The sequence below is a fragment of the Telopea speciosissima genome, chromosome 9, assembly GCF_018873765.1.
Source record: "Telopea speciosissima isolate NSW1024214 ecotype Mountain lineage chromosome 9, Tspe_v1, whole genome shotgun sequence".
Classification (NCBI taxonomy): Eukaryota; Viridiplantae; Streptophyta; class Magnoliopsida; order Proteales; family Proteaceae; genus Telopea; species Telopea speciosissima.
Window position 1 is genome coordinate 45,199,712 of NC_057924.1, and position 64,027 is coordinate 45,263,738.

Here is a 64,027-nt window from a genome sequence, read left to right on the forward strand (position 1 = left end):
AAGGGTATAACAGTAAATGTTTATACATGGGCCTACACCCTAAAATAAACAAAAGGGGAACAAGTCCCTAGAATTCTTACGGCTCATAGGCACAATCGTCACAAGGACACCCGTTGCCATGTTCCTCTAACACAGCTTCCGGCTCCTCCATACCTGCATCATAATCTAAAAAAATGTGTACACGAGGGGGGTTAGCTCCACTGAGCCAGTGAGGGGATGGAGATGCACAAACACACAATTCACATAGTCCAATGATGCATGCACATGTTAATTCCCATTTTCCACCTATCACACAACTAAGTCAGAGGTATATGCTACTGTGACAACTCGGGAAACACTGTGGGTCACTTAACTTATCGCCACAATGAACCTCAATTGTCACCGGGGAGCCTATGTCGGTCGAAGCCACCAAAACCACCCAGGGGCAGACCCCGATAACCAATACTACCATAACTGGCCTCTCCCACCTCCACAGAATCCGGTGTATTGATTATCCAACACCTAAATCCCTGTTGGTAAGGGTCGCAGCATAAGAGTGCAAGTCCTAGCCACAGATATACTACTTGCAATTCCTATCGTCCCGAGAGGTAATCTGGGCGCATCAACTTTTCATCTGGTTTAGCGCCTGGTTACCAGCACGGTACGGCGCATACAGTTCAACATGACATTCAACATAATTACTTCATAAATATATATAGCATCCGGGGTTCCGGCACTGGCACCCACCGGCACCGTAACCCATCAAAGTAAAGCATCTCCAATCAACATCATAACAATTATATATAAAAGTATGCACTATGCGCAAGCGTGCTTAATAATTTATAATGATGACATAATATACAATGCAATAATAATATCAAGCCCAAACAACCAAACCCACTCACAATATAAGTTATGTCCCGAAGTTACAGTTGTCGCCACGATTAAGTAATATGCTACAAGATGGGAATTTTAAACCTAGACAAAGAGTAAGAATAAGGTTAATTAAGTAAAGGGACGGATCCCCAAAAGGCCTCCCATAATCACTTTAAGTACAAGATTTCAGAAGTAGAGTGGTTGCAGGAGTGGTCTCATGCCCAATTTCTGAAATCACTGGTAAATCCTAGAAAACCAAGGGCTCAGGAATGTCTCTGCCAAGTGCGGTTGAACAAGTGGTTTCTCGTAGGTCTTGAAATCATATGTAAAATCACATACCTGCAGAACCAAAATTTGAAAGGTTTCTCACCAGGGGTTCCTTTCCCAAGGGGTTTAAAGGTAAGGAGGCTTCAAGGAAGGTTCCTCCTAGGTCCATTAGGGTTTTAAGACCTTATTAGGTCCATATATCCCAAAGGATTCAAGAGAGAAACCAAGGAGAACCTAATCTATAGCTCAAATAGGGTAGAAACCCTAGGTCTTTCAATTAAAATGAGATTGAGAACTTTAGAGCAAGCCATGGAGTAAAACAACTCCACAATAACCAAGGTTTAGAGGTTCCATCGATTCCTTGGGTTCCAAAAGAACCCTAGGTCAAGTCTTTTCTATTTCCCAAATCTTAAAATCCAAAAATAGAAGAAGTGAAGTGGGATTTAATGGCTTACCTACCCCAAGGTAGAAGAGCTCCATGTTGAGGCTCCAAGAAGTGAGATCTTCAAGCCTCCAAGACCACTTCTCCACCCTTCTTCCTCCTTTGTCTCCTTCCTTCTTTTCCTCTCCTTTCTTCTTTCTTTCTCTTCTTTCCCTTCTTCCCACGTTTTTGGTTAGAGGAGAAGTAATGAGAATGAATGCTTCTCCCCCCCCCTTCTGTCTTATTTATAGAAAATGGGTCTTGGGTCCTTTAAGTTAAATGGGTCAATAGTTAAATGGGTCGACCCATTGATTTTAATTAGAAAAGAACCCAATAAGGATGGGTCCAATTGGTTTGGGCAAGAAATAGAATAAAACTCATTTTTTATCCCACAAGTCAAATGGATCAAATAGGTTGAATGGGTCGATCCAAGTTAAATGGGTCACCCAAGTTAAATGGGTACTTTAAGTTAAATGAGTCAAGAGGGCTTAATGGGTTGACCCATTAGTTCTATTTGGATAAGAGAAAGGAATACCCAACCTTGGGTCAAATAGAGTTAGATGGACCCTTAGGTTAAATTGCCACTTAAGCCCAATGAGCCTCTTAAGCTAATGAGTCTGCCCACTAGTTATAATTAGGAAAGAACCTAATTAAAAGATGAGCTCAGATGATATGGGTATAATTGCTCTTCACATGTTTTCCCAAGGCAAGTGGGACCCACAAATAAAATATTCCCAACTCAACTAAAATAGCCCGGGCGGTCCAAACCTTGGCCCACACTTCGAGAGCATTGAGAGAAAGGGTAAATAAGTAAAATTAAGGGTTAAAACTTATTTTTTCCTTGTCATGGTGCGTCACCCATGATCCCGAATAGTTTCCTCACAGGCAAACCCGTACTGTGGTCAATAATTTTGTAGTTGTGTTTGACCACCAGTGAGAACAGCTCACTAGCATACGTGACAGTGAACTACACATCACGGGGAAGAAATAATAATTAATTATGATTCGGGGTGCTGGTATAACATCCTCCCCACCTTACAAGAAATTTCGTCCCTGAAATTTGAGGCAGCTAAGGTCTCAAGTGATAAGGGTTGTTGGATAATAACATCCCAAGTCACCCACATCTTAGACTAAGTCAAAGGTCGGGTCAAGATGAGGCAGTGCCTACATATCACAGCAAGTCAGGTTCCACAATTCTCTTTTCCTTACGGGCCCATATTACCACGGGGGTGTCGTTCACAATAACCCTAGGAAAATAGGGTTCCAACTACTGAGTTGAGTCTCAAGGAACAAAGGTTCCCTAAATCTTTCAGATCAGGTGATACTACTCTAGCCTTCACTACTTTGGTCATTCTTGGGTTATAGAATTTAACCTGTCCATTTCCAAACATAGGGTTCACATTCTGAAGGCTTTCACATCTGGTTGTCTCATTATCTAACCCAACTTTAGAATGATTTGGAATATTGATGGAATCTCCTATTGTTCACTCCCAGTATGGAGGGGACGCATTTGGTGATCCATTACCCCATTCATATCTGTTGTTGGAGAAGGTCTTGTTACATCCTTCAGTTTTAGCTTTTACAACCTTTAAACCTACTACACAGTTATCCCATAGGGAAGAATCCACATCAGTCCTCTTTCGAGAACCAATAACCTTTTAATAGTTTTGGTCCAAGTCAACTCTTCAAGTAGGTCTCAATAATTTAACCTACTCGGTCATTAAATTCATTATTCATTACCCTAAGGTTTGGTCAACCAAGGTCAATGCACCAACTAGTTACACAGCAAGGTCGAGGTAAGGTCATACTTGTAGTACCAGAGAATCACTTTAGTCACACAAGTCCAAGGTTCTAAGGGATATCTATATATATTTATCACACCAATATGTAGGCATAGATTCAATAATTACATTCAAATCCCTATGGACATATCTGTCATCTAGGTCAATCCACAAGAATAAGAAGTTCTCAGGTACGGTTTGCTAAATCTTTTTTTTTTTTTTTTTTTTTGGAAAGTCAAATCACGGTGTAGGACTTTCTCTATGAGTCTAAACAAGGCTTGGATAAACCAAGTAAAGTTCAAATAGAGTCGTCACCAACTTGAGGTGTTATAAATGACTTCCAAATACACGTGATCTTTATGGCTTACTCAAATAAATCAGTCCAAACCAGCCTATTACTTTCCTTTCTTAGTACCTACCCACAAGTTTAGATTCTACGCACCCCATTAAGGGTCTCTACCCGCATAGGTTTAGGTTTCCCTATCCATAAGGTTTGAGTCCTTACATTCATAGGGTCTATGGATCTTCATTCTCAAGGGTAACTCTCCTCTCCTTTGCGTAAGAGGAAGTCATAGCAGTCACCAATGCCTGCTAGTTCTTATTAGCTGGCCTAGTCGGGTACCAGTCCTAGCCTCTTTCAATTTCAAGAGATTAACTAGACTTAAGTGGTCCACATAAATGGGTCACACAACAGGGGTGTCCGATCTAGAGTATAGGCACATAATCATTACATATAAGTGTGGTCAAAGGTCTCCAAAACAAGCTCAAAATCTTAAAAGAAATTGGGTGGACTCACGAGCGGTGTCAGTACTCTGGGTCCGTTCATGGCTCCTCCGCAAAAATAGGGAGAGCAGACTAACGGGCGGATGTGGAGTGCGAATCCGTTCGTTCTTTCGATCTCAAAAGTCTCAATGGCCGAGAGGGTTTAAGTCAAATGGATCTACAGACAGACGCATAAGTGTGGATCCGTTCGTTGATCCGCACAGATTTAAAATGATAATTTCGAGTTTTGTGCGGAGCAGATTCACGACAAGTGGATTCGTTCATTTATCTGTTCGTAGAATTTTAATAAAATAGAGCCACGAGTTTTAAAACTCACTTTTGGCTCCAAAGAAAGGGACATAACCGCAGGGAGAAAAAGCTCTACAAGGACTTCCTTTCAAGCTTCCTTTGGGTGGTTTTCTTATAATCTTAAGCGTCAAGGTTCAAATCTCAGTTATTCAAGATATGGCTTTCTTTCCATTCCTACTTCTTCTTTTCTTGGATTTGGGATGAATCATTTCAAAGTGTGATCATGTCTTGATTTTGCTTGTAATCCCATGGCCATGTACACCAAATCCATACCAAATCGATTGGAACTAGGGTTTTTGGGTGTAAATCAAGTCCTATTTGATCGATGGCACTAAGTTGTTAGATCCTTGTTTGATTATTGCATCTTTTATAAATTTTCAAGTCTTTGCAAGCATTTTAGAGATTGTTGCTAGGTTTATCATGTCTAGTTGAATTTTACTTGGATTATGTACAGGTTTTGGTTGTGGTAAAGTCCTCAATTCACAATATTTTGGGAAAACTCTCCAAGTTCAAATCTAATTCTTTTATATGCCATAAAATCTCATAGAAAATTATTACATTGTCCTATCTTCAAGCATATTCTCTTGTATACATGATTGTTGATAAAATCCTTAGAATCTTTCTTCTTTTCCTCAAATAAATAATTCTTGTCTCTTGTTGGGGTATTTTTCTCCAATAACTTGCTCGTTTGATATTGGTTGGGATGTAAAGTAACCAAAAACACATGTTGTTCACATTGATCTCCTTATTCACGTCCATGCACTAGGGATCTCACATGGATTCTATATGTGCATTGATCTTCTTCATTTCTCTTCACTCCAAACATCTTCCTATGGTTATCATGTCTCATTTTTCCTTAAATGCTCTTGTCGCAACACAGTTTCCATATCTTATAGACATTTCACTTCTATAATTTTATTTGCCAAGCATAGAGCTTAAATTACCAGGGTAAGATAAGTCACAAGGGACGAGGGAAATAACATATGAAGGAAATAAAAGCCTAACATAGGTTGGTTTATCAAGACAGGGCAAGAAAACCACTTCTGGCTTGGACGGTTTTATGCCTGGTTTTACTCAAATATGAAATCGCAGGTAAATCCGCCTGAGACTGAAACCAGAATAAACAGTCCCGATTAATCGCGGATTTACAGGTGATTTTTACTTGGGCTGAAACTATATGTAAAACCATTGGGTCTTTTTCTTTAAATTTAAAACCCGCAATTTAGAGAGTCATTTTCCCTTCTTCAAAACACAACTCTAAAGCTCTGGAGAAATCCCAAAACACGATTTCAGGTTTTGGAAACTTGGGTTTTTTTTTTTGGCTTCCTTCATGCTTAATAGGCTATTTGTAACCTAATCTTAATCATTTTCTCACCATATACAGTCTATGTAAGGGCTCGAACATGATCTTGGCATCAAATCTAAAGATTCGGGTTAGATTTTGGAAAACCCAACCCTTAGACCAAAATTTCTGTTCTCTTTTGCCACATTTGAATCGGTTTTACTATGTAGGCTTAGTCTACACTATTTGAATTGTCACAAGCCATTCTTACCTTGATTCTCAAGATTCAAAATCCCAATTACAAAATTTGAAAAAAAATTTTGAAGCCCAAGGCATGCTCCATGATCAACAAGTCTACTTCTTGTTTGAACTTACTGCTTTGTATAAAATATCATGTCCTAGGCATAATATGACCATGAATCTTCATTATTTGTCATATCATTCACATAATGGTCATGCCTTTCCTTTTTTTCCAACTTCTTAGATCACAATTTGATAAAAATCAGAATTTTCTAGCCTAAGAATTCTGTTGCAATTTAATTTGCGTTGAAAGGAAAAATCAAGGGCTAGGTTTTGAACTTCACAACCTTACATTGATCATCTACTTAGGCCTTAGCATTCAAGGTACTAATTTGCTATCAATCTTGGTTTTTGGCTGCAGGTTAAAACAATCAATGGCTCCAAGAACACGACATGCACACGTTGAATAAATTGCACCAACTGTCCTAGATCCACTATGATTCCAAAAGATAGAGGACCAAGAGCTTTACCGAGACTACTTCTGCTTCAGAAATATAATGGAGGGGCGGGATGTAGTGTTGGATGATCTCAAGGCTTACATGGTGGGGCAGAGATTCGAGGCATTGGGGTGGACCAACATTCTCAACCTTCCTGAACCATACTACCTGAAACTCATTCGCCATTTTTATACAAATCTGGACATCGAGAACCCGGACATACAGAATTATCGGGTTGTTTCATATGCCAAGGGGTCCCTATAGCCTTCACGGCAGAACAACTAGCCGACATTATTAATGTGTCTATTGCGGGAGCAAAGACCTATTGTTCACCTGGAAGGAACCCATATACCTCATCAAGCGGGAGGTATTGACATTCTGACGGCCATCAGGCGGCTGAACCTGCGAGTGGTGGATGACTTCAATGAGGTCACGAAGAACCTCTCTAACCAGACTCGGCGCCTAGAGGGTATCGAGAGAGGGGTAGATGACATCAACACCTTCCTTGGTCGCAGTGGTGGCGGTGGTGCAAACGACTAGCCCAATTTTCTCTCAACAAATTGAAGTTATCCCAGATCAATTCTTCTAGTTTCTTGTCTTAGGATGGATATTTGTGGAGCTCTTTTACTTTTCCTTTAGTTTTTCCTTTTCTCTTTTTTTGGAAATGGTGGACTTGCATATTTAATCTAAGATAAACAGAATCAAATGTTTTGAGTTGGAACAGATGAGATCTTGCATTTTGAGTTAGAAAAGGCACAGTTATGCCGAAACAGAGAATCTGGAACAATTATGGTGTTTAGATTGGTATCTTTTGATTGAGCAGGATGGAGTCATATGTCTTTGTTGGAATAGATGAAATCATGAATGTTGAAATGGGAAGGATATGATTGCCTCCCAAGAAGATTTGGAACAATTGGATATTTATAATTAATCTTATATATATCTCTATGTATTTGCTTAATTCTCTCTTGTTTAAATCATTGTTGATATTTGTGCTTGGTTATGATTGATTCATTATTGTTTATGAATTATAGCATATAATTGTCCATTTATGACCTACTTAAGACTCAACCAAGCGATTACATAGTTGTAGCTTAACAGCCTATGGTTCAAGTCCTAAGTTCCATGTTACCTATTATCTTCCAAGTTCTTGTTTGACCACAATCAATCTTCTCCTATGTCTGCACACCATCATTTATGCTCTTGAAGATTTTTAGTTTAGAACCTAATTGTGGAGAGTAAATCAAAAGTCCACGAGACTGTGGTCGGTGCAGAGCATCATTGCTCTGATACTACTCTGTCACGCCCCTATCCCAACAAGGAATAAAATACAATACAAGGGGTGACTAGGACGACGCGTGTCATCCTACTAAGCTGCCAGTCACTGACGCAGTGTCCCAATGCACAGTCATAATCAATATTAAAACAATATAATATCAGAGTGCGGAAAGGGGAATATTATATTCCAAAAGATCAATAGTTTTGCGGAAGCGTATAAAATCAAATAGTTACAAGATGATCAAAGCCTAGATGATAAATACTGTAATTAATCCATTTTCCATTACCATCTCATAACTATCAACAAGGGTATAACAGTAAATGTTTATACATGGACCTACGCCCTAAAATAAACTAAAGGGGAACAAGTCCCTAGAATACTCACGGCCCGTAGGCACAATCGTCACAAGGACACCCATTGCCATGTTCCTCTAACACAGCTTTCGGCTCCTCCGTACCTGTATCATAATCTAAAAAAATATGTACACGAGGGGGGTTAGCTCCACTGAGCCAGTGAGGGGATGGGGATGCACAAACACACAATTCACATAGTACAATGATGCATGCACATTTAATTTTCATTTTTCACTTATCACACAACTAAGTCAGAGGTATATGCTACTGTGACAACTCGGGAAACACTATGGGTCACTTAACTTATTGCCACGAAGAACCTCAATTGTCACCAAGGAGCCTACGCCGATCGAAGCCACCAAAACCACCCAGGGGCAGACCCTGATAACCAATACTACCATGACTAGCCTCTCCCACCTTCACAGAATCCGGTGTACTGATTATCCAACATCTAAACCCCTGTTGGTAAGGGTCGTAGCATAAGGGTGCAAGTCCTAGCCACAGATATACTACATACAATCCTATCGTCCCGAGAGGTAATCCGGGCGCATCAACTTTTCATCTGGTTTAGTGCCCGGTTACCAGCACGGCACGACGCATACAGTTCAACATGACATTCAACATAATTACTTCATAAATATATATAGTATCCGGGGTTCCGGCACCGTAACCCATCAAAGTAAAGCATCTCCAATCAACATCATAATAATTATATGTAAAAATATGCAATATGCGCAAGCATGCTTAATAATTTATAATGATGACATAATATACAATACAATAATAATATCAATTCCAAACAACCAAACCCACTCACAATATAAGTTATGTCCCGAAGTTACAGTTGTCGACGCGATTAAGTAATATGCCACAAGATGGGAGTTTTGATCCTAGACAAAGAGTAAGAATAGGGTTAATTAGTAAAGGGACAGATCCCCAAAAGGTCTCCCATAATCACTTTAAGTACAAGGTTTCAGAAGTAGAGTGGTTGCAGGAGTGGTCTCATGCCCAATTTCTGAAACCACAGGTAAATCCTAGAAAACCAGGGGCTCAGGAATGTCTCTGCCAAGTGCGATTGCACAAGTGGTTTCTCGTAGGTCTTGAAACCATATGTAAAATCACATACCTGCAGAACCAAAATTTGAAAGGTTTCTCACCAAGGGTTCCTTTCCCAAGGGGTTTAAAGGTAAGAAGGCTTTAAGGAAGGTTCCTCCTAGGTCCATTAGGGTTCTAAGACCTCATTAGGTCCATATATCCCAAAGGATTCAAGAGAGAAATCAAGGAGAACCTAATCTATAGCTCAAATAGGGTAGAAACCCTAGGTCTTTTAATTAGAATGAGATTGAGAGCTTTAGAGCAAGCCATGGAGTAAAACAACTCTACAATAACTAAGGCTTGTAGGTTCCATCGATTTCTTGGGTTCCAAGAGAGCCCTAGGTCAAGTCTTTTCTATTTTTCAAACCTTAAAACCCAAAAATAGAAGAAGTGAAGTGGGATTTAATGGCTTACCTACCCCAAGGTAGAAGAGCTCCACGTTGAGGCTCCAAGAAGTGAGATCTTCAAGCCTTCAAGACCACTTCTCCACCCTTCTTCCTCCTTTTTCTACTTCCTTCTTTTCCTCTCCTTCCTTCTTTCTTTCTCTTCTTTCCCTTCTTCCCACTTTTTTGGTTGGAGGAGAAGTAATGAGAATGAATGCTTCTCCCCCCCCCCTCTTTTTGTCTTATTTATGGAAAATGGGCCTTGGGTCCTTTAAGTTAAATGGGTCAATAGCTAAATGGGTCGACCCATTGGTTTTAATTAGAAAAAAACCCAATAAGGATGGGTCCTATTGGTTGGGCAAGAAATAGAATAAAACCCATTTTTGATCCCACGAGTCAAATGGGTCAAATAGGTTGAATGGGTCGATCCAAGTTAAATGGGTCACCCAAGTTAAATGGGTATTTTAAGTTAAATGGGTTAAGAGGGCTTAATGGGTTGACTCATTAGTTCTATTTGGATAAGAGAAAGGAATACCCAATCTTGGATCAAATAGAGTTAGATGGACCCTTAGGTTAAATACTTAAATTATCACTTAAGCCCAATGGGCCTCTTAAGCTAATGGGTCTACCCACTAGTTATAATTAGGAAAGAACCTAATTAAAAAATGAGCTCACATGATATGGGTATTATTGCTCTTTATATGTTTCCCCAAGACAAGTGGGACCCACAAATAAAATATTTCCAACTCAACTAAAATAGCCCGGGCGGTCTAAACCTTGGCCCGCACTTCGAGGGCATCGAGGAAAAGGGTAAATAAGTAAAATTAAGGGCTAGAACTTATTTTTTCCTTGTCATGGTGCGTCACCTATGATCCCGAATAGTTTCCTCACAGGTAAACCCGTACTGTGGTCAATAATTTTATAGCTGGGTTTGACCACTAGTGAGAACAGCTCACCAGCATACGTGGCAGTGATAACTACACGTCACGAGGAAGAAATAATAATTAATTATGATCTAAGGTGCGGGTATAGCAGCAGCCCTCCCAGAGGAATGATCACTTGTTCATGGAAGAGAAAAGGCTCATTGCAGTCCTAAAAAGATTGTCACATCAGGAGGAAATTATTTGGATGCAGAAATCAAGGGTGAGATGGAATTCGGAAGGGGATAGGAATACTAAATTCTTCTATCTCTCAACTTTAAAGAGAAGATCTAGAAACAACATCAGATTTATTAATGCCAATGGTGTAACTATTAATGAAGAAGCAGAAATGGGAAGAGCTATCACTGACTACTTTAAGGATGTCTATCATTCTAGCAATACCACTCTAGAGGCTGATTACTTCTTACCTGTTTGTGGCAGAATCACTAATGTGGAAAATTACTCTCTCAATAGACCTGTCACAGATGAGAAAATTTCTAGAACTGTTATGTCTATGCCCAGTGATAAGGCCCATGGACCGGATGGCTTTTCGGGTCTGTTCTTTCATAAGTCTTGGCATATTATTGGTAGAGATGTCTCTGACTGCATTAAAAGGTTCTTCAATTCTAGTACCTTCATTCTTACCCTCAATCACACATTCATTTCCCTCATTCCTAAGGTGGATCACCCATCTTCCATCTCTGAGTACAGACCCATTAGCTTATGCAACTTCACTTATAAAATCATTTCCCGTATCATTGTTAACCGGCTCAAACCAATTCTCAACCGAGTCATCTCTTTCAACAAAATGGATTCATAAAAGAAAGACAAATTCAAGATAACATTCTTATCTGCCATGAGCTGCTCCATAAAATCAAGAAAATAAGGCATGGGAACAAAGGTTACTTCTTATTGAAGGTGGACATGAATAAGGCCTATGATAGACTAGAAAGGAATTTCTTGAGAATTACCCTTATTCAAATGGGCTTTGTGGATAACTGGGTCAACAAGGTGATGTTTTGTGTTGAAAGCACTCAATTAGGCATTCTTCTCAATGGCACCTCTCTTCCGTTCTTTAGACCCTCTCGCAGTCTTCGAAAAGGGGATTGATCCTCTTTCTTCGTATCTGTTTATGCTCTATACAGAGGTTCTTTCAACTAAGCTATCCATTGCTCTCTCTGAAAAGAAGATCCAGGGCATTCAGATCAATAGAGGAGGGGGGAAAAATCCCTCATATGGCATTTGCAGATGACTTAATCCTCGTTGGAGAAGTAACCATGACAGAGGCTAGAGCTCTTGATGAAGTTCTTCGGACCTATTGCAATTATTCTGGGCAAGCCATCAACATTGGTAAAACCAGAGCTCAGTTTAGTCCTAATGTGGACTTGGCTTGTAAGAGACATCTAAGGAAATTCTTCCAACTCTCTCCTACCTCAAATATGGATAAGTATCTAGGCATTCCTTTCATTGGTGGTAAGCTTTCTAAGAATCATTGCAATGATCTCATCACTAGAGTTAACTCCAAGCTTCAACATTGGAAATCTCAATTCTTAAGTCCTGTTGGTAAGACCATTCTAGTGCAATCCACTTTAGCCGCCATGCCCCTCTATACTATGTCCTGCTTTAAACTCCCATCTTCTGTCCTCACTACCATCGACTACATCTGCGAGAGTTTTATCTGGCCTAATGGCATGAAATCTCTTGTTCCCACAGTTTCCTAGAGTACCATTTGCCTTCCTAAGAGATCGGGTGGGTTAAATGTTAAACTCTCCACTCCCATGAATTAGGCCATCCTTAAGAAAAGTTGGGAACTTTTGTCTCAGCCGATCTCGCTCTAAGCCAGAATTATGAAGGCTAGGTACTTCCCCTCTACTTCTTTCCTCCTCGCTAATTGCCCCCAAACAGCTTCTTGGGGCTGGAAGTCCATTTGTTCCACCCGGGACCTATTACGGAAAGGACTTTTCTACCAGGTCGATAACGGCCATTCGATCAACCCTTGGACCGATAATTGGATTCCTAATCACCCTCCCCCACTTGCTCCCTTCCCTCTTCCTTCCCATGCTCCAACTTTAGTTGTTTATCAACCCTTCCTCATCCACCTGGAATCGAGAAAGGATTTTTCACTGGTGGCCTCCTGATGTCGCCTTTTCAATCTTATCTATCCCCCTTCCCTTATTTCCAACTAAGGATAAGCTCGTTTGGGCGGCCACTGCCTTAGGTCTTTTCTCTGTTGCATCAACATATTTGTTGGCTGTTAATGGAAACAACTCCCCCTCTAATTCTCGCTGGTTAAAAATCTGGCATCTCCCTACTGCAAATCATCTTTTTATTCAATGCCCTCTTAACCAAGGCATTTGGCGTTGGGTGGGATTGGAGGACAGGTCACAAGATTGCAGCATTGTTGACGGAGTCATCAATTTTATGGAGTCAACAAGTTCTCACAGGGTCAAGGTGGCGGTCTTCTGCAATATTCTCTGGCATATTTGGAACAGTTACTGGGACCTCATCTTCAGGAATGCCCCTTTCAATCCTACTTCCATCATCCTAAGAGCTTCCACCAACGTCAAGGACTGTCTTCCTACAACTAGGAATCCACCTCAACAAAGACTCAAGTTGGTGAGATGGATCCCCCCCCCATTAATCCTTATGCAAAATTTAACGTAGATGGAGCAAGCCATGGGAATCTGGGTAAGGCTGACATCGGTGGCATCTGGCATCCGCAGATCTTACACGTCTTTTTGGGTTGCTTCTCTATAGGTGTTGGTTGAAATTTTGCGCTAGTGGCGGAAGCATTGGCCATAAGACAAGTGCTCAATATGGTTTCGAGGATGGGTATTACTTATTTGATTATTGAAAGTGACAATCTGCTTGTGGTAGACATCCTCAACCGCAAATCGAATTCTATTCCTTGGAGAATTGTTCACATTGTAGCAGATTGTTGGAACCTTCTGTCTTTGTTTGGTGTTGTACACTTCACCTATACTCTGCGTGAAGGGAATGCAGTTGCAGATGCCCTTGCTGGTCTTGGAGCTTCTACACAAGAATGTAATTTTTGGCATTTCCAGCCTCCTTCCTGTATTTCCTTTGTTGACTCTGCGGGAACGTTGTTCCTTCGATAATAAATTCTCATTACCAAAAAAAAACTTATCCTGAGCGGCAATTATATCCCTCTCACTCACTTACCACACAGATTCTCTCTCCTCTGCCCAACATTAGATGTCATTAAGTGCGCAACATGTAGATCCCTTTCCCTTGTCCTATAGATAAATAAATAAAAAATAAGGGAGACAAAACACTAACCGGTGTTGTGCCTGGCGTGCCTGTGCTCAGATACCCCAACGCAAAAAACCGTTGCTACCCCTAGAAAGGCAGAAAGGACCAGGGGCAGTGCCAGTCTTTTCACCGTAGGCTGTATCTGGGGACAGGTACCCGCTCAAGCACCCCGGTTAGAGTTCCTTTTCCCAAAAAAATAATATTGTATGGGTTTTATTGTTCAGCCTTACTAAGCATAAAAAATGATGGATGCTCAGTCCTCTTTATCTTTCTCTCTTTTGGGTTTTGCGTGTGTGTTTAGTTCTCTTGTTACATCAAAAGATTGAGGTACAGGCCAACTACGCATACAGTGGCCAATACTTTTAGGGTACTTTTCTACCAAAAATAAAATACTTTAAGGGTACTTTATAAACAAAAGAGGCAAAATTCTAGTTATGGATGGTTTACATTTGCCGCTCTAGATAGGTTAAAGTTTTAATAATAAGACATAAAATAGAAACGAAAGGCCAAGCAACTAGTCCTCTACTTTGACAAGTGTGTGAAAGAAAAACGACATCCTACCTTAAAGCAAAATCATCGATAGGCAATTAAAAATGTCATTTTTTCCGTAACAGAAAGTAGGGGATGAATATCATGAATTGCATTCCATAAATAAATAGGGTAAGAGATTGTTGTCTGGTCGTGTAGTGCCTGCACCACCAATGTTGGGTCAATAATATGTGTGCAGAAGCATTTGACTGAATGAGAGATTTTGTAGTTTATTAGGGGCTGAATGGTAATTTCAATGTGTCTGGGTGTACAAACCATGTGACCGGTGAATATTCTTTTTTCCCAAATAAATAAAGGGTGAACCATTGGCGTAGGATACACTAGTATTTCTATGTCTACCACTCTCTTCCTTATGTGAAATGTCCTCGCTACCCTCTAATGTACGATACCATTTTACCATACCTCATAGATGAATTTTCCCCATTGCCGCTTGCTCAAAGAACCCTCTCCCATATATATATAAGGGTAGTAGATTGTTATTTTTTTTTTTTGATGAAAGTGTAATCACACAAACCACACACCAATCCCAAAAGGTTAACCAACTTTTAGGACCGTGGAATGGCGGATATACACAACACACACCACACTCACACACCCGATGTGGGACTAAACCCACACACCCCTTCTTCTTTTTTTTGATGAAAGGGAGATTGCTATTTGGTAGTGTAGTCTTTGCACCAATATGGGGCCAATGAGAGCATGCAAGGGCATCAACACAAATGAGTTTTTGTTATTTTAGGAGAGATTGGGTGATAATTTTGTATGCTTTTGTGTCAGACGCATTTTTTTCCTAATAAATAAATAAAAAGGGAAGGAGAACAAAATTTTCAACTCAGAATAATACACTCAAGAATGGGGATTGAAAGGTTCAATGTATCGTATAAATAGTACCCTTTCCATGCATGAAAAAGACCAGTAGCAACATTGTAAAGAAGAAAAAGAGACAAGAGCTATGAATGATATATTTCAATGGAGTTCCAGAGTGAGGTTATTGGACAAAAAGGGGGGGGCGGGAAGGAGAAAGAACGCTACCTGGTCGCGTGCGATGCGTGGCTCCTGTGCCTAGACGCATGGTCACGTGAAATGACTGTCACACCCTTATGAAAAGGAGAAATTCCTAAGGCGAAGCAATCATTTCGCCCAGCCCGTGTCTAGGCGTAGGGACGACTCCTCTCGGTTTGTACCCAGTACAATTCGTCCCGGTGCCTCTAATAAGAGGGGGTGGACCCCACCCGGGCAAGTGTGTTTGGGCAGAGGGTAAGGTGGTCATTTTTACCACCTACGAGAGGAACCAGACAAACTATACTGGGCAGGAACCTGAGAGGATAAAGATCCGACCATGCACCCCATGCGACCATGTAGCTTTCTCTTTTCCAAAAGAAAATTAAGTAGATGTTTATAAGGAGAAAGTTTTCCTTCCCATGGAGAAGGATTCGCTACGAATTAATCGCCAGTATTACTCTCCCCTATCATTATCTCAAGGGAAAAAGGACTTTGTCTAGGAGAGTAGTCGTTGCGCTCGTACTCAGTCCCCTGATCATCCTATCCCCCATGGAAAGCAGAAACCCCACCCCTATTGATACTTCCACGTGCGTTCTCATTGGCCCTCGCGCTAGCATAGGACCACACTCCTGGACAAAAAACTAGCCTCCTTATTTCAAATACATTTTCCTTCATTATAACCCATGGTGAAGGATGTAAAACTTTTGAGAAAGTTTTTAATTTACAAATGGTGAAGAGATTCCTTGTCAATCGATAGTTAAAATCTTTAGCTATATTGTATGAAGTTCCGTATCCCTTCAGTGCCCAAAGATATGTATTCAACCACAATAAATATATGCTCCCCTTTTTCATCAATAAACTTCCCCTTTACCAAAAAAAAAAAAAAAAAAAAAAACCACAATAAATATATGGTGGGTGAAGAGGTTTTTGTTTCACCGTGGGTGAAGGAAAACTCAGTTCCAAATTTTCTGTCAATAAATCTAAATTATATTACTAGTTAAGTATATATAAAAATGTTGCTTGAATTTAAAATAAAATAGGGTAAATTATACGTCACCCCCTGGTTTTTGAAAATACTCAAATCACCCCCTGTATTAGACCCTAATATGACAAATTAGTCCCTACCATTAGTTTTATGTTGTTAAGTGATGAAGTCAGCCAGTTAAATAAATTTAAATCCCTAAATTTAGGTTGAAGATGAAGGAAGGGTATTGTAAATTTAATTCTAATGTTTTAGTACAAGGGTAAAATAATCATTTCATACCAATAACTAACAGTAGACTAACATTGTTAGTGTAGAGGGGGACGGATGAGTATTTTCAAAAACCAGGGGGTGATTTGAGTTTCGTTTGAAACCAGGGGTGATGTGTAATTTACCCAATAAAATATAAATTGAGGGAAGGGTTTTCTTGGTCGATGCTCGATTCACTTTTAGGGGCACTTTAGGGAGAGAAACACAAAAATCGGGGATACTTTCTATGATTCGTCAAATAGGAAAATGGGTTTTATAACGTTTCCATGGTCTGACATTCTAGACCACGGATTCCCTTAGTCGATAGACTAAAGAAAATTTTCTCCACAAATTAAAGGGAGAGGATTCTCTAAGCAAGCAGGGTACTATACACGCTCTCACATTATTTATTTTAAATTTGGGTAAATTACACATCACCCCCTAATTTTCAAACGAAACTCAAATCACCCCTTGGTTTTTTAAAAAATTCAAATCACCCTCTCTACAGTAACGGTGTTAGTCTACTGTTAATTATTAGTGTGAAAGGACTATTTTACCCTTGTACTAAAACATTAGAATTAAATTTACAATACTACCCTTCCTTTATCTTCAACATTGGTCAAGGGTAGTTTAGGGATTTAAATTTATTTAACTGACTGACATCATCATGTAACAACATAAAACTAACGGTAGGGACTAATTTGTCATATTGGGGTCTAAACCAGGAGGTGATTTGAGTTTTTTCAAAAACAAGGGGGTGATCTGAGTTTCGTTTGAAAACCAAGGGGTGTCGTGTAATTTAACCTTTAAATTTTTATTTTTCTCTCTTTAAAAAACAATATAATATTTCATTGTTAGAAGCCATACTGTACACCTTAGGCTCAGAGAGCCTTTTTCCTAAATTAAAATATAATAATCAACATTAATAAAAGGGAAAATGGTTTCTGTGGGGAATGTGACGTGTGCATCCAGACACATAAGAGGTGAAATGACCGTCGCTTAACCCCTATGAAACATAACATGCCGTTGCTATTGATGCCTGCACGTGTTATTCCATTGACCCTACACATGTAGGAGCCATGCTCCCCCATAGGAAACACTTCCCCTTGATAAAAACCGCAAGACGATTCTACTTTGACGTAAAGATGTGACCTGTGTTTATTGAACCATCGTCCATCGAGTTGTGGGAGTTTCTTTACCCAAAAAAACAAAAAAGTTGTGGGAGTTTGAAAAGCAATGTGCTAAAGGACAATTTTTTTTGAACCACTTGTTGTGGCCTGGTCTTTCTCTTACTTCTAGAAAACATGTAACTTTCAATTAAAGTCATAAGTGAATATTAGTAGCATTCTCATAATTAATTTAAAAAATAGTAATTAATCAAATTTCAATTTATTGATAAATCCCCCCCCCCCCCCAAAAAAAATATAGGATCTCAACTTGTTAGTATAATTACTAAGGCTACGTTTGGATGTCAAGAATTAAAAAAAAAAAAGAAAAAAATATATAATAAGACAAAAATAATGATAACACAATCATTGATTTATACGTCTATCTTCTTTCTTAAATTTTTTTTTTTAATATTTTCTTTTCTTTTCTTTTTATTGGCATCCCAGCGTAGCCTAAAGCTTCGTTTGGTTGCAAGGGGGATTAAAAGAAAGAGGTAGTGAAAATTTCAAACTTAAAAAGAAAACTTTTGTAATCATTACGACATAACCCCATATTACTATATCACTAACTCCAAATTATTTCATATCTGATTATTAAATTCTATTTTACTTTGCATCCCATTGGTTTAAAAAATAAAATAAAATTTACATGTAAAATGAATCAATACTAAAGATGGTAAGAAATTTAAGTAATTTATACATTACAAGGGGTGATTATTACAAAAATTCTTTTTTTAGGTTTTGAAAATTTTCACTTTCCTTCCCTTTAGTTTCCAATACAATGAGACCTAGCCTAAACTTTAATCAAATTATGTAAGTGTTGATTTAACCTTTTGCATAGTGCATCATGGAATGTAAGGGGGTAAGGAAGAGGGGATGGAAAAGGGGAGGCACTAAACCTCTCCCTCCAAGACATATTTTTAGGAATTGATTCGTCCCGGAAATTGCGATCAGCCAATTTTGGCCCAAACAATCCATTTATTGGATGGGCACTTTGAATGGGGAAAAAAACATAAGGGAATGGGTTCTCTGAGCAAGCAGCATAGAGAGTGCACCAATGAAGAGTAACAAAAATGGTTTCGCACACAGGGGTAGAGATGTCATTTACATGAGGAGAATAGAGATAGAAGAGAGTGCTAGTGTACCCTTTGTGATCAGCTCAAAGAGCCTTTTTCCCAAAAAATAATAAGAAAAAGGGTCAAATGTAGAAGTGCGATCCTAAACTCACCTCTTAAACGCACCACCCTTAATCTAACTGTTGATTTAAAACAACAAATCCAAACTGTTCAATCACTTTACCGTTTAACTGGCACCATTGGTGAAGCAACTTTACCCTTCCTGTCATTCTCTCTCTCTTCTCCGGTAACTCCGTTCGATCCAACAATGGGAGAATAACAATGAGGGCGATGGAGCAGATGCCACTGATGATGAATGCCAGTGGAATAACCCTAACTCATTGCAAGTGCTTCCCCTCCGAGCTTTCATCGCTGGTGTCACCACGGTGGAATAACCATAACTCGTTGCGGCCTCTGGTGTCGCCTCAGTGGAACAACAACATCAACAACTCTGGCCCATTACAACAGTTCAAGCAGTTGAGTAGCAGCTTAATCAACTGGGTAACCAACCCTCATTTCCAGAACTTAATCAACCAAAACAACAACATTCATAGAAGAAAGAATAAGCCTTACCATCTTTGTTTCCATCGTCTTCTCAATTACATTACCATTTCACTTCAATTCATCAGAAGCCGCCCCTAACCATGAATCCCTCCCTACTCTCATGGATATGTGATGCTTCCTCCTCAACCTCCACCGTAGCCTCTGCTTTCCATGATTGGAACCCACAAGACCCAAACCCCTATAAGTGGAACCTCCAAGAATTAATCTTGAACTCAAATCAACTAACTGACAAGATTCCATTAGGGCTTGGAAAAAGCATTAGTCTTCAAGATTAGGAGGTTTAGGGAGTGGAGTTCATAGCAGAGAGTTTAGGACATGAAGAGATTAGGAGGTTAACGCTAGAGCCAGAGCAGAGCACAAGTGGCGTTCTCCTTGGCAGTGGACGTTCCTATGTCGGTGAGAAATTCTGATAAATCCATCCACCTGGTTCAACATAGTAATCAGCTAGGGAGGTAACAGACTAAAAGAGAAAAAATAATTTGGATTGAAATTAAAAATAAAATCAACGGTTTAGATTAGGGTGGCGAGTTTAAGGTGTGCGTTTAAGATGAAAGAGGGTAGCGTTGCTTCCACTCACCCTAAGAAAAAACCTAAGAAAGATAAGTACCCTTTGCTCCAGATGTTTAATAGCCAAAGTCTTTCATAACAAATCCATTTTTGACCCTTAAACAATAAAAATGAAGGGCTCATGGACATGGAATAGTATTGCCAGTATATTACCAACCCTCAAAAACCTAATCAATAGAAATATTGGATCTAACCAAGATACTTTCTTTTGGATTGATCCATGGTTCCACCAAGAACCACTAAATTCACAGGTCAACCCCACCTCAATCAACTCACATCTCAAACTCTCCTACTTCATTAAATCATTCCAATGGAACATCAATCTCCTTTAGACATACCTACCACTTTCCACATCAATTACCATATCCAAAAATCCCTTTGTCCAATGAGCCTAACAAGTGGAAGTGCAATCTCTGGACTTTTTTCCACCAAACTTGCTTCTAAATACATCAACAATGGAGGCCAAATGTATGGTAATATTACATCACAATGGCCAGGACATTGGTGGAAATTTCTCTAGAAACTCAAAACCCACCCCAAATTTTCCATGATCTTATGGAGAATCAACCATGATGCCATTCCTGTCAAATAGATATTGGCAAAAAGGGGAACATTGATCCATTATGCTCATTTTGTAATACCAACCAAGAATCTTCATGGCATGCACTCTTTGAATGTAGTATCCCTATAAGAATATGGGCTTCTAGACCACTTGGCCTCTAAACAAACAATTTCCACGCACCCTCAATGCCAAAGTTATTTTATGAACTCTACGAAACCCTCTACCCCAATTTGACCAAATTCTCATGGACCTTCAATATTCTGATCATTACTGCATACTTCATTTGGAAGCACAGAAACCAAGTACACATACAAAGTATCCCACCAAACCCAAAGTCAATCATGGACAACATTCACAGATGAATTTATGGTCTACATTTATCCCCTCTTTGCTATGATGACATGACTCAAAGCAAAAATGACAATAGTAAAGTATTGTCCCTTCCTTATGGACAACAATTTTGTATTGGTACAGTTAGGAAACACCAATACCCTCAATCATATTGAAGCCAAATCCAGAGGACTATATGAAGACCTCGCTTTTGCGCTCTCAAAAGGATGGACTGATTTATGATCTAAATATAGAACACTTTTCATATTCTGGATCATTTACAATTTCTAACTAAAACAATCATGTTTTATAATATTGGGGATATTGGGACTTCGCGACTCTTTGATAAGCTTGCCATCAAAGCAAGCACCAACCAGGGTGGGTGTTGTGTCAAGAAAACGCTCAGCGGTCCTTCGAGTGCCGTAACCTACAAAAGACCCTGGGGTGACAAAGGAGAACCGGTGTGGTTCCGGCCTAGAACTCTCTAATGCCTAAGTTAGATCTCTCTGAGCAAACAAATGAATAGTAGTATTCAAGGTGAGTTTCGATCCCCTCTTGGGGTTGTGTACCTTGCCTTTTATAGTAGTGCATGGCGGTGTGGAGAGTCTCAGTTGATGTAGAGTGGTTGCCGTAGGTGATAGAGTCCCTGGGTACCAGGGCTTGTTCCTGATTGGATGTCTTCCCGAGAGATGTAGAGTTCTAGATAGACTAGGTAGTTGTCTTCCCGGGAGATGTAGAGTCCTTGATAGACTAGGTAGTTGCCTTCCTTAGAGACGTGGTGTCTTTGGAGGTCTTCGTATCCTTGATGGATAGATCATCTACGTGGTAGATGAGGTTCAAGGTGCTTGAGTCCATTCACTCCACGTGACTTGATAGACGGTGGCCTAGAGTCCTTGTGATGGTGCATGTCTTGTTGATGGCGACCGTGGTACCTTGTTCTTAGACCAGGGTCTACACCTGTGCTTGTCTGAGGTCACACCCGGAGGGTGGTCATGTGGATGGCCGTCCGTGGAGGGTGATCATGCGGATGGGCGCCCGTGGAGGGTCGTTCGTGCCCGTGCCTGGTTTGGATCGAGTCCATCCTTGATTCGTCGGTTTAGTTCTGGTCCGACCCTGGGCGGGTCTTCTTTCCTGATTTAGGACACTTGGCCGCCCCTGATTGGTTGGTGTGAATTTGGGTTTATCAGTGGGACTTCTCTCTATGGATCTGTAACTAACATTTTTTCTTTGGTTTATTTTTTTCTTCTATTATCAAAAGAAAGATAAGTACTCTCTCTCTCCATCACTATCGACCAAAGTCTTCCTCATTTGGTCTCCCTGCCCTCTCCATTAGCCATCATCGCCGACCTACACCCTTCTCTGCCACCCACCCCTTCTGTACAACTCTCTCTCCCCACTCCTACATCTTTCTTCCCTCACCTTTTGCAACTCTTGCTCTTCCTCCCTCGTCCTCTCTCTCTCTCTCTCTCTCCCTCGTCCTCTCTGTCTCTGTCTCTCTCTCTCATAAGGTACAGTTACAACTTGCATGTGCTCATCATGCAAGTTGCCAGATCAGACAGTTTGGATCGATCTGGATCGGATTGCCCCGATCCACTTCATAAGATTTGAATTGCCTGGAGATCCAATTCTAACTCCTTAAAACCATGCTCCAACCACTTGAATTGTACATGGTAAGTCAGAAATTTTCTTGCAAAACTTTTGGTACGTGAATGCCAGGAACCAATGCAAGTTGTTAGCGGGTTAATGTTTTAATACTTTCTAAATTTCTCTTATTTATTACTAATTATTTCCATTCTTGTGGTAATCAACCTTCTCATGGCACCAATTGTGATCAAGAAAAAATAAACGAGACATAAGGATTAAGTTTTCCTTCACCTATTGTGAAAAGAATTTCTTCACCATTAATAATTTGACCGTTTGATTGGATTCGATGAAGGATGAATGTTTGGAGTTCAAGGCCCCTCACACGATTACCGGTAAAGCTTCGTGTTACCAAAAAAAAAAATGTCATCACCAACTCCCAATCGTATTATATGAGATGAAAATATACTTCCCCAATTGAAAAGATTCCACTTTCCACCCAATGGTGAAGAGAAACTTGGCCAATAAAGACATTCAATAGAAAATACCCAAATAGTTATTTTATACATGTAACAATATTGATTGCTTATGCCATTGTAGATAAAAATTCAAAATATATGATAAAACATATGGTTTGGAGTTCAAGGCCCCTCACACGATTACCGGTAAAGCTTCGTGTTACCAAAAAAAAAAAGGTCATCACCAACTCCCAATCGTATTATATGAGATGAAAATATACTTCCCAATTGAAAAGATTCCACTTTCCACCCAATGGTGAAGAGAAACTTGGCCAATAAAGACATTCAATAGAAAATACCCAAATAGTTATTTTATACATGTAACAATATTGATTGCTTATGCCATTGTAGATAAAAATTCAAAATATATGATAAAACATATGGTTTGTCTAAATGACACGTCTATAGGTGTATTTAGAATTTAACATCTCATTCTAATTTTCTTTTGTCTTATTTTCAAAAGTTATTTAAATCAGAAACATAAAAAGGTTTTCAAAATTACTTTGAAAGTGACTTATCACAGTGTCATTATCAAAACTTGTTATTATCATACAAATTTTTTGGGTACATATGTAAAATGACGGTGTTTATTCTTATTAGAAAACAAATTAAATTACAAATTATTTGACACCTTAAGGGTTATCAATAAAAAAAATCCCTTTAATAAAATTGAATCGGTCATAAATCATCTAAATAATCTAAGAAAGAAAGGGAAGGGAAAGGAGTGAAAGTTTGATACCAAACAAAAAAATTGATTTTCAACCTAATTTCTTTATGGGGAAAATGTGTGGCTGGCACTAGCCACGTGGGAGGGGATGCAAATTATTGTCCCACCCTCATGAAAGACAGAGATTTTGGGATCTTTATCACCTCCAGTTGGCTGCCCGGCCCAGTTCCCCAGTTCCTCTAACAAAAGGGGGCTGAAATGACCTCTCTACCCATGCCCAAACACTCTGCCCGAGTGGGGTCCATCATCCCCCTATTAGAGGAACTGGGGAACTAGACCGGTCAGCAAACTGGAGAAGATAATTTTTCGAAATTATGCCTCCAAGATGTCATAATGCACGGGTGTGCCCCTGCGCTCCTCCACAGAGAATATTCTCCTTTTCTTTATTCAGCTCAATAATTTATAACACAGGTTGTTGCCATTGGCTATGCTTTTGTGTTGTTTATTCTTTGGGTTTATTTTACATATTAACAGCAACTGATATGAAAAAGTCTGAGAAAAAAATTAATAAAATTGCAATCCCAACAAATCCCTTGTTGCAGGTATGTATGACTTATCCCTTTTGTTACAGAAGTAACAAATCCAATGCTGACGTCACTCGACGTTTTCATTTCTCCTATTTTTAACGTGCCACGCTTACTGACTCTCAACTCTTTCTGCTATAAACACAGAGGAGAGAGAGAGAGAGCATTTGTGTTCTCAGAAAGAAGAAACGAAACCCAGAAAAACCCACCCAAGTGTTTGCTGTATCATTAATTATCCGAAAGAAGCACTTAAATTTAATTTGTTTTTTCCTTTGCTTCTCTTTTCATATCTTGGCCTTGGATGGAATGCTATTTGTAAATTTCAGACTGGAGAAAGTAGTCCCTTTGTTAGGAATTTTTTGTTGAAGAGATAAACCCTAATTTTGTCTGCAGACACAGAGGGTTGTGAGGGGTTAGGTAGAGACTTTGACAGAGAAAATTGAATTTATTTTTGCTGGGTCTTTGAAATTTTTTTTTTTGGTTTAATTTCAATGGCTGCTGTTGCGGAGAATGCGATTGGTTCGGATGATCAGTTCATCCATCATCATCGTCGTCCTTCTGCTGCTACTGCTACTGCTGTTCTTACTGTTGGTGATGTTGCTCCAAACTCTGATTCCAAATCTGAGTTTCAGAACGATGTGCGCAAGCTCGTTGATTTGCTATCGAAATTGAACCCGTCGGCGAAGGAATTCTTCCCGTCTTCTTATACACCTGATCGCCAATCACAATCGCAGTCTCCGACAAGTGATTTTAATGAGGCTAATGAGGATTTGACCAGCAACGGGTCTGCAAATTATCGAAGGGTATTGAAAGTCTTGTTTTTTATCATTTCTCTTCTAAATGTTTTGTGTGTGTGTGTCTGTTTTGATCGAGTTGTGATCAATTTTATTTATCCTGATAAACCATTTCTGAACTAATGTCTAAGGTCATATATTTGATGACATGGCCGGGTTAGAGAAAAAGAAATTTTTTGGGTGGGGACATGACCGGGATGACCCCTGTATTGTAGTTCAGTTTACAGAGTTTTGATGTTATGTTACTTAGTTTTAAATTCAAAAGATTTCTGTGTTTTGTCTTATTTCTGATCCTTATGGCGTATTGTATAGTTCATTTATCTCATGTCTGTTATAATTTTGCCTGCAGATTGTCCATTCTTTGCAGTTCTTTGTCTGATTGTCTCCCCCCCCCCCCTCCCCTTCCCCCAATTCCCCACTCCTCCAAAAGTTGTATATTTGGTCCTTCCTCGGTTTCTGTAGTTTTCTGTTTTTTAACTGAAATTTTGTTGTTCTGCTTTGCCAGAAGAGGAATAATTATAATCCGGGAAGGAGAAGGTTGAATGGGAGAGCCCTTAGAGCGCAAAGAGAAGATAGCATTAGACGAACTGTATATGTTTCTGACATCGATCAGCATGTAAGTCTAAGAAATATGTAATACTTGTACTCATCATTTCCTTGTTGGTTTAATACTAATGTCTTCTTCTGTATGAGATGAACCTTGCAATGTTGGTTTTATTTATTGGAGATATTACATTGATGAAACTTTTTTAATCTTTGAAAACTAGGTCACTGAAGAGCGGCTTGCTGCATTGTTCATTAATTGTGGACAAGTAAGTTTGATATTAGCTTCTTAATCATATTATCTGTCTAGGAGTTCGGGTGAATGCTATGACTGCGTAATAACTATGGTTACTCTTTGGTGGATAATATCCATGACTGAGTTGTTTTGTGCAAGCCCTGTCTGGAATAAAAATGTTTCATTGCTCTTCTAGAATGAAACAAGTGGCAAGTGGTCTTGTATACGTTATTCCCCCCACCCCACCCCCCCACCCCAAAAAAAAAAAAAAAAAAAAAGATGGAAATATATGAGTACAAATGTGGTCATGGTATTTCACTGTTTCTATTATGGGAGAATTTCTAGTGTGGTATTGTGGGGACTGAAATTTACATTTTATTTTTCCTTGTGGACATTGTTAATTTGAAATCTGGTTGCCATCACCATGCCTTCTATATTTCCTTCTATAAATCTTGGGTTGACCTATGGAGATGGCTTGATTTGGCCATTGTAGACATGAACATTTTATTTAAGTAGTATTTAATTATTTATAGACATTCTTAGATGGAAAAAGGAAACAAAGATAAAGGGCTCAGATATTAGAACCAAATAGAAAAGGGAAGAACTTTATGATGAAAAGGGGATGTAATGGCAATTTAAAGTTGATCTACAGGATGATTACAAAGGCAACTTTTCATTGCAATTCATAAAATTCCTAGCAACTTCACTGTAACAAGCAATTGGCCAATTCATTCTCGAGCTTTCAAATGCTATAATATTATACCTTTCTATTAAAATTGAGTAGTGACTATTTTCTTACATATGTTGTGGATGAGTCTCGGACTTTTTTTTTCTTTCTTGAGAAAGCCTGAGGGTTTGGGTTTCCCCTATTTGTCTTATTTTTGCTTTCCCTCTGCTGCCACCCGCCTAGTTATTGTCTTCACCAGGTTAGAAATTGTCCATGTACCCTCTATGCCTCTAGTTTGTTAAATTTGTTATATATCAACTCAACTTAATTCAATAAAAACTGTATCCCAACTACTTAGGCTATAGCAATTCTGGTGGCTGTTCCACTCTATGCAGGATTAAATCTTTTGTCAAAATCATTAGCACCCTTGTCTTATTGCACTGCATCAACCCAAAATTATTGGCCTTCTCTTTATATTTTAAGGGCCTTTAACTTGTGTCATCATTTCTTATTGTGGCAGTCATTGTTGTCTATGACTGAACTATTTTTTGTTGATCCTTACTCAGCTTTTGACCTATTGATGTTACCTCTTAATCGCATGAAGGCATTAATTTGTTATTTTATCCTTTCTATTCTGGCAACTTATCTATCTCAAAGTTTTCATCCTTACTCATCTTTTGACTCAATGCAGCTAGTGTTTTCGGATGGTGTTTTAACAGGATTAGATAGTTTTTTTTTTCTTACCCATTCTTCAAATCTAGTTTATCTTATTCTTGTTTGCGTGACTACTATTTCTCCTTGTACAGATCTTATTGTTCCTTACTCTGCATACATGATAACCTGATATTTATTTTCTGATTATTCATTTCCCTTGATAAAGTTCCCATACTGTAAACATCTCTAAGCAATATCTTCTTGTTTTGGCCTTTGCATGAGCAAACTGTAGTGTTAATACTTAATCAGTTTCTTTTTTTTTACATCTGCAAAGAGTCTTAATTCTAAATGAATTCTATAGATCTACTTCGAAATTCTTTCATGATGTAATGTTCAAAATCAATTGGCATTTAGATCTAGTCAAGATATGGTATCATGCAATATTGCAGGTTTGAATTTTTAGCATATATGTTATTCATGAGTTCATCAAGCTTTTTCTTATGCTATAGGTAAATGAGTAGCAAACTGCAACTTAAATGAAGAGAGAAACCCTGTTTCTTTGCATGGAAATATAGTTAATAGGATGGCGAATCCTTTCAGGCAATTTGTACCCCTTCCATTGAAGTAACTGTTGAGATTTGTTATTATAGGGGCAAAACAGTCTTTATTTTTATGTTTATTTCGTATCCTTATTAGGGTCAATTATATAAGGGCATACTTGTCCTTGTATGTTTTTACATTCTATTACTTTTATATAAGGGAGCAGACCTGCGGCAGATTCTTCCATTCTGTCCGCAGGTTCTCTCCTCCTTTGATACTTGCGGAAACCTCTCTCTCTTCTCCTTGTCTCCATACTTTGGTTTGGTTATTAATCTCTGGTTTACTAACATGGTATCAGAGCTCTTTTAATCAGATCAGAGTCCCCCCCACGATTCTCTGTTGATCTCTTTCTTGTGATTCTCCCTTGTGGTGTGCAGCCACCTATAGCTGTACTTCTTATGGCTTAAAACCACTCCTTTCTGAATATTAATGGAGTGATTTCTGCTACTGTTCTTCTACTTTTTATGGCTTATTGAAGTTCCACATCTCTGGTTCTTGAAGATTCTTAAATTGATGCCAGGATAAATTGAAAAAAAAAACTGAGATCGATTTTTTTTTCTGGAGGCTTGGTTTTTGGAGTTCTTCAATTCAGCTCTTCTTCCCTATTATGTTTGCTTCTTCTGGTGGCCATTACAACCTGGAGTGACTGAGTTTGATGCTTCATCAAGAGCCTTCTACTATGTTACCAATATCCAACATCGATTTCTCAAAAAATCCCTGAGATCGAAATTTTTTTTTTTTTTGGGCTGGCTTCTCCAGTTTTGATATTGCTGCTGTTTGGTGCTATTCTACTTGCTGCCGAGAGTTTTTTTATGTGATCAGTGATTGCTGGTTTCTTAACTTCTACCTACTTTACAATCGGTTGCTGCCCTGAGTGCCTGCCCTTATCAATTTGTGAAGGATACCTACTATGGCTGATTCGAAGACTTCTGACAACATCAATGTTCAGATTACCTCTATCAAGGTGAAGGTGAATTCTAATTACTTATTGTGGGCACAAGCTATCCGGGTTTACATTATAGCTAAGGACAACCTTAGCTACATTACCTCTCCTCCTCCAGAACTTCATTCCAAGGATTACAGCACCTGGAATAAGGAGAATGCTATCATACTTATTTGGTTATGGAACAGCATGGAGCCAGATATTACTGCCAATGTAATGTTCCACGCCACGGCTAAGGGGGTGTGAGATGACCTCAAGGAATCATACTCTCAAGAGAAGAGTATGACCCGGATTTTCGAGCTCTATGAAAAGTTATTTCAATTTCAGCAGTAAGACAAATCCCTCCAAGATTATTACAGTGCCTTTAAGGGCATGGTTGAAGAACTCAATGTTTTCCAGCCGCTTACCACTAATATTGAGAAGTTGAAGCCCAAAGGAATGAATTTTTTGTATCTAAATTTCTGGCTGGGTTGAATCCTAGCCTCAAGGCTGTAAAGGGACATCTTCTTGCTAGTGAATCTGTTCCCACATTGAATGACACCTTCTCTCGACTCCAACACATCGTATCTCCTAGTTCCAAGCCTGAAACCAACCCTAAGGAGAATTCAGCTTTTACTAGTACAACTAGAGGCCGTGGTTTAGGGGGAGGACGTGGTTTTGGTGATCGAAATTCTGGTGGGCAACATGGTGATAAAGCAGCCCGGTTATGTTCTTATTGTGGGAAGACAAATCACACTGTTGTTACTTGCTGGTCCAAGCATGGGAAACCTGAATGGGCTCAAAACTTGGCCAATCATGCAGCTCCAGAAGATGAAATTGATTTTGTTATTCCTAATGATGCTAAGGCTGGTTTGACTGTGGGAGATTCTTTTGCCAACCTCTGTGATGAGATGCAACACCTCATGCATCATATCAAGAATCTAGAGGCATCTACTTCCACTACTGGGGCATCCACTACCGCTGCCGCACTGGCTCATGCAGGTACACCTGCTGCTTTCTTTTGCACTTCCACACCCTGGATTATTGATTCAGGGGCTTCTGCTCATATGACTGATAAGTCATCAATTTTTAGCTCTATTTCATCGGACTCCCATATCCCTCATGTTGTTGTGGCCAACGGTTCTTCCACACCCGTTACCGGTCATGGTACTATTTGTCTTGATTCTAATATTTCCCTTTCTTCTGTTTTACATGTTCCCCAGTTTCCTTTAAGCCTTCTTTCTGGGAGTCAACTTACCAAGAATCTGAATTGTTCTGTGACATTCTTCCCTTCTTACTTTGTTTCTCAGGACCTTCACACGAGGAAGAGGATTGGTAGAGGGTGTGAACAAGATGGGCTATATTATCTGAGTGGTGCTGCCACTTCTGCTGCGACTACGGCTACTATTGTTGGTGGAGAGTTCCCTTTTAGATGGCATTGTAGGCTAGGCTATTTATCTTTATCTAGGTTAAAGATAATTTTTCCTTAGTTTAAGACTTTGAATAAATTAAAGTGTGAGGGCTGCGAGTTGGGTAAGCATCATTGTGCTACTTATCCCTCTCGTCCTTTGCCCCGTAGTACTTCTTTATTTTCATTAGTGCATTCAGATGTATGGGGTCCTTGTTGGGCAAGTAATAGACATGGTTTTCGTTACTTTGTGACTTTTATGGATGATTATTCCAGAACTACTTGGCTGTACCTTTTAAAGGATAGATCAGAATTTTTTACTGTGTTTCCGAATTTTTTAATGAAATAAAATCAATTTGGTGGTTCAATAAAGGTCTTTCAGTCTAATAATGCTTTGGAATTTGTTCAATCTGAGATATTTTCTTTTGTGTTACTAATGGAATAATTCATCAAACTAGCTGCTCCTACACTCCTCAACAAAATGGAGTAGCGGAGAGAAAAAATAGGCACTTACTTGAAGTTGCCCGGGCCCTCATGTTGCATATGCAAGTGCCCAAACATTTTTGGTGTGATGCAGTTCTTATTGCTTGTTTTTTGATTAATCGAATGCCATTGTTTGTTCTTGGTGACAAGTCCCCTTTCTCTGTTATGTTTCCGGATGTTTCGAGTTTTACTTTGCTACCTCGTGTTTTTGGGTGTGTTTGTTTTGTTCATAATCACCATTTCCATAGTGATAAATTGGACCTTCGGTCAACCAAGTATATCTTCTTAGGTTACTCTAGGACCCAGAAGGGATATAGGTGTTATGATCCTCTTACTAGGAAACAATTTGTTAGTATTGATGTTGCCTTCTTTGAAGGTACATCCTATTTTTCGGATCAGCCTACCATGTCTAGTGACCCATTAGATGTGTCTGAACCTCCTCCTATTCCCGCCATTGTTCCTTTATCTTCTCCACCACAGGTGTACCAGCGCAAGAGGCACTTTGGGCAGCTCCATTCAGATCAGCCTGGCCCATCTACATCGCTTCCTATACCTTCCTCAACCTCTGGTGGAGATCTAACCTTACTTATTTCTCTTGCCCTTCCAGCTAATCCAGATCCTGATGACTTTCCAATTGCCACTGGGAAAGTTAAACATTCATGTACTCAAAAGTCTTTAGTTGCCTATCCAATTGAGAAATTTGTCTCTTTGTCCCATCTTCTATCTTATTCTTATAGCCTTGCTATTGCCTTATCTTCTTATACTGTGCCTCGCACTCACACTGAGGCTCTTACTATCCCTGCTTGGAAGAATGCCATGGATGTGGAAATGGATGCCTTGCTGATTCGATGTGGAAATGGATGCCTTGCTGATTCGACATACATGGGAGTTGGTGGATTTACCTCCTGGTAAAGATCTGGTTAAGTGTCGGTGGGTGTACACTATTAAGTATCATTCTGATGGGTCTGTTGAGCGGCTTAAAGCCCGTCTGGTTGCTAAGGGGTACACCCAGACCTATAGTGTTGACTACTTTGAGACCTTCTCTCCTGTGGCTAGACTGAACTCTGTTCGTCTTATTATCACTTGCTGTGAATTTTGATTTGCCTTTATACCAGTTGGACGTAAAAAATGCTTTTCTTTATGGTGACCTACTTGAAGAGGTTTATATGGAGCAACCTCCAGGGTATGTTGCTCAGGGAGAGGATAGTAGACGTGTGTGCAACTTACACAAGGCTCTTTATGGGCTGAAACAGTCCCCCCAAGCATGTTTTGAAAAGTTTAGCTTTGTTGTGACTAATTGTGGTTTTACTCAGTGCTTCCTAGACCATTCTGTGTTTGTTCGCCGCCAAGGAGAGAAGTTGGTGGTTCTAGTAGTTTATGTTGATGATATCATTGTGTTAGGAAATGATGAGAGTAGGATCAAGGAGGTGAAAAGTTACTTACAACAACACTTTCAAACTAAAGATTTGGGTTAGCTTCACTACTTCCTTGGGATTGAGGTTATCCGAAGTAAAAAGGGAATCAACCTGTCCCAAAGGAAATATGTTTTAGATCTCCTGACCGAAACTGGTATGCTTGCTGCAAAGCCAATGGACATTCCTATGGATCCTAATCACAAGTTGGGTTCTGATGATGGTGAGGGTCTGAAGGATATGCATGCTTACCGAAGTCCGATTGGGAAGTTGCTATATTTGATAGTCACTAGGGCAGATATATCCTATTCTGTTGGGGTTCTCAGCCAGTTTATGCAATCCCCATGTTAGTCTCATTGGGATGCTGTAGTTTGGGTTCTTCGGTACTTGAAGGGAGCCTGGGAAGGGACTAATTTATCAGCCAAATAGACATATGGAGCTTGTTGCCTATTCTGATGCAGATTGGGCAGGTTCGGTTAGTGACCGTCGGTCTATTACAGGGTATTGTACCTTTGTTGGAGGAAACCTGGTTACGTGGCAAAGCAAGAAACAGACCACTATTGCCAGGTCCAGTGCTGAAGCGGAGTATAGAGCCATGGCTCATACTACTGCAAAGTTGATGTGGATTAAGTCTCTCCTTCTTGAGATGGGGTTTCCTGTTCCAACCCCTATGAAGATGTTTTGTGACAACAGACAGCCATCTATATTGCTAGTAATCCGGTATGTCATTAGAGGACCAAGCATATAGAGGTGGATTGTCACTTTGTTCGGAGCGCCGTCTTGAAGAAGCTTGTTGAGACTCCCTTTGTCTCCTCATCTGATCAGGTTGCTGATGTGTTCACCAAGTCCTTGTTTGCTTCTGGGTTTCAGTCGTGTTGTAGCAAGCTGAGCATGGGTGATATATATGCTCCAGCTTGAGGGGAAGTGTTGAGATTTGTTATTATAGGGGCAAAACAGTCTTTATCTTATGTTTATTTCTTGTCCTTAGTAGGGTCAATTATGTAAGGGGATACTTGTTCTTTTATGTTCTTACATTCTGTTACTTTTATATAAGGGAGCAGACCTGCGGCAGATTCTTCAATTCTGTCCGCAGGTTCTCTCCTCCTTTGAGACTTGCGGAAACCTCTCTCTCTTCTCCTTGTCTCCATACTTTGGTCTGGTTACTAATCTGTGGTTTACTAACAGTAACCATGCAGTGGTAGGGCTTTATTTATGCATGCATCCGATACTTGAGCTAATTGTGGTAAAAGCATGAATATCAGCAAACAAGTTTGTTTATTCTCATAAGGTGTTGAGTGTTTGATAATTAATCTGCTGACACTGCTAGAATAGCATTTCCATTCCTTATGTTATGAATGGAAATTTTATTATTTCTTTTACTTTGCCCTTCCCACAAAGACTGTCCAATTTGACAACTCTCACTTTTTAAGGTCAAATAGTGTCATTAGTTATCCAACAATTTTGTTCAAAGTTTCCAGAACTATCCCCACTAGTCTCTTGTGCATTTAAGTTCGCCCTTTAAGTTTTAAACACTTAACAAAGGCTACTTTGGGAATGTCAAATAAACTTATACATTAAATGGTACAGTGGACAAGGAATTTGGGATGGTAAAAAAGTCCAAAGGGGAGAGGGGGAGTATGTATCAAGTCTGATGTGTTGTGGCTCTTTTGCATCATGACATGGTCATTTCATTTAAATTTTTTTTCTTTTATACGAACATTTCTTGCTTTTTAGAGGAAGCAGCTTTTAGGATATGATTTACATGAAGATTATGGAAATTGTTGCTTTTAACTGAACATTTAGTTACTGGTGTAATGACACAAATCTGATATCTGAATCCTTAATGTATACTTTGAAGGTAGTTGACTGTCGAGTTTGTGGTGATCCTCATTCAGTTCTTCGGTTTGCTTTTATTGAGTTTGCTGATGAGCGTAAGTTGCTACTTGTCCTTTACTGTTATCTTTCTTATGTAGTTGTTGTATGCGGGAAAACTTTTTACGCGGTTCTGTACATTGTGATTTTCATGGGAATACATGTTTGACAGATGGTGCAAGAGCAGCTCTAAGCCTTGGTGGGACCATGCTGGGTTACTATCCTGTCAGAGTTTTACCTTCAAAAACTGCTATCTTGCCTGTGAACCCTACATTCCTTCCCAGGGTATGAATTAGAAATGCTCTACCTATTTTTGGTTTTCTTGGTCTCTTTATGGCGTGGCTAGCTTACGTATTTGTCCAATTTTATTGGGCCATGTTTTTATTTTCTCTTACTTTTGATTGATTTTATTTATCTTGTGAATGAATACAGTCTGAAGATGAACGGGAGATGTGTGCCAGGACAGTCTATTGTACAAATATTGATAAGAAGGTATATTCTGTTTTACTTATTTTTTTTGATAGGTAGGCCCCCAAATTTGATTTGTTTTGCTTGTGATGCCTTTTGGTTTTTGTGGTAAATGTTTGAATGCCCTTCTCTGCTTCATTTCTAGTGGTGGATTTGTTGTAAAGTTTCCATCCTAAAAGTTCGAACTGGTGGGGGGAGGGACTTCCCAGTGTATAAGAGGGGCTATAGGCTAATTAGTTGCTGATTGGGGACTAAATTCCCTACACTCCCCCTCACATGTGGCAGTTAGTACTGCGGACACCTGGATACAGTGAAAACTCATTCTGATACCCTGTAAAGTTTCCATCTTAAAAGTTTGAATTGGTTGGTGGAGGGACTCCCAGGTGTATAGGGGGGGGGGGGGTGTAGGCTAATTAGTAACTGATGTGGGACTAAACTCCCAACAATTGTAATGCAACTTGAGTTGATCATTATGATCTTATGTTTTTAAATATAGTTGTTGGTGTTGACTTTTGTTTCTTTTCTTAATTTTTTTTTTATATTGGGGCACATTTCCCAGTTAAAAGCTTTATTTTTATTGGCAGGTTACTCAAAATGATGTGAAAGTTTTCTTTGAAACAATCTGTGGTGAGGTCAGAACAATGACTCATAAGTATTTCTTTCTCCCTTTCCCCACCTCTTTTTCCATTTTTTCTCTCTCTGTTCAGACCCAAAATGAAGCTCCGTTGCTTGGCTTGCGTAAAATTTTATTTACAGGTTTCTCGCCTGAGGCTTTTGGGAGATAATGTCCATTCGACTCGTATATCATTTGTCGAGTTTACGATGGTAATATTCTAAACTACAGTATTGAAGTACGAGTAACTGCAGACTGCCCTTTGTTCTAATTTTTTGTTAGGATGTGGCAGTGGTTTCGTTTTCTGATTTATATACCTCTGCAACCTTCAGTGCATGCCTGCTTGCTAACTGTACACATTGTGTCTGCTACACAGTTTCATATGTCAGATGGTGTTGGTTTCTATTGTTTATGTATTCTATTCAGAATTTCTATTTAGAATAATTTATAGGTGTACATGAGCTCTTTCCAGAAAGTCTTATCCCCCCTTTCTTACTTCTATGGCCCAAAATAATTTATTATTAGATATTATTTGCTAATTAATATCTAGACTTCCCTTTAGAGCAGTCTGATTTGGGTTGGCTTTTTTTTTTTTTTCCAACTGACAAAAAGATTTTTAGACTAGAGGGGAAACTAAAGACGGCTTGAGATAGGTCCCACAAGGGAAATAAAAATGAAATGGCAGAGAAAATGACCAAACTGTTTATATGTCAGGGACGTCAGGATGGGTGATGGCCACTCAAGAAGTTTGTGTCACTATCATTTTAAGGGTACCTTGATGATATGCCACTTGACCACTTCAGAAGTCTTTAGGGGGGGAGGGTTTCTGTAGATTATTTTTTGAGGCATTAGGATGTGATGGCTACTTCCTCGGTGATTCGGCAATTCAGGTGCAGGTCCTGCATGAGTGGATGCATCCTCCACGGGATGTGGTTAAGTTAAACTTTGAATGTAGTCTTTTCTGGTCCTATTGGGGCTGCTGATTCCATCACTGCAGAGCACAAGGCTGCGAATTCCCTCTCATTGTTGGCTGGGTATTTTGGTTCAAGGAGATTCTTCTGTAGTCATTGGCTGGTTGCAATCTAGTCCTGTTGGTCCTTGGAGTTATGGGGACCTTATTTGGTAAGCTAGATCCTTAAGTTTGTCAGTTGATGTTTCATTCCCTTGGAGGATGAGAACTTCCAATTCCTTTGCTAATCACAGCATTTTTTTCTGGGTTGGGGGTGGGGGATGATCGGTTTACCGGCATACTTTGTTATGATTACCTTCTGCTTGTGTGGGGTTCAAGCTTGCTGTCTCTTTGCTATTGTACTCTATGCTTCTGTTGCCTCCTTGCTTTGATAAATTTTGTTATCAATTAAAAGAGAAAAAGGTATCCCCCAAAAGAGAGAGAGAAAGGTGGGTGTCCGGGGGGTAGGAATTACCAAGCCTTTGAAAAAATTAACATAACATCTGATAGCCTCCCCCCCCCCCCCCCACCAAGTGGCTGGAGGGAGGCGGAAAAAAAAGGGCACGTGAAATAAGAAAATCCAGAAGGATCCAAGACTATGGGATAGAAGTACATAACCCAGTGCACTCCTGTACAAGAGTTAAACCTTCCAACACCTGCACCCCATTCCCCAGTAGTTTTAAAATTTGGGATATCCCAAGTTGTAAAAACATTGCTTCCCCAAACCCGTACATGGCATACTCAGGACTGTAGGCATGCAACACTGCAGCAGCCCACCAGGGCCGTAAATTACACACACCCCTACCCCTCCCAAGAGAGCCCAGGGAGAAAGCAGTTAGTAGGGGATTTTGGCTCTTTGCCTTTACTTCTTTCCTTGGCCTACTTACCTCAGTTCTAGTGGTCCCTCCACTTCAGGTGACAGGGCTACAGGATATTAGATTAGAAGCCTACTTAGTGAGAAGATGGGGTTTAGGGTTTAGTTTTGAAGTTTTCAAGTATAACCAAACCACCCATTCTCCTCTGTGATCCCTCTCTTTGAGCCTTTTAAAAGAAAATTGAAACATGGCCAGTATGGGTTTAAGAGTGGTGTTTATTTATGGTGGTCTCATGAGTACATGGATGTCGGGAATGAATGTATATTAGCAATGACGGTTATGGAGTTTTAAAGTTGGCTGAAGTTTGAGTTAGGGTTTTGTTCTAAAGCAAGGAAACTGTCAGAAATTAAATGAAAGTAAGTTAAGAATAGGAAGAAACAAGGGGAACATTTGAAACGAATCAGCACGGGTAGAGATTTTGAAATTATCACCTGGAATTTCTTGAATAGAGTCACTTTTAAGATTCTCAGATTCAATTACATATGGGTATAGATTTATAATATTGTAAATCCAGTTTCCAATTACTTAAAGATAGAATCAAGGTACTCTTTCTATGCACCCTTGGAGTTCTCTTAAATCGAGGATCGAGGAAAACCTGAATAGCGTTGAACTATCCAATGATTTAAACTTTTCAGGAAGTTTCAAACAAGTTTGTGGATAAGAAATTATGCATGATTCTTCTGAGTTGGAGAGAATGGACTGTAATCCCCTAGGTTTGTAGAAAGCAAATTGTATTGCTCTGTTCCAGTGGTTAGTGATATTGAAACTCTTTCAGAACTCAAATACACGTGGATTGGCTTCTCTCATACAATTGTGGCTGCGTATCCATTATCCCTTGTTATGCGTGTCTCGAATTCTTGGACCCGTTTTGAAGAATGACCCGCTTCGGCATTTTTTGGTGGCGACCCGAATGGAAGTTTTTCTAAGAACTAACATAATGTACCCTTTTTTTAGGGTATGGAAGAGGCGGTTGCGATGAGATCGATCCATTGCTACTACCGCCAGGCTGTTGAACTACCATCGGCATAAATGGTTGGGTTGGGACTATGAATATGTCGTCCACAAAACCTGACCTAGTGCTCTGACTGTCGAACTCATGTGCAGAGTGTATTGATTGCGGCTGCCCAAACTAACCATAGCTACTATATCCGGAACTGGTGCTCTCATGGCCATACGAATAGTCATATTGAGGCTGAGATGCATGCCACGACTGAGGCTCACTAGTAGTATCTATGCTCATGCTTCCGAAACTTTCAAGCATGGTCTTCATACTCATGTCCTCATCTTGAGCTTCTTTGGATTTGTTGTAGATGTAGCAAATTTGATGTTGGATGAATCTTCACCGTGCAATTCAACGAATTTTCAGTGGAAAATGGGATCAAACTCATGCAAATTGGGTTTTCTAGGGGTTCTCTGTCGAGACCAGTGAGAGTAGCGAGATATCAACTGGTCTCGGTCGAGATCTGCACATTTAATATGGGCCAAGAACTTAAGTGAACCGAGATCTCGGTCGAACCAAGATCTTGATCTCGATCGAGATAATGTAAATCAGCCATTTCAGCATTCATCTCGTCTCGCCTTTCCAAAAAAACAAGATATTAGGGTGAGATCTCGCCGAGTTCTTGTTCCATGATGGGTAAGAGCCTGGAGTTGGTAAATGTTATGACAAGACGAAGGATAATTATCACATGTATCCAAGAGACTAGGAGACCGAAGGAGGCGTAATTGTGGACAAAGATCTTAAGAATGATGTAGTATAGGTCAAAAGACTAGGAGACAAGATTATATCCATCAAACTGGTATTGGTGAAAGAGGTTGTCAATATTGTTTGTGCTTATGCACCCCAAGTAGGGTTGGATGAAAGTAGTAAGCGTCCATTTTGGGAACTATTTCCACCAATTTCTTCAGTCTAAAGACCGTTGTTGGCTAAGGAAACTATTCTGATTTGCTTCAGGCGACGATGGATTCTACTCCTGCCTTGGTAATCCAAGGACTTTTCTATATAGAAGAACAAAGAGGAGAAAAGACGAGACAAAAGTAACCTGAAAATGATGCTTAGAATATGTGCTTGGTCGCTCCACAAAGTACAAAGTAAGGTGTCCTGAGAAAGCAACAACACCTTAGAACTACGCCATGTCGAAGAAAATTGAAGTGCAATTTTGTGGATTGATCAAGAGGTCCTCTGCTTATTTCCTCTTCTCTTATTTATACTTAATGAATATCTTTCCGGTTAGTTCCAACTGGTCAGTTATAACTCCTCAATCGGTTGTGAACACCTTCTCGAAATATTAGGGTCAATTGTAACTCCTTGACCGATCATAACCGTCGCATCAAGCCATGTCTGCCACGATCGACTGTGACTTTAGACCATATTGTGTACCAAATAGTTTCATATTTCTCCATCTTGTTTTGGGCCACTCTTTTTTACCCGTACCAAAGGTCAAGCAAAAATAGGGTGTAAACAATGCCCCTCACAATCTTCATGGACGATATTATTAAGTCTTTGGAGATTGTGCCAGCGTCGGCCGAAGGCCTCAAAAATATCTCTGCGAAAAGCCGTACTTGAAACGTCGTACTGCTCTTGAACACGTCATCCATGAAATGTGTTTCCTCCTCTTTTGCCATCTAAAACCCTCATCTGCCTTGACGTCGTATCCCTAGGGATAATCATGATCCCTATTGCCTAGGGGCCTTAAAAACTTAAAGAACTTTATTTCCTGTGGACTCTTCATCTCCTCCTTCCCTAATTCACCTTCAAGCGAAAGAAAAACTCATTGTTCTATTCCTCTATTCTTCTTCATCGAGGCAAAATGAGTCAATCGATTCCTGCTACTAGAAATCCCAAATCAGTTGCAGAAAATTTGCAAGAGAAGAGCGCCAATCTCCTCCCTGCAGTAAATTTAGAGGTATTTGTTCCTCGCCATTACCATCTTGTAGTAGGCCCACTTTTAGAGGATTCTGCTGTAGCTGACTCTATCCTGAATTTCCCAGTTCATCCAGATGATTATCTCATCTTTAGAAAAGGAAAGCCCAATTTCTTTAAAACCAAACTTAAGCCTTCAAATGGTTTTGGCCTTCCCGGTATAACGAGTGGAGCACTTGGGTTATGTTTACACCCTATTTTTGCTTCACCTTTGGTACGGGTCAAAAATTGCGTGGCCCAAAACAAGATGGAGAAATATGAAACTATCTGGTACACAATAGGCCGGTCTAAAGTCACAGTCGATCGTGGTAGGGATGGCTTGATGCAACAGTTATGATCGGTCAAGGAGTTGCAACGGACTCTAATATTTCGAGAAGGTGGTCATGACCGATTAAGGAGTTATAACTGACCAGTTGGAACTAACCAGAAAGATATTCATTAAGTATAAATAAGAAAAGAGGAAAGAAGTGGAGGACCTTTTGATCAATCCAAAAAATTGCACTTTTATTTTCTTAGACATAGGAGCAGTCTTTTAGAATGGCGTAGTTCTAAGGTGTTGTTGCTTTCTCAGGACACCTTACTTTGTACTTTGTGTCGCTCCATAAAGCGATCAAGCACAGATTCTAAGCATAATTTTCAGGTTACTTTTGTCTCGTCTTTTCTCCTCTTTATTCTTTTGTATAGAAAAGTCCTTGGATTACCATGGCAGGAGTAGAATCCATCATCGCCTGGAGCAAATCAGAATAGTTTCCTTACCCAACAACGATCTTTAGACCGAAGAAATTGGTGGAAACAATTTTGGCACGCTCATTGGGATACTCCTAGAGAGGATGTGGATACGAGATCATATTCGCGAAACGAGGATGGTGTTGAAGACTCCAATTCAGCATTAAATGATGTTCAACAAGGGGCAACATCGTCTAATGGCGGATTAGAGATTGACGTCGCTCGACAATTGGTTACAACGCTATAGGGATGTTTGCGTCCTATAATAGAAGATATGCGGCAAATAACAGCCGCAATGACTCAATCATACAATGGGCAGCTGGCCCGTTTTGAACAACTCATGTTTGTGGTTGTGACTCGTGTCAACCACAACAATAGGGTCAACTCCGTATTGGCCAGAGCCCTATTGTCTAGGTTTGCAGTACCGTAGAAGGGGGTAACAGTCTGTCAGTTGATTAGACTAGATATAGCGGTACTTCAAGTCAGCCGAGTAGTGGTAATGGATCTATTAGGGGCATAACATCCCAAGATCCAGGTGTTGTACCAGCGGCTCAAGCTGTTAACCCCGCAGTCTCAGCAGCAAACACAGTTTAAGCCAGATACAGGTGGAAACTTCGTCGAACGGGGAAGTACCAGTTTTTATCAAAGACCAAATGTTCCAAGGCTTAATCTTCCTGCACAGGAGTGGCCGTACAGTGGCCAAAATCTTCCCCCGGAAACTTCGTCGAACGGGGAAGTACCAGTTTTTATCAAAGACCAAATGTTCCAAGGCTTAATCTTCCTGCACAGGAGTGGCCGTACAGTGACCAAAATCTTTCCCAAGGGGGGCAAGTTGAAATGCGCGAAAGAAAACACCCGTTTGTGGGGGCAAGCGAATCCGGCTAACCTGGTATTTGTAGACCAGAGCGAATTAACCCTTTTAATCCAGGAACAAAGTAATCCTTTATTTAGACCGATTACTAGACCGATGTATAGGAAGCCATACCCTGATCATCTGGACTTGGTCGATTTCAATAGGAATTAGAAAATTCCTGAGTTTGCAAAGTTCTCAGGGGAGGACAACATGTCTACCGTGGAGCATATATCTAGGTTTACAGTCCAATGTGGAAACCTAGGGGCAAATGACATTATGAAATTGAGGCTTTTCCCAAATTCATTGACCAGGTCGGCCTTTACTTGGTATATCAATTTACCCGCTAATTCTATTCAGAATTGGAGGGAAATGGAAGACGAAGACCAATTTCATACTCAGTTTTACCTGACAGAGCCTGTAGTATCAATAGCCGATTTAGCAAGGATGTGCTAATTGCTCGAGGAATTGGTTGATAAGTTTGTAAACAGATTTAAGGTGGCATGGTATAAGTGCCCGACAATCTTACGAGTGAGTGAATATGCAAAAATGGCTTTAGGTGGACTATCTTTTGAGCTATGAAAGCGTTTTGCCAATCAGAAATTCACTGATCTTAGTCAATTAGTAGCACAGGCTACGAGTTATGAGATCCTCCTTAAAGAAGAGGAATAACGCAAGGCTTCCTCTTTGGGAACCTACTATAAACAGCCAAAATTGGCAATTATTGGTTCTGAAGGGGCAAAGTCGGTCAATTATACCGACTTTAAAGTCAGCGACGAGAACTATAAAGTCAGCGTTGCCGAAATCGTCTCTGGTAAGCCATATGTGTGCAAAGCACTAAGAAATTCCGATGAACGGTCAAATCTTAACGCACCAGCTAGATCAATGCAACCCATAAACTTTGATGTTAGAAATAGATATTCCTATGATATGTCAAAGGCCGAATTAATCTTTGATCATTTGCTTAAGGATAAGCAAATGAAATTGTCAGAGGGACATCGCATACCTTTTGCAGACGAGATCTAAGATAAAAGGTACTTCAAATGGCATAATTCTTACACGCATCAAACTAATAGTTGTATTGCTTTGTGCATGGCCTTGCAAAGAGCGATTAATAATGGACGACTGAAGTTCCTCGATAAGGGAAAAGGAGTCATGATCGTGGACAAAGACCTGTTTCCCCATTCAACGAAGTTTCCTCCTTTATCCAGCTAAAACTGTGTTTGCCGCTGAGACTGTGGAGTTAACAGCTTGAGTTGCTGGTATAACACCTAGATCTTGGGATGTTATGCCCCTAGTAGATCTATTATCACTGCTCGGCGGACTTGAAGTGTCGATATGTCCGGTTTGATCAATTGACAAACTATTACCCTCTTTTATGGTGTTGGAAACCTGGATAATAGGGCTCTGGCCAATACGGAGTTGACCCTATTGTTGTGGTTGATACGAGTCATGACCACAAACATGAGTTGTTTAAAACGGGTCTGCTGCCCATTGTATGATTAAGTCATTACGGCTAGGGGTGTCAAAAAAGCCCGCTCGGCCTGAACCCGCCCGAACCCGCCCTGAGCCCGGCCCTAACCCGACCCTGATTTTTCAGCCCGAAGGGCGGGTTAGGGTTTAGAAATAACTTGATACTGACAGGTCGGGTCGGGATCGGGTTTAGGCCTGGTTGAGCCCGCCCGGCCCTACCCGACCTGTATTGTTTTATAAGCATATATATAATATATATATAGATATATACTTTTATATATACAATATTTAATTATATTATATATAATAAAAAACACTCAAAAGCGTCAAAATCGAAACCCCTAAAAGCAATTCTTTTAATTCATCCCCATCTCTCCTCTTTCCCTTTCGAAGAAACCCCATCTCTTTTCGGACTGCAATGTCACTCTTCAAGACTTTGGATTAGCCTCAATCGTTTTCGTTTGGACTTTGGAGTTTGGAGAAGGTCGACGAGCGAATGCAAGGCGAGTTTGGACCAACCAGGTATGTGCGATTGTTCTTCTTCTTCCATATCTCTCTCTTGGTTCTGTCTCTCGCTCTCTTCTCTTTGCTATTTCTCTTTTTATTTGTGTTCTTTTTCACTGCCTCGAACCCTAGAAGGGGTTAATCAAAGTTTCGAGAGGAAAAAAGGGGTGGTGGGCATTTTCGTTGGAATCGACAAAGTGGTTTTTTTTTTTTTTTTTAAAGTCAAATGGATGGGGTGATTTTAGGTGAAAATTGAAGAGGTTATCCGGTTTGGGGTAAGGAATTGGATGGGAATGACTTTCTTAGTGAACATGAATGGAGTGTTGATTTTAGTCCGGTTTTGCGGACTTGCGATACTGGTATGGAGTATGCATTTGGAGCCCATGAGTACCCAACAAGTGGAGTGTTTGAGGTGGCCGCCACTAATCCCAATCGTCTCCATCTTCATCTTCTCCTTATTCTTCATTCCGGTTTTCACGGTGAGCAATTTTATGAGTTTTTGTTGTGTGGATTTGTTTGTTTTTTTGTTTAGATGAAAGCTGTTGTGTGAATTTGATAGTTATCGGTTTAATTATAAGTTTAATTAGCGTTTATTTTGCTGTCTTTTGATTCATTTGCTAGAATATTTCATTTGATTGAAGACTTTTATGCTTTAGTAGAAGATTAAAGTCGGGAGGTCTCAGGGTCAACGGCAACCCGACCCGGCGGTCGGTCGGGTTGGGTTTCTTGGCCGCCGGTTGGTCAGTCGGGTTTAGGTTAAGGCCTCTAGGGTCGGTCAACCCTAATACACGCTATTCTCGCATGTCTTCTATCACAGCGCAAACATTGTAGCGTTGTAACCAATTGTCGAGCGACGTCATTCTCTAATTTGCCACTAGACGACGTTGCCCCTTGCTGAATATTATTTCATGCTGAATTGGAGTCTTCAACACCATCCTCGTTTCGCGAATTTGATCTCGTATTCACCATCCTCTCTGGGAGTGTCCCACCGAGCGTGCCAAAATTGTTTCCACCAATTTCTTCTGTCTAAAGACCGTTGTTGGCCAAGGAAACTATTTTGATTTGCTTCAGGCAATGATGGATTCTACTCCTGCTTAGGTAATCCAAGGACTTTTCTATACCAAAGCACAAAAGGGTGAAAAGACGAGACAAAAGTAACCTGAAAATGATGCATAGAATCTATGCTTGATCGCTCTATGGAGCAACACAAAGTACAAAGTAAGGTGTCCTGAGAAAGCAACAATACCTTAGAACTATGCCATTCTAAAAGACTGCTCCTATGTCTAAGAAAATAAAAGTGCAATTTTGTGGATTGATCAAAAGGTCCTCCACTTTTTTCCTCCTCTTATTTATACTTGATGAATATCTTTCTGGTTAGTTCCAATTGGTCGGTTATAACTCCTCAATCGATTGTGACCACCTTCTCGAAATATTAGGGTCAGTTACAATTCCTTGACCGATCATAACCGTCACATCAAGCCATTTCTACCACGATCGACTATGACTTGACCAGCCTATTGTGTACCAGATAGTTTCATATTTCTCCATCTTTTTTTAGGCCACACTCTTTTTGACCTGTACCAATGGTCTAGCAAAAACAGGGTGTAAACAGGCACAATGAATGATTTAATGTAGTGTTTTAGCAAGGATGAATCGATTATTATTGGAGGTGACCTGAACGGACATGTTAGGAGGGATCATAGAGGATATAAAGGTGTCCGTGGTAGCTACGGGGTTGGGAAGAGGAACGATGAGGGGACCTCAATCCTAGACTTTGTGGTAGCTTATGATCTTTCCATGGTGAACACTTTCTTTGAAAAAAGAGAGGAGCACTTAGTTACTGTTGAATAAAGTAAACCAGAATACCGTGGGGGTATTCTGGTATTTTTACTGCTTTATTTTTATGTTTTTGTACTGCCTAGCTATGTCGGCTATGCTGGGGTTATTATTGTCATTAGGGTGTAACGCTTCATATTATAAATATATGGCTTGTTTGATCATATCGATCATTCAAGCATTTTCCTATTTTTTTGTTTTGTTAACATGGTATCAGAGCCAACTATTCTGATCTAGGTTTTCAAAACCCCATCCCCTCCATCGTTTTTTCTCTTCCACCCTCTTCCACTCGATCTTCTCTTTCTCCCTTCTTTTTTCCTTTGTTCTCTGCATTCACTAGGGCAGCACTTATGAGGTGATCATACGATCTAACTGCTGCCCTCAATCCAACCTCTTCAACTAATGGTTTAATCACATATCAAGCTCGATAGCTGCTGCCTGTGTCTCTGTGATTTTTTGGAGTTCTCCCCTTCTTGAAGATCGAGCCCTTTTTGGCATTGGAAGCTGATTTTCCCTATTGGAGATCCCTCATAGCAGTATTGGACAGCAACTATCACAGGAATTTCAAGTTATTTGCAGGCCATACCCATTATCGATCTCACTTCAGGGTTTTGAAAAACCCTGACTTTTATCGTCTTTTGGGTTTTCTCCTCTTTGCTTTGGCTGATCTTTGGAGATCTTCTTCACACTGCTTCAAGGAGTACTCGACAATACTATCGCCTACTTTCAGCTTGTTTGAAGACCCCTAGCCCCAATCGATCTCCTCTTTCAGGGTTTTCTTCAAAACCCTGAGCCTTATCGATTTTTTGGGTTAGGGCTGTTTGCTACTGCCTTTTTTCTTCACACAAGTTGCTGCTGCCAGGAGTGTTATTGGCCCTATTATTCAGCTTCTACTTATGATTTTTCTGCCAAGCCTTTGCCATCATCATGCCAGACTCTGAGGTTACTATGGTTACTTCTGGAGGAGATAGTCAGTCCAGGACTGAGTTCCTCCCCTATGCTGCTGCCATTAAACTTGATTGAACCAATTATCTCATGTGGGCCAGGTCACTCTCTTTAACTGTGGCTGGCAGAGGACTTACTGGCCATCTTACTGGCACCTCTAAACAGCCAACTGAAGAGGGTGACCCTAAGGATCGATGGACTGCTAATGATGATATGGTTATGTCCTTCGTTCTAAACTCTCTACAACCTGGCCTCTCCAGTCAGTACCTTCTCCTTGACACTGCCACACAGATATGGACTACTGTCAAGGCAACCTATGGGCCTATGGCCGATTGGGTATTGGTGCTCAGGTTTATGAGATCAGGAAGCACTCCAAAACACTACTCAGAAGTTGTCTGTCACTAAATATTATGTTGTCCTCAAAAGTTTATGGCAGCAACTGGATCACTATGCTCGATTTCAACCTTCTACGACTGCTGACATCACTGCCCATCAGACTTATGTGGACCAATTTCGGGTGTATGTTTTTTTGGCTGGCCTTAATGCTGATTATGATCACATTCGTGTGCAAGTTCTTGGTAGGGTTCCTTTCCCCACATTGGAGGAGACCTTTTCTTATGTTCACAGTGAAGAAACACGTCGGGCTGCTATGATGTTGACCCCTACGGTTGAGAGATCAGCTTTACAGGCTGCTGCAGACTCCAACCCTATTCCTACTTCAGAGAGTACTGCTTCTGCATCTGCTGCTAAAGCAAAAGAGCCTGTGAAGTGTGAATATTGCAACAAACCATATCACACTAAGGCTCAGTGCTGGAAATTGCATGGGAAACCCGCTGATTTTGAGGCCAAACATGGTCGTGCTAAGACTAAAAACAAGGCTAATCACACTGAAAGTGTAGCTACAGCCCCCACTGCTGAAAATGGTTTTTCCAAGGAAGAATTTCAGGCTCTCCGGCGTATATTACAGACCTCCGCTGCCTCTATTACATCTGCTGCCGGTTACTCCAATCCCTCAGGTTCCCACTTTGCCTGTTCAGGTATTTCCTTTGCTGGTCATTGTGCATCGGTTGTCTCCACTCCATGGATTATCGACCCCGGTGCCACTGATCACATGACAGGTTCTTCTAGCCTTTTTCACACCTATTCCCCTACTTTTGGCGAGGATAAAGTAAAAATAGCTAATGGATCCCTCTCATCCATTTCAGGGAAAGGGTCCATTAGCTGTTCCCCAACTCTTACCTTGTCTTTTGTGTTGCATATTCCCAATTTCACTACTAATCTTCTTTCTATTAGTAGTATTACTAAAAATCTGAATGGTAGAGTGACATTTTTTCCTACCCATTCTGTCTTTCAGGAACTGAACTCTAGGAAGATGATTGGATCGGGTAAAGTGCATGGTGGACTGTACTTGCTTGATCTTGCTACGTAAGCATTACCTTCTCGGCTCTGTCACCCTACATCTTTCTCCTCTGAATTATACCAATGACATTCTAGACTAGGACATCCCCCATTAGGAATTCTATCCCATTTATTTCTAGCATTAGTTAAAAGTTGTAATAAGGAAGATTTTTTTTGTGAGCCTTGTGTCTGGGTCAAACAGACATTCAAATTATCCAGTTTCTAATAAAAGATCTTCTTCCTTATTTCATTTGGTTTATACTGATGTGTGGGGTCCTAGTAGAAAAGCTTCAGTTTCTGGTCATCGGTGGTATGTCACTTTTATAGATTGTTATTCCAGGTTCACTTGGGTCTACCTCCTGCACTCCAAAAATGAAGTTTTTTCCTGTTTTAAGCATTTTCACAAGATGTTTCAGACCCAATTCAATGCCACTCTCCAGGTCTTGAGAAGTGACAATGGGACAGAGTATATGAAAGGTCAGTTCCAAAGATACCTTGCTGCTCATAGGATCTTGCATCAGACCAGCTATGTTGATACTCCAGCCCAAAATGGTGTGGTTGAGAGGAAAAACCACCATCTCTTGGAGGTGGCTAGGGCACTTATGTTTGCTCGCAATGTTCGTTCTTTTTATTGGGGAGATGTTGTCCTTACTGCAGCCTATTTGGTTAATAGGCTGCCCAGTCGGGTTCTTGACTCCAAGTCCCCTGTCGAGCTCTTACTTGGCTCTTCTTCCTTTATTGTTCTCCTTAAGGTGTTTGGCTACGTTTGTTATACCAGGAATACTAGGTCCCTTAGTAAACTTGAACCCCGTAGTCTCCGCTGCATTTTCTTAGGGTACTCTGCCACCCAGAAGGGGTACAAGTGCTATTATCCTCCTGCCAGACGTACATTGGCCAGTATGGATGTTGTTTTTCATGAGACTGTTTCTTATTATTTGTCCCCATCTCTTCAGAGGGAGAATGTTAGTGAAGATGTGCTGCCATAGAACCTCCCCTCCAGTCTGTTTGCAATGAGTCTATTCCTGTTCCTCCTACTCCTAGTCCTCCCTCTGCCTCAGGAGGAGAGGTTCCTATACAGGAGGAGACCATCGCAAATGATATTGTTGACATTCCTATTCAGGGGGAGCAGACTCCGGTCCAGACTCCAGTCCAGAAAACCATTAGTGACTTTCAGAGGAGGATTAATGAATCTAATGTGTAGACTTACACAAGGAAATAGAAACAGCTTCAATCCATTGTTGCACCAGTACCTATTCAATTACCGAACTTGGTTCCAGAACCTGCCTCTCTACCTGGTAATGTTTTTTCTCCTGATTTACCTATTGCTCTTTGAAAAGGTGTCAGGGCTTGCACCAAGCATCCTATATCCCATGTTGTTTTTTATGACTCCCTTTCTCTATCCTTTCGTGCTTTTGTTTCTTCTCTTTCTTCTGTTCATATTCCTAATAATTGGCAAGAAGCTCTATCAGATGGAAAGTGGAAGGCAGCAATGATGGAGGAAATGGAAGCCTTGAAAAAAACAACACATGGGAGCTTGTGATTCTTCCACCTGGAAAGAGAACTGTTGGATGCAAGTAGGTGTTTGTAGTGAAGCAGAAGGTGGATGGCACTATGGATAGGTACAAGGCATGACTCGTGGCAAAGGGGTTCACTCAGACATACGGCATTGATAACCAAGAGACCTTTGCCCCTGTTGCAAAGCTGAATACTGTTAGAGTTTTGCTATCCTGTGCAGTTAATCTTGGATGGGAATTGCAACAGTTGGATGTGAAGAATGCCTTCCTAAATGGAGAACTGGATGAGGAGGTGTATATGGACATTCCACCAGGGTTCTCTTGTGACAAAAACCAAGGTAAAGTGTGTAAATTGAAGCGTGCACTTTATGGGCTGAAGCAGTCACCTCAAGCATTGTTTGGCTGGTTCCACAAAGCCATGATTTCTGTGGGCTATAAGTAGAGTAATGTTGATCACACTCTCTTTATAAAAAGGGTTGGTGGAAAACTCACTGTTCTTATAGTCTACGTTGATGACATAGTGGTTACTGGCAATGATGGTGATGAGATCAGTCGGTTGAAGACCTTTCTTGGGCAGGAGTTTGAGATTAAAGATCTAGGGAAGCTATGGTACTTTCTTGGGATTGAGGTTGTCAGATCCTCTAAAGGCATCTGTCCCTCCCAAAGGAAGTATATGCTAGATTTATTGGCTGAAACTGGTTTGTTAGGATGTCACCCTTCAGATACTCCTACGGATGCTACTGTTCGTCTAAAGGAAAAAGAGGTTGAACATGTTGATAAAGGACGGTACCAAAAACTAGTGAGGAAGTTGATTTATCCCTCACACACACGTCCTGATATTGTTGTTGCTGAGTACTGTGAGTCAATTTATGCATGATCCCTACTCTTCTCATATAGAGGTTATTCTTCGTATCCTTCACTACCTGAAGTCAGCTCCAGGAAAAGGCATTCTCCTGTCTCCTCATGGTCACCTACAGATAGAGGCATACACTGATGCTGATTGGGCTGGTTCTACAGATCGCAAGTCCATCTCTGGGTATTGTTCTTTTGTAGGTAGCAAGAAGCATAATGTGGTTGCTCGTTCTAGTGTCGAAGCATAATTTCGTGTGGCACAAGGTATTTGTGAGTTACTTTGGCTCAAAGGATTGCTATAAGATCTTGGTGTTCCTCTTCGTCTTCCTATGATGTTGTACTGTGACAACAAGGCTGCAATCAGCATTGCACATAACCTGGTACAACATGATCGCACCAAACATGTTAAAGTGGATAGGCATATCATCAAGGAGAAATTGGAAGAAGGGCTGATTTGTGTTCCCTTTGTGAAGTCTGCTGATCAGCTTGTTGATATTTTCACCAAGGGATTATCTGGAAAGCTATGTCATCCTACTTTAGTCAAGTTGGACATGATTGACATTTTTGCTCCAACTTGAGGGAGAGTGTTGAATAATGTAAACCAGAATACCGTGGGGGTATTCTGGTCTTTTTACTGCTTTATTTTAATGTTTATGTACTGCCTAGCTATGTCGGCTATGCTGGGGGTATTATTGTCATTAGGGTGTAACTCTTCATATTATAAATATATGGCTTGTTTGATCATATCGATCATTCAAGCAGTCTTCTGTTTTTCTGTTTTGTTAACAATTACCTATAAAGTGGGAATCGGCCAAATCGACTTCTTCCTAACAAGAAAGGCAGATAGAATGGTGTGTAAGAACTATAGGATTATCCCGGGGGAGAGTCTAACCACCCAACATAGACTGGTGGTCCTGGATTTATGCCTCAGTGTGCAAAACGTAGGTAGGAACCTATGTACCCTAAGATAAGGTAGTGGAGATAAAAAGGGAGTTCCTCATGATATTTACCGATAGTGTGGTCAAACAAGGAAAGTGGGACTTTGAGGGAGACACCAATGCGATGTGGAACGAGATGATGACTTATATTAAGAGAGTTGCCGAAGATGTGCTAAAAGAAGCGAAGGGTGGTTGTTAGGCACTTATGGAGATTGGTGGTGGAACGAGGAGGTCCAAACTGCCATTAAGACTAAGAAAGATTGTTTTAAGACATGACAAAGGAATAAAGAAACATAGGATAAAAAGAGGTATAATGATGCCAAAAACGAAGCTAGGAATATTGTGGGGATGGCTAGTTGATGCAGATTCATCACCAAAATAGGCTTGTTTTATTAGGAATAAGTCTAGGGTTAGGTTCTATACATGTTAGGCCTTTGGTCCCATGGGTTTTCAATGTAATAGGTCACTTTTATGGACCTAAAGTAGGGGTACATAGGTTGCATATGGGATTAGCTCTATACTTAGTTTATTTTCATGTTTTTTTTTTTTGTTTTAAATTGAACCGGTCGAACCACTGGTCCAATTTAAGTGATTTTAGTAGTTTCTTTTAAGTGTTTAGTGGGGTTGGATTAGGATTCTGTGGTCCAATTTAAGTGATTTTAATAGTTTTCTTTTAAGTGTTTAGTGCAGCTGGATTAGGACTCTATTTTGAGTCCATTTCAGTTTCCTAGTCAGTTAAGTTACCTAATAGGTTAAGGATTGGGTTAAGCATTTCCTTTCTAGTGTAGGAGTCTGTTTTTGAGTCTTTTATATAAAGTTGCAAGGGGGGCACACATTGAACACGAATTTTGATATTAATGAAAGTTTTTGTTGCTCTTCTTCTCCATTGAAGATTTTTGTCTTGTGTTTGATCAAGGCTGGTGGGATCGGTGTTTGATCCGATTGACACCTTGCAGTGGGAAGCTCGGGTGGTTCGTTGGTGGGATTGGTGTTTGATCCAATCGACACCTTGCGGTGTGAAGCCCGGGTGGTTCTTTGATGATCTCCTTCAAGTTCAAGATCAAGATTCAAGATTTATTCAAGATCCTCTAACCAACTAAGCTGCCCTTGCAACAACAGTAAGTTTGAATCATCCCATTCTTCTCCTAATCCTCCAAACCACCCCAAAACCCTAATTTTCCCACCCATCTCTTGAAACCATCCCATATCCCAAAATTCTTAACAAACCATTCATCTAACAACACCTTCACAAAATTGGATCGAGTATTCTCCTGCTCAATTGGAATACTCGAACCAAGCTGTTTTCCCATTACCCCTTTCAAACCACAACATTCCACCTATTTCTGGAGATCATCCCATTACCCAAATTCTTCACAGACCAATCCAACATCAGAAACACACCATACCTGAATCGAATTTCGTTCCCTACACTAGGAATAATCAATCCAAACCCTAGCCCCAAATTCCCATCCTAAACCCTAGATCCCCCTCTTTTCCAAACCCAAACCCTAAACCTAAGTTGCTGCCCATTCAAATTTACACACTTCCATCCATCAAAACATCTCAGGACCTTCACTGATAAACTCCCCTATCTTGATTTGACATTACCCTAACATCAAACCCTAACCCTAATTTCACCAAAACCCCTATTTTGACCTAGCCGATTCACGTGGTCATAACAAATCATGGTTTATTGGCTTCTAGTTGGTCTCCTACCATTCTAGGACTACATTACTAGGGCGAAGAAATATGAGGATCTCTATATCAACCTAAACATAAAGAAGAGGAAAAGGATATATATAAGATATAGCTAAGATGAGAAAAAGGTAGAGTAGAGATTTTGATCAAGTGAGGTGTATCAAGGGTGATGATGGAAGAGTGTTGGTAAGGGATGAGGACATTCTGAATGGGATGAGTATATTTGTGACCTACTAAATGAAGATAGTTTGAGTAGAAATGACCCGGATGATTACAAAATTCAACAAAACACTACACGTCATACAACAAAACAAACAACAACAAACTCAGCCTTATCCCAACTTAATGGGGTTGGCTACATGGATCCAAACAAAACAAAGTAGGGAAAATTGAGGTCTAAACCAAAAAAAAAAAAAGTAACATATGAAATTCCAATAGAAACATGGAAAACTATAGGAGGTTGTGGGATATATTGGTTAACCAATCTGTTTATCGGGATTCTGAACACAAGGAAGATGCCAGATGAATGGAGGAGAAGCATTGTAGTCCCGGCCTACAAAAAAAAAGGTGATAGCCAAAGCTGCAATAACTATAGAATCATAAAGCTAATGACTAACACTATGAAACTTTGGGAGAAGGTTATTGAAACCTGTTTGAGAAGAGAGGCTCATATCTCGGGGAACCAATTTGGCTTTATGTCAGGTAGATCCACGACAGAAGCTATCTACTTATTGAGGAGGCTCATGGAAAGATATAGAGAAAGCAAGAAGGATCTCCATATGGTCTTTATTGACCTAGAAAAATCCTATAACAGAGTCCCCAGAGATTTAATCCGGCATGTTCTAGTGAAGAGAGGGGTGTCGAGTGAATATGTGGATGTAATTAAAGATATTTTTTTAGGGCGTGGTGACTAGTGTGAGATCTGTGGGAGGTCAGGGCAAGGAATTCCCAATTACGATTGCGTTACATTAGGGATCTACCTTAAGCCCTTATCTATTAAGCTTATCATGGACGGCCTAACTAAGAGCATTCAAGACGAGGTCCTGTGGTTTATGCCCTTCGCGGATGATATCGTTTTGGTGGATGAGTCAAAAGCAGGGATTAACGCCAAGTTAGAGCTATAGAGATCAACCTTGGAACAAGAGGCTTTAAAATTAGTAGAACGAAGATAGAGTATATGATGTGTAATTTTAGTCATACTATGATGGATACTGACGTTGTGCGAATTGAGGAAAGAGAGATACCGCAAAGTGACTATTTTAGATATCTGGGGTCAACCATAAATAAAGAAACTGACATAGAGGGTGATGTATCACAGAGAATTAAAGTGGGGTGGATGAAGTGGAGATGTGCGTCCGGAGTGTTGTGTGACCGACGCATTCCTTTAAAGCTTATAGGAAAGTTCTATAGAACTGTAGTATGATCAGCTACGATGTATGGGGTAGAATGTTGGGTAGTTAAGAAGTGTCATATTGTGAAGCTGAGATGAGGATGTTAAGATGGATGTGCGGAAAAACTAAGAAGGATAAAGTAAGAAATGAACGTATTAGAGCTGACTCGGGAGTTGCTCCGATACATGATAAGCTCCGAGAGAGTCGTTTGAGGTGGTATGGTCATGTTCAACGGAGGCCGATGGACGCCCAATTAAGAGGAGTGATATGATCCTGATTGAAGGAGCTAAAGGAGCTAGGGGCAGCCCTAAAATGACCATAGGAGAAGTTGTGAGGAAGAACATGCATAGTCTAGGTCTTGTACCAAGTATGACCTCGGATAGAGCCTATTGGAGGGCAAGGATCCATGTAGTAGACCCCATTTAGTTGAGACTCTTGACTTGCTGGGCTGTACTCTTTCCTCTTACTTTCATCTTCCATCTTTCATTTGTCATTATCCTTTTTTTCATTTCTCATCTCATTTCCCGTCCCTCCTTTCCGCATCTCTTCATTCCTTCTTTTTTTTTTTTTTTGGGTTTAGACCTCAGTTTTCCCTACTTTGTTTTATGTGGATCCATGTAGCCGACCCCATTAAGTTGGGATAAGGTTGAGTTTGTTGATGTTGTTGTTGTATTCTTGATTTTATTTCCTCCAATGTTCTTTTTGAACAAATATATATTGGGTATGCTTTTTGGGTAATGATACCACTTGTCATGTTAAGATCATGCCATTACTTATATTGTGGACTGATTTCCATTTTTAGGTCCAACTTGTTTTATAGCAATGACGTGATGATGTACAAGAATAAAAGAAAATCATAGTTCTTAAAATTGTATTTTTCATGACCACTTACCCCCCTCCCTTCTTTCTGGGGCTGGGGGCTCGCTTGTGGATTCATAATTGCTCAGGGATTGTCATTACTAAATTATAAAGAAGAAAACAATGCTTCTTTGTTCCACCTATATTAGCTGACAAATCAGCATGATATCTAGTACTTCTAACCTATAAAGTTGGGTGCTTAATGAAATCTTTGAACCACAGCTTTATGAAATGTGTTTCAAGTTTAAAATTTTCTTTTTAATGGCTCCAGCATAGATATTATTTTGGTGGAGTAACTCATACTTGTCATTGAGGAATAAAATGTTTTTGTATGGTCTGCCTGGACTGCATTGGTAGCTGGTAGAAACACACTGAAGCTAGCTTCTGGGATGTTTCCATTCTTTATAATTCATATCAAACTGGAAGGTCTATATTTACATTCTTATACTGAATCTTTGCTTGTCATGGCACAGGCAGAAAGCGCCATTATTGCACTGAACTGCAGTGGGATGCTTTTGGGAAGCCTTCCTGTTAGGTATGATACTTGAGCAGCTCACTGTACTGGACTTCATTTTACTAATGCATATGGTGATTTTGTCTGACCAAATTTCTGAAACTTGTTTATGCAGGGTAAGCCCTTCAAAAACACCAGTAAGGCCTCGAGTTCCTCATACAATCATGCACTGACAAGTCCAAGAGCCATGAACAATGCCATCGGTTTATTCCCTGTTGAGAGAGAGAGAGAGAGTGTTGTATTGAAGGGGTGGTGAAACTTCGTAGTTTCAGTATGTAACCATCTTTTCTTGGCAACGTTTTCTGCACCTGAACATTGATGATCTGGCCTTGAAGCTCTTGACAAGAATCAGCTCGTTCATAGCTTAGTCATCATCAAAACTTTCTCACGATGTTTCTCATGACCTGATGGGTTGCTTTATTCAGTCTTCGCTACCGAAATAGTTTGGGTAGTGAACAACAAACTACCTTGCTGTTGTACCTGTGCCGGTTCAAACACCATTGCATATATAACCAACTGTGTAATGTTGGTTTTTTCCAGTATCAAATGTAGAGAGTCACCATGCTGATTGTGATGCTGTGGTTGATGAACTTGCACTGGCATGGTTATACAGGAAAGTTTCTATGATCATATCTGAACTTTTCTTGCACTGTCTCACATGAATGGATTTGGAACCACTCGTTTGAAACACCTCCACATTAGTAATGGTGAAGACCTTGGATTAATCTCTAGTAGAGCTTTCAGAAGTTTCAGAAGTAAAGAGGAATAATGGTTTTTGTTAAGATTATCGTGTTTAGGTGTTTGGATGAACTGACTGATAACACCCACAGCAAAAGAAATATCAGGACAAGTAACTGTAAGATAGATAAGTCTACCGACCAGGTATCGATACTAGTGTGGATCACCAAAGTCTGTATCATCAGAAGCATCAAACTTGACATGAGGATCCATAGGAGTATCAATAGGTTTACAGCCCATCATACCTGTCTCATCAAGTAAATCAAGAACATATTTCCGTTGGGACAAGCTTAGACCACGAGAATCTGAAAATTGTCAAGTAGATATATCTTTACCTGTGCAATCCCAGAAACATCATTACCAGTAATAATAATATCATCAACATATACGGCTATGATGACCACATTAGACCTCTGTTGTCTAACAAAGATAGAGTAATCAGAGTAGCACTGAGAAAATCCACAACCAGCAACAACACTGCTAAATTTATCAAACCAGACACGGGGGGACTGTTTCAGTCTATAAATTGCCTTGTGAAGGTGACAAACTTGGACATTATCCTCCCCCTGAGCAACATAACCAGGAGGTTGCTCCATATACACCTCCTCCTGCAAGTCACCATATAAGAAAGCATTCTTCACATCCATCTGGAAAAGAGGCCAGTCAAGGTTAACGGCCAAAGAAAGCAAGATACAAACGGAATTCAGCCTCGCAACAGGAGAGAAGGTTTCAAAATAATCGACCCATAGGCCTGGGTAAACCCCTTGGCAACCAAATAGGCCTTGTGCCGCTCCACAGTACCATCGGGATTGTACTTCACCGTGTACACCCAACGACACTTAACAAGATCCTTACCAGGTGGGAGATCAACCAAAGACCAAGTCTTACGAGAGATGAGAGCCTCCATCTCCACATCCATAGCATTTTTCCACTTAGGGTGAGACATAGCAATGGTATAAGAAGTAGGAATAAAAGTAGAATGTAATGCAGTAGCAAAAGCACGATAATGCAGAGGAAGATGAGAAACAGACACATAGTTGGTCAGAGGATAAAGAGGACGGTTAGTGCAAGCACGAGTACCTTTTCTCTGAGCAATAGGGAGATCATCAGCGGATCTGTAGGCAAAGAATCAGCTGGTGGCGGTTGAGGTGTGGCCGTAATAGATTGAACTGGGGGCAGCGGCTGCTGTTGGTGACAACGCACATAAACCTGTACAAGCGGGGCAGCTATCGGCAAGGGAAGAGGGGCAGGGGCAGCAACCCGATCAACGGCATCAAGAGGAACATCAACGGAGGGACCAACAAAATACGGGGAACTCTCGAAAAAGGTAACATCAGCAGAAATAAACTGTTGGCGAGTAACAGGGTCAAAGCCCCCCCTTCTGGGTATGAGAATATCCAAGAAATAAACACTTAACAGCCTGAGGAGATAACCTATCAAGCCCTGGGCGATGCACATGAACAAAACACTGACAACCAAAAACACGAGGAAGAGAGAAAACAGATCAGGAAAAACTAGTTTGAAAGGAATTTGATTATTGAGGACAGACGAAGGCATACGATTAATAAGGAAATATGCTGTCAGCACCGCATCTGCCTAATAGAGTTTGGGAACATGCATATGAAACATCAAAGAACGAGTAACATCTAACAAATGGCGATTTTTGCGCTCTGCCACACCATTTTGTTGGGGGTGTGTAAGAGCAACTAGTTTGGTGAAGAATACCATTGTCAGAACAAAAATGAGAGACCTCACACTGAATTAATTCAAGTGCATTGTCAGTACACAAAGTCTTTAAAGAAACACCAAAATGAACTCGAATTTCATTATCAAACTGTTTGAAGACAGAGACAAATCTAGATCGATCCTTCAAGAGGTACAGCCATGTCATATGAGAATGATTATCAATAAAACTAGGGTAAAGTACACGTACCCCCCTAGAATGCACCCAATATTCCTCGTACCCCTCTACGCGACTTAATATTCCGCATACCACCCATCAATATTCCACGTACCACCCTTGGTTTACACCCCAAATGCCAGATAGGTCCAATCTGTTAAATTCCACCGTTAGATGACAATATTTTGATCATTTTACCCTTTGCTTCATTTTCTTAAATTTGAAAAAACTTAAATACCCTCACTTATTTGTTGCCCAAACCTAATAGAAAATGATCAATTTATCCTTTGTTTTATTTTCATAAATGAAAAGACCTAAGTACCCTCCCTTATGTATTACCTTAACCTAAGTTGAAAAGACTATTTTACCCCTAAACATTTGTTCCAAAAAACCAACCCAATCTAACCTTTGAGGAAACGAAAGCTTGGGAGGAACTGCTGATCCGGCAAGGCGTCCATTAGTGGTGCTCCGGCGACTTCCTTTCTTCTCCGGCTACGATCTAACCCAGGTAACTCTTCTCAGCTTCTCCTTCTTCTACTTCTTCTATGCTCTTTCTTCTCTGAACGATCTCTGTCTCTTCTTCTGCTTCGACTTCTTCTCCTTCTTCTCCTTCTTCTGATTTCGTTGTTGAACCAAAAATAAGTAAGCGACTCTACAATGGGATGTTGCAGCAATTAAAACAATGGGATGTTGCAGCCTGAATTTAATCGAACCCTAATCAAAAGGGTTTTCGAATTGGGGTCTCCGAACCCTAAAACGAGCTGGATCTCAAGCCAGGTTCTGCAATTTTTTTTTTTGGATAAGTTTAAACTTCATCAGTGAGGCTGTCTACTCTATTATACAGAAACGTTAGTTTAAATTGGCAGACATTAGTTTTCATTGGCATTCATACTTCTATATCTCACTTCAATTCCTTACTTTCTTTTGATTGAGAGGAAGAAGATACAGAGAGGAGAGAAGAGTTTATTGTTTATGATGATCATCTGGACTTCTTGGCCGATGTCTCTGTACTGTCTGTATAACCATTCTCTTTTAGCTTTTACACAAGGATGGCATGGCATGGCATGGCATGAGCAGGGAAGGGGAACTATTTCATGGTTAGAATTTTAATGTTGTTAGTGGGTTGGAATACGGTTCTTTATATACAAAATAGTTCTGTATTATACTGTATTGTTGCAGCCTTTATTTTGTGCTTCAGTTTAAAGGCAAGCATAACCAAGGATCTTTCGGCCAGTGCAAGAGCTCTCTGATCTCATCATTTCCTTCCTTTCTCTGTTTTTTGAGACCCCTCCCCTGTTTCATAATATCCCCGACTGCCCAAGTGAGCACAACAGTATGTAGTTTACTTGTGTGGCCTCTTCTGCTTTGCCTTCCTTCTTGTTTTAATGGGTCCATTTGGCAAAGCAAAAGTGAAACAACCACAAGACTATTGACTTAATGGAAGTCGGAGAAGAAAGGACGTAGCCGGAGAAGAAAGGAAGTCGCCGGAGCACCACTAATGGAGCTCCGGCAATTCCTCCCAAGCTTTCGTTTCCTCAAAGGTTAGATTGGGATGATTTTTAGGAACAAATGTTTAGGGGTAAAATAGTCTTTTCAACTTAGGTTAGGGTAATACATAAGTGAGTGTACTTAGGTCTTTTCATTTATGAAAATAAAACAAAGGGTAAATTGGTCATTTTCGATTAGGTTTGGGCAACAAATAAGTGAGAGTATTTAAGTCTTTACAGATTTAAGAAAATGAAGCAAAGGGTAAAATGGTCAAAATATTGTCATCTAACGGTGGAATTTAACGGATTGGACCTATCTGGCATTTGGGGTGTAAACCAGGGGTAGTATGTGGAATATTGAGGGGTGGTATGCGGAATATTGAACCGTGTAGGGGGGTACGAGGAATATTGGGTGCATTCTAGGGGGTACGTGTATTGTATCCATAAAACTAACAAAATATGAAAACCCTAATTGACTTTTGACCCATCAAGGACCTCAAATATCTGAATGAACTGAATTTAAAACTAATTAGAAAACACAATAAGAGACATAAACAACCCCAAACACCTAAACACGATAATCTTAACAGTTTTAAAAGAGATCCTTGCCTCCCTAAATATCTTGTTTCTAGATACCTAATTCTCCAAATATATGTTTTTTGTTTTAATGGAAAAGGAAATTTAAATTACGAAAAGATGATTGAGGTCACATTAGTGTCAATTTTCCTATCCCTAGAAGTGATAGCCAATCTAAAAGCTATAGAGATTATAAATTTTGACATACACTTAACATAAACAACTAAACCAGACCTAATTATATGGGGGATCATTCTCTGCATGGGACCACGGGGGCCACGTGTGCGTGGCAGCTAATGAGAGTGCTGGCACATTGGGGGTGGAATTTCCGCTATGCATGAGGGGTAGGGTGGTCATTTCATCCCCTACTGTCTGGGTGCAACGATGCAAGAAACTTTTCTTCTATTTGAAACAAAGCAACAATGCTGACTACAACATTTGAAAATGAAATTCATTGATCCATCATAAATGAGAATCAATCGACTCCCGGACCAAATGTGTTTATCAACAATACAAGAGAAAAGAACATGCCAAGTAGATTCACTTTCAAAACAATATAAGAGGTAAAATATATCCGCATCAAGGAATTTGACAACTTTATCATCCCTTTCAGCAAGGCTAGTAACCAAGGCTCTCCTTAAAAGAGATGATGTAGTTGGAGTTTCCAGATAAGCTTTTGAATTCCTTTTCTGACACCCAGAATGGGAGCAACCCAACTCTTCTTTAATAAGATATTTAACAACAACCTCAGTTGTAAGGATACTAGAACATGAAGGGGGGCAAAACCACTCCAACGAGCCACTTCGAAAGACAATAGGAGTGTTGGTCATCTCCAGAATTATAATTATAAGATGATGGTCTCATACTTGCAAATTCTTGGACTAATGATCGACTAGTTGAGCTAGGCTTTGCCCACCTATGATGTCAGTTGTTCCTTGCTTTCTAGTATAACTTTCCTGGTCCTTCCAGGTTATACTTGTTTTTCTTTTGATCCGGTCTTCTTCGAAAATATTATTAATATGTACAGACTACTCTAGTCATCTGTGCCCTGTTACTTTCCAAGAATTCCCATTTTCAAGATAATATGTTGTTATGCTGTCCAATTTTCCAGAACATTGCCAAATGAATTTTAAAATATTTATAGGCGACAAATAATTTGAATTGTACTTTGTCATTAAATAAGCAAAGATAAAATGTATAGACACAGCATTGGCCAATAATGGCCTCCAATCTGGATCCTTTGTCATCAACCTTCAACCAAGGTGATTTTGGCACCTTTAGTCTTTGAAGATTTCACACACATCCACTGGTTAATAAAATTTAGTAAGAGCAAATGGTCTAGGAAGATCGACTTTGGCGGGGTGAGACTGAGTGTTTAACATCTTTTTAGCATGTAACCTAAAACCTACCGTTGCATTGACCAATTGCCTTTTCATTAGAGATTATTTTTCCACCGAAAGTGGGAAGACACATATTGGCCATAGACCTTATCTAGGTGACGACTCTCAAAATTGATAATTCTTCGGGCATAGACCGGATCGAGCAATGCTTGACCCCATCACCATCTAACAAGCCCTCCACCACATACCCACATCATGATCACTTTAATATCCAAACATAATAGACACCATAAACCTCTAGCCAAACCCTTAGACCTTGAGCTAGGTGTAACACAATTCCAATTCCATTTGAACGAGCATTCCTATCAATTCCATTTGGAGGGGTAGCAGTAGATCCTGTCGATTAACTCGGTTCGGCCAACAATAGTGAAGAAACAGAGATATCTTGGTAAGCATTCTCTCTCCCTCTTTCATAAGAATTTATCATTTCTTTTTACTTTATTTTGACACTTAGGCCCTATTTGTTTATAGGGGTTTTGGTGGGGGTGGGATTTAAGGAAAGCTGTATTTTTTTTTTTTTAATTCCTATAGGATTTTGAGATATCTAATTAAGTGGGTGGAAAAGCGACCAGACAACCACTTTTTGTTGACTGATGATGTGTCCTCCATTCCATCCCCTCCCAATGTCCCCCAAAATTGGTGAGACTGTGGTACTGTTCATGGAATGAAAAGTTCTACGTACTTTATATGCTTCAAAATTATAGTTTTATTTATCATTATCAACGATATGATACTGGTATTAGGGATGAAACGGATATTCGAAAATTCGTATTCGATCCGTGTTTGTATCTGTTCAGGAGAATCTGAGTCCGTCTGAAACTAATCGGATACGAATATGATAATCCCTCTATCTAAGGGTGTAAATGAATAGCCAAAATCCATTTTCGTATCCGTGTCTGTATCCATTTAGCACTATCCGAATCCGTCCGAAAGCTATACGGATGCGGATACGAATAGGCTATAGCTATCCGAAAAGCTATATTTACATGTAAACGGATAAAATATCCGATCCGCATCCGTGTCCGTATCCGTTTAGCACTATCCGAATCCGTCCAATAGCTAATCGGATGTGGATGCGGATGCGGATATAGCACTATCCGAGCCGAATCCGATCCGTTTACAGCCCTACCCCTATCCGACCGATTAGTATCCAATTCATTTAGCAATCCAACAGTAATAAAATACCTGAAATATATTTCTGTGTTCGTCTATCCTTTAAAGTTATCTTTATTTTTATAAATTTATAAGTTAAGATAATGTGATTCTTTTTCTAGATTTGCTATTGGTTTATGTGTATTGTTTTATGCAATGTGATACATGGAATCACATATCTATTGAAATAAATACAAGATAATTCAAAAGTAAAAAACATAAGAAAATCAAAGACTAAGAAGAGTAGAAGAAAGGGTAGTTGCTGAACTCTCAAGTTTCAACCCTAACCCTCATCGTAAAAATGGTAAAAATGTCAACAGATAGTCAAAAATTCGTATTCGATCCGTGTTCATGTCCATTTAGGAGAATCTGTATTAAAAAAATCACTATCCAAAAATTATCCGAATCCGTTTGAAAACCGATAGGATATTATCCGAATCCGTCCGAATATAATTGGATATGAATATGATGATGCCACTATCCGACCGAATTCGATTTGTTAACATCCCTAACTGGTATCAATATGCTTGATATGAACCAATTCCATACCTGTATGGCCGTACAGATACATATTGATCTGATGTTGCCGATACGATACGAACCGATACAGATCAACAAATACAACTAATACTATGGATCGACTAATGTGGCTGATATTGAACCGGTACCTAAAACTATGTCCACAACACTCCTCCTCCATCCCCCCCTCCCTATGGAGCCAAACATAGGGGGGGGGGGGGAGGGATCAACTGATACGATCGATACCCATATGGATCGGCTAATGTGGCTGATATTGAACCGGTACCTAAAACTATGTCCACAATACTCTTCCTCCCTCCCCCCCCCCCCTCCCCATGGAGCCAAACAAACATTTGCATTGTTCATGGGAAAAAAGTTTACTTTGCCTCTCATTTCCCATTAATGGTAAGAGTGTCAAAATCAAACCAAATCGAGTTGTTTACACTGAAACCTTGAAAATCGTTTAATAAATGATCCGATTTTGGTTTCAAAATCAAATCGAACTATTTAAATCGATTTAATGTATACATAGTAAATTAAGTCATTCATGGTTAGAATAAACAACTATAGTAAGAATAAATAAAACCCACTAAAAAAATAAGAGACATTGAAACCTTTTGAATAAAAAATTAAAACATATAAGTAACTATAACTTTATCTATAACTTTATAATTATTAATAGAAAATATATAATAATCAATTCAATTCAATGTTAAGTTTACATCTACTTCAATAAAAAATTAAAAGAAAAAAAGCTGTCTAAATAAAATAAAAATCTAATAAAACCGTTTAAAACCATTTAAAATCGAGACCGTTTAAATCTTAACTGATAAAACCATTTACTAAATTTTTACCTAAAAATCTTACATTGAACCAAACCGAACCATTTACATCGAAACAAACCGCTTAACACCCTTTGTCTAATAGTGCATTTCTCTATGATTTGTGTCCCTTATAATCTGTCACACTGCAAATAAGACATGTGGGTGGGTGGTGCACCAAATCCACCCATAATTCTGAAAAAAAAGAATATATATTTAAGTTATATTTTGTCATGTGGCCCACGGACCTTTATCCGCTTCAGTATTGGAGGCGTTGCTATGTGTATCATGCGGTATAACAGCGGCCCATATGTGCACAGTAGTGCACACAACAGCAGATAAAAATTCGTGGCTGACCGACTATGA

General features: G+C 40.0%; 1 protein-coding gene across 1 annotated transcript; it reads left to right on the forward strand.

The window, feature by feature from the left end:
- The first annotated feature begins 24,610 nt into the window (after positions 1-24,610).
- LOC122640039 (polyadenylate-binding protein-interacting protein 9-like) lies at positions 24,611-55,644 on the forward strand. The gene is made up of 10 exons (XM_043833137.1): positions 24,611-24,956; positions 25,453-25,563; positions 25,715-25,759; positions 33,730-33,802; positions 33,916-34,028; positions 34,176-34,235; positions 34,796-34,843; positions 34,968-35,036; positions 55,028-55,089; positions 55,184-55,644. Exons 1-10 carry the CDS (start codon positions 24,645-24,647, stop codon positions 55,239-55,241), a joined length of 951 nt encoding a protein of 316 aa, XP_043689072.1. The 5' UTR covers positions 24,611-24,644; the 3' UTR covers positions 55,242-55,644.
- Positions 55,645-64,027: the final 8,383 nt, after the last annotated feature.

Bases quoted from the DNA above. Each gene is read 5' to 3' on its own strand.
- LOC122640039 (XM_043833137.1), top strand. From the start codon at position 24,645: ATGGCTGCTGTTGCGGAGAATGCGATTGGTTCGGATGATCAGTTCATC. The intron at 33,803-33,915 runs GTAAGTTGCTAC...CATGTTTGACAG, and splicing joins TATTGAGTTTGCTGATGAGC to ATGGTGCAAGAGCAGCTCTA. The intron at 35,037-55,027 runs GTAATATTCTAA...GTCATGGCACAG, and splicing joins CATTTGTCGAGTTTACGATG to GCAGAAAGCGCCATTATTGC.